Source organism: Canis lupus, chromosome 8, assembly GCF_011100685.1.
Source record: "Canis lupus familiaris isolate Mischka breed German Shepherd chromosome 8, alternate assembly UU_Cfam_GSD_1.0, whole genome shotgun sequence".
NCBI classification, from domain to species: domain Eukaryota; kingdom Metazoa; phylum Chordata; class Mammalia; order Carnivora; family Canidae; genus Canis; species Canis lupus.
Window position 1 is genome coordinate 22227306 of NC_049229.1, and position 72089 is coordinate 22299394.

General features: G+C 36.7%; 1 protein-coding gene and 1 long non-coding RNA gene across 11 annotated transcripts; one reads left to right on the top strand and one right to left on the bottom strand.

The window, feature by feature from the left end:
- The first annotated feature begins 1022 nt into the window (after positions 1-1022).
- On the top strand, positions 1023-60594 carry LOC111097015. 2 transcript variants are annotated; one of them, XR_005363209.1, is made up of 5 exons: positions 1023-1061; positions 16775-16955; positions 30320-30506; positions 52916-53082; positions 60174-60594. It is a non-coding gene; the product is annotated as an uncharacterized LOC111097015 (long non-coding RNA). The 2 variants fall into 2 exon arrangements; XR_005363210.1 differs by lacking the exon at positions 52916-53082.
- Positions 1742-30556, bottom strand: FSCB (fibrous sheath CABYR binding protein). Of its 9 annotated transcripts, none has more exons than XM_038544593.1 (2): positions 30432-30556; positions 1742-4948 (listed from the first exon to the last, which is right to left on the bottom strand). In XM_038544593.1, exon 2 carries the CDS (start codon positions 4938-4940, stop codon positions 1932-1934), a length of 3009 nt encoding a protein of 1002 aa, XP_038400521.1. In that variant the 5' UTR covers positions 4941-4948; positions 30432-30556; the 3' UTR covers positions 1742-1931. The 9 variants fall into 9 exon arrangements, with proteins under 9 accessions (XP_038400521.1, XP_038400520.1, XP_038400517.1 ...); XM_038544592.1 differs by lacking the exon at positions 30432-30556 and adding an exon at positions 5089-5172; XM_038544589.1 differs by lacking the exon at positions 30432-30556 and having other exon boundaries at positions 1742-3442; positions 3476-4948.
- Positions 60595-72089: the final 11495 nt, after the last annotated feature.

Here is a 72089-nt window from a genome sequence, read left to right on the forward strand (position 1 = left end):
GTATCTTAGAAAACAAAATCATTTTAAGGACTTGGAAATACCAAAAAAGCAACTCTCATTCAAGAAGTCTAGAATAATGTTTGTCAACCTCAAATCTGGCACATATTTTTAAAATATTGTACTTAACAAAAATCACTTCAAAATGTCACATGTTCTAGGGCCCCTGGGTGGCTCAGTTAAGCATCTGCCTTTGGCTCAGGTCATAATCCCAGGTCCTGGGATGGAGTCCCATGTGGCAATCTCTGCTTAGTGGGGAGCCTGTTTCTCCCTCTCCCACTCCCCACCTCCGCTTGTGCTCTCTCAATAAATAAACAAAATCTTTTTTAAAATGCCACATGCTCTTATCATACACTAAACATAGGTAATGATGAATGTGAGAAAAATCTAACAATTATAGAGCATCAAAGTTTAATAAAGTCTGGAATCATCAATCTAGAGTTTTTATTAAACAGAAAAATACACTAACCAAATTAAATTTTTAAGAGAATCATCTCATTTCAGCATATAGCAACTAAATTGTAGCTAAAGAAAATATTTTCCCAAAAGTTGCCATAACCATAGAAACCAAGATGTCATTTATTAACATATAGCTTATATTAATTCATAATTACTCTTTAAAAATGTCAATAGCTTATCCAATAGTTCCCTCTTATCCACAGAGAGTGCTGTCAAAGATCCTCAGGGAATGCCTGAAATCCTGTATAGTATTAGCCCTATGTATACTGTTTTTTCCTATTTCATACATATCTACAATAAAGCTTAATTTATAAATTAGGCACAATAAGAGATTAACAACAATAACTGATAATACATTAGAACAATTATAACAATATCCTATAATAAAAGTTATGTGAATGTAATGTCTTTCTCTTTCAAATATCTTCTTGTACTGTACTCACCCTTCTCTTTGTGATGATGATGTAAGATGATAAAATGCCTACATGATGAGATGAAGTGTGGTGAATGATAGAGGCATTGTGATGTAGCAGTATGCTACTACTGACCTTCAAGGGAAAGTACATCAGAAGGAAAATATGCTTCCGGACCACAGTTGATCTTGGGTAAGTGAAACTATGGAAAGCAAAACTGCAGATAAGGGGAGACTACTATATAACAACTAGTCATTTGACTTTATTCAAGTTTCTCTTCATACAAATTCAGGATACAAAAATTGAGCCAAGCTTCCAAAGGACTCATTACATTCTAAGTTGAGATGAAATTAAAAGTAGAAATATGCCCTCATGGCCATCGAAGCATATTTTTCTTTATGTTTACACACCTTTTAAAATACTTTATCCAGGCTATCTTCATTAAAATAAAGACTTACAAAGGAATTAAATTTCCCTATCCAGATATGGAAATGTAAAATATGCAAGAAGATAGGGATGAAAACAGGAAAGGAATACTGGTCTCAGAAGGAATCAAATAGAAAAAGAATTAAAAATGTGATGTATTAAAAAAAATGTGATGTATTATAATAAGGAGGGAAAAAACACAAACCTTTAGCCATGTGACTAAAACTCAAGGAATTTAAAGGAGATGAGAGAACTGTAGCAAAGAAACTGCCTTTTCCACTACAAACTACATGTAGTGAGAAGAATATACAGCTATAGAGCTTACTTTACCCTTTTCAACAGGGTTTATTATAGAAAGGATATTTTAAGTAATTATTTCAATCATCAACTTACTTCATTTCCAAATGGATATTTTATATGTGCTAGATTTGAATTAAGATAACACAGTAACTTTAAACCTGTAGTTTTTATTGTTCATTTTCTGACCAGTGGTCCATGTCTTGGGGTTTCCTTTTATTTCCTTGTTCACAGAGTGACTTCCAAATGCTACACTTTTCTAAAGTGTGTACATCCATAAGTCCCTAGCTTCTGATTGCTAGCTTAGTTAAGACCTGATTACAGCTGAAAAAGAGGCCTCTATTTTATTTCTATATGAAAGACACCCTCTATTTCAAAGGCAGGAGCCTGTTCTTTCTTGATATTAGACAAATCTTCAGGGACAGGATCTAGTTCCAAAGGCTCTTCAGGTTTTTGCTGATCTTCCAAAACCAGTGATTCTAATTTTACCACTGGGACATCTGCTGTCTGGAGATGTTGATATTCAGTAGACATATGGTCTACCAAAGGCTCATCTGCAGCAGTGTGTTCAGATGGTGGAGGCTGAACTTCAGCAAGGACATCTTCTACAGAAATTTGTGTAAAAAAGTCCTCTTCAGCTGCTGGAAACTGTTTGTCAACAGGGACCATTTCTAAAGTCGTTTCTTCAGCTGATGGATGCTGAGGTTCAACAAGAGCTACCCCAGCGGGTTCAGACCAAACTCTAGCTGAGGTATCTTCTTTAGGAGCCTCCTCAGGTGGTGTAGAACAAATTTCAACTGCGGCCTCTTCTACAGGGGCCTCCTCAAGTAGTGGAGAATGAACTTCAGGAGAGGTCTCAGCTGGTGGAGACTGAACGTCAATTGGGGCCTCTTCTGCAGGGACCTCCTCAGCTGAAGGAGGCTCAACTTCAGGAGAGGTCTCAGCTGGTGCATGCTGAATTTCATCAGAGGGCTCATCTGCAGGGGCCTTCTCAGATGGTGGAGGCTGAATTTCAGGGGAGGTCTCAGCTGGTGGAGGCTGAACTTCATCTGGCGCCTCTTCTGCAGGGGCTTTCTCAGCTGGTGGAGGCTGAACTTCATCAGAGGTCTCATCTGCAGGGGCCTTCTCAGATGGTGGAGGCTGAACTTCATCTGGGGCCTCTTCTGCAGGGGCTTTCTCAGCTGGTGGAGGCTGAACTTCAGGAGCGGTCTCAGCTGGTGGAGACTGAACTTCATCAGAGGTCTCATCTGCAGGGGCCTTCTCAGCTGGTGGAGGCTGAACTTCATCTGGGGCCTCTTCTGCAGGGGCTTTCTCAGCTGGTAGAGGCTGAACTTCATCTGGGGCCTCATCTGCAGGGGCCTTCTCAGCTGGTGGCGGCTGAACTTCATCTGGGGCCTCTTCTGCAAGGGCTTTCTCAGCTGGTGGAGGCTGAACTTCATCTGGGGCCTCTTCTGCAAGGGCTTTCTCAGCTGGTGGAGGCTGAACTTCATCTGGGGCCTCTTCTGCAAGGGCTTTCTCAGCTGGTGGAGGCTGAACTTCAGGAGCGGTCTCAGCTGGTGGAGACTGAACTTCATCAGAGGTCTCATCTGCAAGGGCCTTTTCAGCTGGTGGAGGCTGAACTTCATCTGGGGCCTCTTCTGCAGGGGCTTTCTCAGCTGGTGGAGGCTGAACTTCAGGAGTGGTCTCAGCTGGTGGGGACTGAACTTCATCAGAGGTCTCATCTGCAGGGGCCTTTTCAGCTGGTAGAGGCTGAACTTCATCTGGGGCCTCTTCTGCAGGGGCTTTCTCAGCTGGTGGAGGCTGAAATTCATCTGGGGCCTCTTCTGCAGGGGCTTTCTCAGCTGGTGGAGGCTGAACTTCAGGAGCGGTCTCAGCTGGTGGAGACTGAACTTCATCAGAGGTCTCATCTGCAGGGGCCTTCTCAGCTGGTGGAGGCTGAACTTTATCTGAGGCCTCTTCTGCAGGGGCTTTCTCAGCTGGTGGAGGCTGAACTTCAGAAGAGGTCTCAGCTGGTGGGGGCTGAACTTCATCAGAGGTCTCATCTGCAGGGGCCTTCTCAGATGGTGGAAGCTGAACCTCAGGGGAGGTCTCAGCCAGTGGAGGCTGAACTTCATCTGAGGCCTCTTCTGCAGGGGCCTTCTCAGCTGGTGGAGGCTGAACTTCAGGGGAGGTCTCAGCCAGTAGAGGCTGAAATTCTTCAGTCTCTCGCATAGGAGGCTCTTCAGCTGTTGTAAGCTGAACTTCAGGATAAACCTCTTCTGAGAAAGCCTCTTTAGCAGGGATAGACTCTACTTTAGCAGGGGCCTCTTCTGCAGAAATCTCTTCAGCTGGGAAAATCTGTACTTCAACAGGAGCTTCTTCAACTTTTGGAGACTGAACTTCAACAGGAGGCCCTTCTGAAAGAGCCTCTTCACTTAGGGTGGGCTCTATTGTAGCAAGGCCCTCTTCTGTAGGAGCCTCTTCAATTGGTGGAGGCTGAGGTTCAGTAGGGAAGTTTTCAGCAGTAGTCTCATCTGGCAGAGATTGGACTTCAGCAAAGATCTCTTCTGCTGTAGGAGACACATCACCTAGAACATATTGCTCATCTTCTGAAAGTTCCAAAGAACCTTTTTTGCTTTGTTGACTAAATAGAAATTTGCTAATACTTATCCGCCTAATTTCTTCATCTCTACTTGTTGAGGGTAGCAATTCAGGATATTCACTAATGAAAAGCTTCCCTGAGGATTCACTTTTTTGCACAACTTCATTTGACTTTGAGAAAGAGCTATCTGGTTGGCCAATAACTACTATTTCTGTTTCACTAAAGTATGTCTGCTGTTCCTTGTCCACTTTTTCTTTTTGAGGAATGTTCATCATTGACCAGTCTCCAGTACAACTGGTCTGCTGAGATCTGTCTATTTTTAGTTGAATTGAATGTCTGCTTGGTGGAATTTCTACTTCCTGAACAGTCTCTGGAAATTCAGGGACTGCTGCTCCAACAGCAGCTGGCTTTTCTTCAGGTACCACTGTTTCACCGACTGATCTGATTTCTTCTTTTTTCTCTTCTACAATAGCCTCTGTTTGCAGAGATTTATCAGTCATATCCTGTACATGCTTTCTCTTTGTCCAAGTTTGCTGAAGTTGAGAAGATACTCTGAGAGACTCGTAATTGACTTTGCTTCCAGGAATATTACCAATACTAACGGTAGATTTAGGACCAGATGATTGTGATATAGGCAAGTGTTTCTTTTTCTCTGTTACTTCAGTCTGCTGGGATTTGTCTACCATTGATTGGCTGAGTCGTCTTCTTTTTCGAATTTCTTGCCTCCCTGCTGAGATGGGCTGATCAGGTTCATCACTCTCTTCCATTTCTAAAACTGGTGAATTTCAAAGGTATTAGTCTTCAAGTAATTAATCATCAAGAACCACAAATGTACCAGATAGGTAAGCCTTTGCCTTTCTTCATTAAGTGTTGTTCTATTAAGCTACCTTAGAAAAAAAGTAATTCATAACTTACTGCATTCTGTACTACACTCTTGTTGGATCCCACCTTACTCAGTAAGCATCTTTCCTGTTTAGTCTCTCATATGACTAATCTCACTTCTAGAAGTTTCCCTTAAAGGTCTATGACATCACAGTCAGTTCTCCCTACAAGGTTCCATTGGTGGTATTCCAAGCACTTTTTAACATGGTATAAATACTTTTAAAGAATGACTGCAAGACAGAGAGCTACTGTTTGAAACACCAAGTTCAAAAAAGCATTTATCTATTGGAGGAATGTCAAGTAAACTCCAGTAACGCTGCTTCCTAATAGCGAAAGTGATGCTTTTGAACTTTCAATTCTGCTCTTTTCATCCTGCTATCAAAGACAGTTATACTGCAGAACTCAGAATGCTGCAGCCTATTTTCAATTGTTGAAGAAAACAACTGAGACATGTATGTGGCAATGTTCTATCAAAATATATACTTACATGATTTAGAAGAAAGTGAATATTGCTTGAAAAATGTGAGTTCTGAGGTCCATTCCATGTAAACTCCTTTCCTATGTCTTTAGTACTCAGTAACTACAAGAGCCTATCTATCTATATCTATATATCTATAGATAGCATATTTGCATTGTCAAACAACTTGAGATATTTTTATTTTCAACTATTTCAGAAAATAGTTCCACCCAAAGTTTACCGAATAAAAAAAAGTTATGTCTAAAGATATGTCAAGTGAAATAAAATATTTTCTTAAATATATAAGCTACTGAATAATCAAGTAGGAATAAATTCTCTAATGAAGATAAAAACTGCAAATTGAAGCCTTGAAATTGAGGAAACTCAATTAAGCAAATTGTAAATGGTATAATATATTAGGAATGTAAATAAAACTTTACCTTACACATCACAAAAATTCTACTAGCAAGATGAAAGTTTATCAAAAGATGTACAAAAAAAACATAACTTTGGTCTACAGAAAGTTAAAGGGAAAAATACAGACTTCAAAAATGTAGTCACAGAGACAAATATATTTAAACAATCATAATTTGATTAACCTAGAAATATTTTTAAATTTCTTTATGCCCCTAGGAAATATGAAAATGTCATTGAATAATTACCCTTGTTTGACACGCATTAGCCATAATTGTAGTTAGGTCATCTTAGCCAAATAAATTAATACTTTTCACATTCTTTGACCTAGCCCCTAAAACCACCTCAGTCTCTTGGCAGGAATCAGTGAATATTTGTTCAGTATAATTGGACAAATGTGTTAGAAACCATGTTGCTTGTCCTACATCTCAACTTGCTCTGCTTTAATTTTTGTCTATTCTGCTCCACTATGTTCTATCTTTATAAGAATTAATAGAGTGAAGCATAACAATAATCATTTTACAAAAGAATGGACATAATTTTTAATCAGACCTGTTGTACTTTGAAAATTAGGTTGCTTATCAACCTCTTTGTGATCTGGTGTTATCAAATACATCTGTCACACATTGCATGTGTCTTTTGTAATCAAGTTTCTGAGATTTTATAGAGTATCTTCAAAATCCATTTGGGGTTGATTTATTTTTTATTTTTTATTTTTTTATTTTTATTTTTTTGGGGGGGTTGATTTATAACAAGAAATAAATGTCAAAACCAATATTGCATTAGTTGGATTATGCAATTGCATTAACTTTGCTGCCTCCACTTAAATAAGGTTTTACCAAATCTTCCATAGACACAAATTGAATTTTCAATATCAGTTGAATTTTCAATTTCTAATTATTTGATATTTATTTTTCCCCTCCAATAAATAACAAAGACTTTGATCAACCTTAGTTACACCAACCTATTGTACTAAACTGCCTTTGTCACTAGCTTATTTATAGAAGCAACATAACATGCCTAAATAATCAATTAAAAATTTACTTTAAATTCCAAATGGAATTACAAGGGATTTCAGGGAGCAATTTCTCATATTTCTTAAATTCACAGCAATTCCTCATATTTCTTAAATTCTCATATTTCTCAAATTTCTTAAAATGCTCCTTTTTCCCGGCTGATCTATCTCATGAACTAATCATTATTCAACCTATCTTGACACTTTAGGGTTTGGTGTTTTACCCTTTGTTAGAAATTTCACATGATTCAGTTTTTTCCCATTTACTTGGTTTATATCCATTATGGATTGAATTGTGTATCCCAAAAAGATATATTGGGCACTGTGAATGTGACCTTATTTGGAAAAAGGATCTTTGTAAATTTAATCAGGTCAAGTTGTCCTTATAAAAAGAGGGGGAAAAGACACAGAATGAAGATGTCCATGTGAAGATGGAGGCAGAGATTTGTGTTATGTTGCCATAAAGCAAGGAATACCTAGGGCTACCAGAAGCTAAAAGAAACAGTGAATTCTCTCCCACGGTCTTCAGAGGGACCATGGCTCTGCCAATTATTTAGGACTTTGACTCTCTAGAACTGTGAGAAAATAAAGTTCTGTTGTTTAATCCCAGTGTGTCATACTTTCTTACTGCAGTTCTGGGAAACTAATACGATATTCTTTCAGAACCCCATACTTCTGACTTCTACTTGGAATGCTGTACTTCCAATTCTTTCTCAATCTCTAGAGCTAGTTTCTTTATTTCTAATTCAGGTCTGGCATTTGGTTTCACACAATATTTGACTCATTTCCATATTCATAAAACCAGAGGGATTTACTAAAAGGCTTCTACCTGATGATTTGCATTTAATGTTACCAAAAACAAATGTGCTAAGTAGCACTTAGTTTCATTTTTTTATTATAATAACTTTGAAAGCTATGATTTAGAGGTGGCAGAGATGTTTCAAATCAACATACACCAAATATCTAAACTGTGACCTATATTGCTTTGTTCTGAGTAGATTAAAAAAAGGTGAAGTCTGAAAAATGCCCACTGGATATAATAACTATAAGACTATTGGTAATTTTAGTAAGAGCAATTTCAGTGGAAATGTGGAGATAGATGCCACAAAATTCTAAAATCCCTGTAAGTTAAAAATAAAATTAAAGTGTAATGAAAATCTAGGAAAAATAAGTACAAAATATCACATAGACAAAGAGCTATATTTAATATCTAAAAGATTTTAGAAATCAATTTAAAACTCACAATAGAAAAATTAACAAAGGACATGAATAGAAAATTTATAGGAGAAAAATAGGTGACCAATAAATAGATAAAAGAGATCAAGTTCACTTCTAAAATAAAAATTAAAATACCAATGTAACATTTGCAAAGCTTATTTTAAAGTTAATATGCCCCAAAAGTGAGAATATTATTAAGTGGATAGTTTATACATTACTGGCAGAAGTTTGAATTGATACAAACTTTATTCTGGATAATTTGAAAGTAAATACCAAATGTTTCTAAAATGTGCATACCATTTGCCAACAAGTCTATTTCCAATTCTATTTAATTTTTGGAAGTAATTATTACCTCAAAAAAATATTGAGCATTTATATATTCAAGGGAGAGTTGCCAGGTTGGGGAAACAAGAACACAAAAACACATTTTGCTGTCCTTATGAATCTCACTGTATACTGGGAGAAATTGAATAAACAAATATAAAAATTGTGGAAAATATTGTTCAGTAGTGAAGAGAAAATATATATTACCTACAGTAATAGGACTAAAGGGGTTTATAGGATAGAGTAATTGATAAAGTATCCAAGGGAGTAACAACAGGAAGAAAATTTTAGGAACTGTAAGAAAAAAATTCTGCTGTGGCAAGAGGAAAGACTAAGTGAGCTAAGGAAATCATCGATTAGAATGTGCTGGAAGAAGTAGATAGGGGAATGATGATGTATTAACATGCAAATTCTAAGTATTGTTATTTTGGATATAGCAACTGTAAATATTTGTGCACCAACACAATAAAAGTAGGGGACTCACCACTTTCATTAATGAATAGATAACCCAGATAGAAAATGAATAAGGAAACTTGGTCTTGAACTTCACTTTAGACCAGATAGACCTCACAGATACATATAGAACATCCTTTCCAACAGCAAGTAAATAAACATCTTCTCTAGCCCAGACAAAACATCATCCAGGATATATCATATGTTACCTGACAAAACATGTTTTTAAAACATTAAAGAAAATTTAAATCATATCAAGCATCTTTGCTAATCACAATGGTATGAAATTAGAAATCAATTACAAGAAGACAACAGGAAAATTCACAAATATATGGATGTTAAACAACATACTGCTGAATAACCTATGGGTCAAAGAAGAAATCAAAAGAAAAATAAAAAATATCATGAAATAACTGAAATAGAAACAATTTAACAAAACTAATAGGATGAAGTAAATGTAGTTCAAAAAGGGAAGTTTATTGTAATAAATGCCTACATTTTAAGAAAAGGAAGATCTCAAATAGATAACTTTATGCCTTACAGAACTAAAAAAAAAAAGAACAAACTAAATCTAGGGGTAGAAAAAGAAAGGGAATAGCAAAGATTAAAGCAGAAAGAAATGAAATAAAGACCAGAAAGACAATAGAAAATATTAATAAAATGGAGATAATTTTTTTCAAAAGAAAACATTGACAAATCTGTAACTAGACTAAGAAAAAAAGGAAAGGACAAAAATAGAAATAAAAGAAGAGGCATTACAACTGATATGTAGAAATACTATGGATCATAAGACTACGAAACAATTATATATTAATGGATTGGAAAAGTTAGAAGAAATGAGTACATTCCTAGAAAATTAGAACCCAACAAGACTGAATCATGAAGAAATAGAAAATGTGAACAGACCAAAAGCAAATAAGGAGATTAAATTAGTAATCAAAAACTGCCAACACAGGATACAAAATCAATGCCCAGAAATCAGTGGCATTTCTATACACTAACAATGAGACTGAAGAAAGAGAAATTAAGGAGTCAATCCCATTTACAATCACACCCAAAAGCATAAGATACCTAGGAATAAACCTAACCAAAGAGGTAAAGGATCTATACACTAAAAACTACAGAACACTTCTGAAAGAAATTGAGGAAGACACAAAGAAATGGAAAAATATTCCATGCTCATGAATTGAAAGAATTCATATTGTGAAAATGTCAATGTTACCCGGGGCAATGTATACATTTAATGCAATCCCTATCAAAATACCATGGACTTTCTTCAGAGAATTGGAACAAATCATCTTAAGATTTGTGTGAAATCAGAAAAGACCCCAAATAGCCAGGGGAATATTGAAAAAGAAAACCAGAGCTGGGGACATCACAACGCCAGATTTCAGGTTGTACTACAAAGCTGTGATCACCAAGACAGTGTGGTACTGGCACAAAACAAACACATAGATCAATGGAACAGAATAGAGAATCCAGAAGTGGACCCTCAAATTTATGGTCACTAATATTCAACAAAGCAGGAAAGACTATCCACTGGAAAAAAGACAGTCTCTTCAATAAATGGTGCTGGGAAAATTGTACAGCCACATGCAGAAGAATGAAACTAGACCATTCTCTTATACCATACACAAAGTTAAACTCAAAATGGATGAAAGATCTAAATGTGAAACAAGAATCCATCAAAATCCTAGAGGAGAACACAGGCAACACGCTTTTTGAACTTGGCCACAGCAACTTCTTGCAAGATACATCCATGAAGGCAACAGAAACAAAAGCAAAAATGAATTATTGGTACTTAATCAAGATAAGAAGCTTCTGCACAGCAAAAGAAATAGTCAACAAAACTAAAAGACAATCTACAGAATGGGAGAAGATATTTACAGATGACCTATCAGATAAAAGGCTAGTATCCAAGATCTACAAAGAACTTATTAAACTCAACAGCAAAGAAACAAACAATCCAATCATGAAATGGGCAAAAGACATGAACAGAAATATCACCGAGGAAGACAGACATGGCCAACAAGCACATGAGAAAATGCTCCACATCACTAGCCATCAGGGAAATACAAATCAAAACCACAATGAGAAAAATAAAAAACCACAATGAGATACCAGCTCACACCAGTGAGAATGGTGAAAATTAACAAGACAGGAAACAAATGTTGGAGAGGATGTGGAGAAAGGGGAACCCTCTTGCACTGTTGGTGGGAATGTGAACTGGTGCAGCCACTCTGGAAAACTGTGTGGAGGTTCCTCAAAGAGTTAAAAATAGATCTGCCCTACGACCCAGCAATTGCACTGCTGGGGATATACCCCAAAGATACAGATGCAGTGAACACCTGCACCTCGATGTTTATAGCAGCAATGTCCACAACAGCCAAACTGTGGAAGGAGCCTCTGTGTCCATCGAAAGATGAATGGATAAAGAAGATGTGATCTATGTATACAATGGAATATTACTCAGCCATTAGAAATGGCAAATACCCACCATTCGCTTCGTCGTGGATGGAACTGGAGGGTATTATGCTGAGTGAAATAAGTCAGTCGGAAAAGGACAAACATTATATGGTCTCATTCATTTGGGGAATATAAAAAATAGTGAAAGGGAATAAAGGGAAAGGAGAAAAAATGAGTGAAAATATTAGTGAGGGTGACAAAACATGAGAGACACCTAACTCTGGGAAATGAACAAGGGGTAGTGAAAGGGGAGGTGGGCGGGGGGTTGGGGTGACTGGGTGATGGGCACTGAGGGGGGCACTTGGCAGGATGAGCACTGGGTGTTATGCTATATGTTGGCAAATTGAACTCCATTAAAAAAATTAAAAAAAAAAAAAAAACTGCCAACAAAGAAAAGCCCAGGCTTTTCTGGAAACTTCACTGGTGAATTCTACTAAACATTTAAAGGAGAATTAATACAAAACCTCTCAAACTCCTCTAAAAAATAAAAAAACAATTCCAAATTCATTTTATGAAACCAGCATCATCCTAACACCAAAGTCTGACAGGGACTTTATAAGAAATAAAAATTACAGGGCAATATCTCTGATGAATATACATAAAAAATTCTCAACAAAATGATTCAACAATGCATTAAAAGTTCACAATCAAGTGAGGTTTATCTCTGGGATGCAAGGATAGTTCAACATATACAAATCCATAAATGTGATACACCACATTAATAAAAGATAAATTACATAATTATCCCAAAACATGCAGAAAAGCAGTTGACAAAATTTAAACATCCTTTTATGATAAAAACATTCAACAAATTAGTATACGTGTAAAGTACCTTAACATTATAAACCATATATGACAAGGCCACAGCTAACATCATACTTAAGAATGAAAATCTGAAGCTATTCTTCTAAGATGAGGAAAGAGACAAGCATGCCCACTATAACCACTTCTATATAACATATTACTAGGAGTATTGACCAGAGTCATTCAGCAAAAGAAGGAAATAATAAAAGGCATCCAAATCAGAAAGGAAGAATTACAATTGTCTGTTTGTGCATGATATGGTATTTTATAAAGAACCCAAAAGACTGGGGTGCCTAGGTGGCTTTGGCTCAGAGCATGATCCCAGGGTCCTAGGATTAAGTCTAGAATCAGGCTACCCGCAAGGAGCCTGCTTCTCCCTCTGTCTATGCCTCTGCCCCTCTTTCTGTGTCTCTAATGAATAAATAAATAAAATCTTTAAAAAAAAAAAAAAACCCTGTTAGATTAAACAAATTCAACAACGTTGCAAAAGCAATAAACAAAAATCAGTTTCATTTTTATATACTAACAAACTATCAAAGAGAAATTGAGAAGACAACCTCTTTTATAACAGTATGAAAAATAAATACTTAGGAACAAGTTTAACCAAACGGATAAAAAAATCTAAATAATGAAAATTATGAAATTGATGAAAAAAAATGAAGACACAAATAAAGATAGTCCATTTTCATGGATTGAGGAATTAATAGTGTTACAATTCCCATATTGCCCAAATCCATCTATATATCCAATACAATTCCTTTCAAAATTCCAATAGCTTTTTTCACAGAAATAGAAAAAAATATCTTAAAATTCATGTGGAACCACACAAGACCTAGAAAGCCAAAGCAATCTTGAAAAAAACAAAGGTGGAGGCATCATTCTTCCTGATTCAAATTTTACTACAAAGCTATAGTAAACAACATGGTATCAGCATAAAAACAGATACACAGGAGTTCCTGAGTAGCTCAGTCTATTAAGAGTCTGACTTGATTTCACCTCGGTCATGATCTCAGGGTCGTGAGATCAAGCCCCCCATTGGGCTTTGCACTGAGCATGGAATTAGGATTCTCCCCCTACCAAAAAAAAAGATTCTCTCTCCCTCTCTCTCTGCTTCTCCCCACCTACTCTCTCTCTCAAAAAAATCAATGGAACAGAATAGAGAGTCCAGAAATAAGCCCACAAGTAAATTATCAATTAATTCTTGACAAAGCACCAAGAACACACAATCAGCAAAGGATAGTCTCTTTAATAAATGATGTTAAGTGCAAGTGGATATTCACATGAAAATAATTAAATTAGACTCCTATATTACAAATATTACACACACAAAATAATTTTAAATGGATTAAAGATGAACATAAGATGAAAAACTATAAAAGTCCTATAAATAAATAAATAAATAAATAAATAAATAAATAAATGTATATATGTATGTAAGATCTTTGACATGGGTTTGCCAATGATTTTTTTCTTGATTTGACACTAAAAGCAAAGGCAAAGAAAGGAAAAAGGAACAAATGGAACTACATCAAATTAAAAAGCTTCTGCTTAAAAAAAAAAAAAATCAACAAAATAAAAAGGCAACGTATGGAATGGAAGAAAATATCTGCAGACAATTTATACGATAAGGGATTAATATCTAAATTATATAAAGAACTAATACAACTCAATAGCCAAAAGAAAAAAAACCCACAATAACAATGAAAAAATGAGCAAAGAACCTGAATAGACATTTTCCCAAAGATATAAATGGTCAATACATGTATGAAAAGGTTCTCAACAACACTAATCATCAGGGAAATGCAAATCAAAACCACTATGAAGTATGACTTCACATGTTTTAGGGTGTCCATTATCAAAAAAAAAAAAAAAAAAAAAGATAAATGCTGGTGAGGATATAGAGAAAGGGAACTCATATACTGCTGGGAGTGTGAACTGTCACAGCCATTATGAAAATAATAGAGTTTTCTCAAGAAATTAAAAAAAGAACTATCATATAATCGACTAATTTCATTTCTGGGTATATATCCAAAGGAAATGAAATCACTTTATCATGAAGAGACATCTACATTCCCATGTGCATTTCAACATTATTTACAATAGCTATGATATGGAGACAAGTTAAGTGTCCCATCAGTATGGATGATAAAGAAAAGTGTGTGTGCGTGTGTGTGTGTCTGTGTGTGTGATGGTATATATTATTCGGCCTTAAAAAAAAAAAAAAGGAAATCCTGCCATTTATGGAAATATGAATAAACCTGGAGGGCATAACGCTGAGTGAAATAAGCCAAACAGGGAAAAATAAAAACTACAAGGTTTATATATGGATTTTTTTTTTTTAAGTTTGAACTCATACAAAAGAGAATAGAATGGTGTTTATCAAGGGCTGGGTGATTAGGATATGGGAAGAGGTGGTAAAAGGATACAAACATGGTGACTGTTTAAATGAAATTTGCTGAGAACAGATCTTAGGCATTCTCACCTGAAATAATTTAAAAATTAGGGACCTCTTCAAAGATGGCAGAGTAGGAAAACACTAAGCTCACCTTGTCCCAGGGATACAACTACATAACACTCACATCAGTATAAATAACCTGGAAAATGACTCAAAGAAGGACAGAACAAACTAAAGGTAAAGAAATCACATTGAAGAGGGTAGGAAAGATAGACATGCTGTGGGGAGCTAAATGGACCATGAGCCGAGCATGGGAGGGAGGGACCTGTGGGCACAGAGAAGAGAGAGAAAGACCCTCACACTGGGAAGGTCACTTGGCAAGACAAATCCCCATAGCATTTGACGTTGAAAACTAGAAGGGCTAAATTTCTTGAGTTCTTACAGTCAGCAGCCTGGAATTTAAAAAATCAGTTGGCTGAGCTCTGGCAAAGCCTAAAAAGTGACAGGAAACTAAATCCCTGCTATTAAAGAGACAGCATGACACACAGCCTGCAGAGATAGAGCACAGAAACAACAGTTGGAAAAACACCTGGGGCATATAGGAGGGAAACTCCTTTACTAAATCCAGAGTGTGTCCTGGGGAGTATCCAGAGAGGAAGTTCCCTGAGGGACTTCTCCAGGAACAAAGGAACCAGCAGGCACCATTTCCCTCCCCTCCCCTACACCTGCATAAACACATGGCCACCTGAGGGAACCACCTCCACAACGGACATTCACCACCTAACATTTTTACACCAAGCCGTGCCCCCTGACCCCAGGCTTTGGCAGATCTGCCTTTTCTAGTCACATGTGTCTCAGTCCCAACACTGCAAGTCCCTTACCAAGAAAACCAAAGCAAACCTTGCCAACAAAGCATCTACTGCCCCACAAACCATGCAGGACCTTGGTCTTCTACACTGTGCAAGACCTTGGTCCCTGTGGCAGGGGTGCCAGCAGCAGTGGTGGAGACAGTGAGTCTCCTTTCATAAGCTTGGAGTACAGCTTGTTAAAACTGTCTGCTCCATTCCAGCTGGCCCAGTCCCTCCACCATGCTCTTAGCTGGAGTCCATTCAAACTAGCAGTGTGCAAACTACCCTGATAGGGACCATCACCAACCACTCCAAAGTGAATCCTACCCTGGAGTGAAGGAAGATAACCACACATAATAGTCAAATGGCAACCCCAGCCAGGGGCTGGGGCAGACCATTGGTCTGATTGTAGGCCCTGCCTACCAATGAAAACTTCTCAGGGGACAACACTGAGAAAATGCCATGCAGTTTGGTGATACTGAATCTCTAGCAAATGCCTGGTCTGACTCAAATAAAACCCAAGATGGTCACAGACTGGTGCACTATACCACCACAGAAACCAAACACTGCCCACAATATGCAAAGAAGGCCACTGCAGATGACCAGAGTGAAAGAAAAAGCAGCCAAGGCACAACAGCAGAGTGCACACTACACATATAGAAGACATCCCTGAAGCCCCGCTTCTATTGAACAGGGGACACTGCACTGCTTGGCACTATAGGACCACTTCTTCATAAGGCCATTATTTTCAAGAGCAAAAGACATAGCAGACTTTCCTATCACACAGAAACATACAGAGGTTAGACAAAATGAGGAGACAGAGAAATACATCCCAAATGAAAGAACAGACAAAACCATAAGAAGAGACTGAAGCATATTAAATTGGATTAAAGTAATATGCCTGCTAGAGAATTTAAGTAATGATCATAAAGATACTCATGTTGTGCCCAAGATTGCGAATCTGAGAAACCACCAAGAAGCTGACACCAATGCAAACACACAAGGGTCTATTTACCAGCTCGAGCTTGGGTCCAAGTATACCCGACACAGCGGAGCAGGGATTTGGACCCCGAGGTGGGTTTCAGCTTAGTTTTAAGGGCTGGTCTAGGGGACCTCCAGAAGGGGTGGAGGAATTTCTCAAGTTCTGTTTACATTCTGATATGGGGCTTTCAAGGGCATTGAGCTCTGTTCTTTTTCTAATAGGGGCTTCCTGCCCTTGGCTTGGGCTCTGTTCTTATTCTAATATGGGGCTTTCTAGGACATTAAGCTGTAAGCTGTTTTCTTCCTGTAACTGAAGTAATGTAAATTTCAACTCTTATTCACAGGGGCCTGTGATGGCTGTTCTTGTGCTAACACTGAACTTTAAGTGGAATGGCCTTACTTTTCTCAGCCTCCACAACTCACTGGACTTGAGAAAAATTGGAGGACATAAATAGACTAGAGGAGACAGAAAAACAAATTTGTGACCTGGAGGACAGAGTCATGGAAAGTTATCAACCTGAGCAGGTGAGAGAAATACATTTATGCAAAGTGAAAATAAATTTAGAGAACTCAGTGACTCCATCAAGCATAACAACATTTGTATATATGGATCCCAAAAGAAGAGAGAGAAAACTTCTCTAATCAGGAGAGAGAAACATATCCACATTCAAAAGGCACAAAAATTCTCCCAAAAATATCAACTCAAGGAGATCTACACCATGACACATAGTATTTAAACAGTAAAAAAGTAATGATAAAAAAAAATTTAAAGCAATGAGAGAACACAGTTACATATAAGGGAAACACCATAAGGCTATCAGTGAACTTTTCAAAGGAAATTTTGCAGGCAAAAATTTCGCATGATATTTTTAAAGTGCTGAAAGGAAAAAATGCGCAGCCAAGAATACTCTGCCCAGTAAAGCCAATTTTCAGAATAAGAGAGATAAACAGTTTTCTAGACCAAAAAAAAAAAGAAAAAAGAAAAAGAAAAAAAGTAAAAGAAAAAAGCCAGCAGAGTTCATGACCACTAAATTAGCCCAACAAGAAATGTTAAAAGGGACTGGTCAAGTGGAAGGAAAAACCATAAATCAGGAATATGGGGAGCACAAAACAAGTAAAAGTAAGTATATCTGTAAAAATCAATCAAGGTGTACACAAAATAAAAGGTATGACACCACTTACCTAAAACGTGGGTGGGGGGGAGTAAAGAAAAGTTCAAACATCAGTTTAATATAGACTGCTATATGTAGATGTTATGTACAAACTGATTGGTAACCACAAATCAAAAAACGGTAAAAATATGCAAAGAATAAAGAGAAAGGAATACAAATACATCACTAAAGAAAGCCAGCAAACCATGAGGAAAGAGACCAAAAGAATAAAGGATCAGAGAAGAAGTATGAGACAACCTCAAAAAAGTAACAAAATGGCGATAAATACATACTTACCAATAACAACCAATAATTGGACTAAACACTCCAATCAAAAGACACAGGGTAAAAGGGACAGCCCCAGTGGCTTGGCAGTTTAGCACCACCTTCAGCCCAGGGCATGATCCTGGAGACCCAGGATCAAGTCCCACATCAGGCTCCCTGCATGGAGCCTGCTTCTCCCTCTGCCTGTGTCTCTGCCTTTCTCTCTCTCTGTGTCTCTCATGAATAAATAAATAAAATATTTTTTTTAAAAATGAAAAAAAAAAAAAAACAAGACCCATTTACGTGCTATATACAAGAGATAATTTCAGGCCTAAAGACATGCACATTGAAAATAAGGGAATGGAGAAATATTTCTCATGCAGCTGGGTGTTAAAAAGAAAGCCAGGGGAGCAATATGTAAATAACACCCAGTGCTCATCCCATCAAGTGCCCCCGTCAGTGCCGATCACCCAGTCCCCCCCCAACCCCCGCCCATCTCCCTTTCTACCACTCCTTGTTCGTTTCCCAGAGTTAGGAGTGTCTCATGTTCTGTCTCCCTTTCTGATATTTCCCACTCATTTTTTCTCCTTTCCCCTTTCTTCCCTTTCACTATTTTTTATATTCCCCAAATGAATGAGACCATATAATGTTTGTCCTTCTCCAATTGACTTATTTCACTCAGCATAATACCCTCCATTTCCATCCACATCGAAGCAAATGGTGGGTCTTTGTCGTTTCTAATGACTGAGTAATATTCCATTGTATACATAAGCCACATCTTCTTTATCCATTTATCTTTCGATGGATACTGAGGCTCCTTCCACAGTTTGGCTATTGTGGACATTGCTGCTATAAACATTGGGGTGCAGGTGTCCCGATGTTTCATTGCATCTGTATCTTTGGGGTAAATCCCCAGCAGTGCAATTGCTGGGTGGTAGGGCAGATCTATTTTTAACTCTTTGAGGAACCCTCACACAGTTTTCCAGAGTGGCTGCACCAGTTCATATTCCCACCAACAGTGCAAGAGGGTTCCCCTTTCTCCACATCCTCTCCAACATTTGTTGTTTCCTGCCTTGTTAATTTTCCCCATTCTCACTGGTGTGAGGTGGTATCCATTGTGGTTTTGATTTGTATTTCCCTAATGGCAAGTGATGCAGAGCAAAGACTGTAACAAGAGATACTATATAAAAGGGACAATATAATGAGGATATAACAATTGTAAGTGTTTATGCACCCAACATAGGAGTACTCAAATAAAACAGTTAATAGCAAACATAAGAAACTCATCAATAGTACTACAACAGTAGTAGGGGACTCTTATCCCCCACTTACATCAACAAACAGATGATCCAAACAGAAAATCAACAAGGAAACAGTGCCATGAATAACACACTGGACCACATGGATTTGACAGATATATTCAAAACATCCTATTTTAAAGGAGCAGAAGATTCATTCTTTTAAAGTGTACATGGAAGGTTCTTTAGAATAGATTATATAATAGGCCACAAAACAAGTTTCAATAAATTCAACGAGATTAAAGTCATAATATGCATCTTTTTCTGACCACAATTCTATGAAACTAGAAGTCAATCACAAGAAAAACTCTGGAAAGAGGACAAATACATGAAGGTTAAATAACATGCTACTAAACAGTGAATGCCATCAACCAAGAAATCAAAGAGTAAATGAAAAATTACATGGATAGAAAATAAAATGAAAACTCAATGATCCAAAATCATGAATATGCAGCAAAAGCAGTTCTAAGACAGAAGTTTATAGCAATACAGACCTACCTCAAGAAGCAAGAAAAATCTCAAAAACCAACCTAACATTATATAAAGAAGCTAGGAAAAGAACAACAAACAAAACCACAAACCAGAAGGAAAGAAACAATAACGATTAGAGCATAAATAAAAGATAACAACAACAACAGAACGGATCAATGAAACCAGGAACTGGTTCTTTGAAAAGATCAACAAAACTGATAAACCCAACAACTCATCAATATGGGGGAGGGGGAGGTCTCAAACAAAATCATAAATGAAAAAGGAAAAACAAGTGACACCACATAAAAACAAAGGATTCTAAGACAATATTATGAAAACTTATATGCTAAAAAACTAGACAACCTAGAAGAAATGGATAAATTACAGAAACATATGAATTACCAAAACTGAAACAGGAAGAAGCAGAAAATTTGAACAAACTATTAGCAGTGGAATAAAATCAGTAATTAAAAACAAAAACACTCCAAACAAGCAAAAGTTGAGAACCAGATGGCTCACAGGTGAATTCTAACAAACATTTAAAGAAGAGTGAATACTCAGTCTTCTCAAACTTTTCCAAACAATAGAAGAGGAAAAAACTTCCAAATTCATTCTATGAGGTCAGAATTATCCTCATACTCAAACCAAAGAAAGACAACACAATAAAAGAAAACTATAGGTGAATATCTCTGATAAACACAGATGCAAAAATCCTCAACAAAATACTAGCAAACCAAATTCAACAACACATTTTAAAAAATCATTCACTGTGGGACCCAGGAAATTTAACAAAAATCCCCTACCCCTGGACAAGCAGAGTAGGACTAATTCCATTTTGTGCTACACCAACCACCTCCTGTATGACCCCCACATGACCTGCTTATTGCTTAAGGCACTGCCCCACCCCTAGTCAAACCACTGGGCACACCCTTATTGGAAATCAGCTCATAACAATGTAGCCTTGCCTTGTGCCTGCCAAAACTGTGCGCCAATTTTGACCAAAGTAATAAGCCAGTTCAAATGGATACTATCAGGTAAAATGTAATTCAATCAGCCACCTGCGTGTGGACCCACATGACTGTGCAACTTTCTGTGTATGTTACAATCCCATTGGCCACTGGCCCCTATAAAGCTGCTACGCCTCTTAGCCTCGGGGTCCAAGTCCCTGCTCCCCTGTGTGGGTATACTTGGACCCAAGCTCGAGCTTGTAAATAAACCCTCGTGTGTTTGCATCGGTGTAGGCTCCTTGGTGGTTTCTCGGATTCGCAATCTTGGGCACAACATTCACCACAATCAATTGAGATTTATTATTGGGATGCAAGAGTGGTTCAATATTCACAAATCAATCACTGTGATACATTATATCAATAAGAGAAAGGATAAAAGTTATATGATCATTTCAGTAGATGCAGAAAAAGCATTTGACAAAGTACAACATCTATTCATGATAAAAACTCTCAAAAAGGTTTAGAGGGAACATACCTCCACACAATAAAGGCCTTATATGAAAATCCCACAGCTGACATTATACTCAATGGGAAAAAACTTAGAGCTTTTCCCTAAGATCAGAAACAACAGAAGGATGTCCATTCTCATGACCTCTATTCAAAATAGTGCTAGAAGACCTAGCGACAGAAATAAGACATATAAGAAAATAAAAGGCATCCAAATTAGTAAGGAAGAAGTAAAACTTTCACTACATGCAGATAACATGATACTATATGTATAAAATCCTAGAGTCCACCAAAACATTACTAGGACTTATAAATGAAATCAGTAAGTTGCAGGATACAAATCAATATAGAGAAACTGTTGCATTTTTAAACATGAAAAATGAAATAGCAGAAAGAGAAATTAAGAAAACAATCCTGTTTACAACTAGTTGCACCAAAATAATAAAACATGTGAGAATAAACTTAACCAAGGGGGTGCACTCTGAAAACTATAAAACACTAATGAACAAAACTGAAGAGGACACAGATAGAAAGGCATACCATGATCATGGATTGGGAGAACCAATATTGTGAAAATGTCCATACTATCCAAAGCTCTCTACAGATTTAATGCAATTCCTATCAAAATACCAGCAGAATTTTTCACAGAACTAGAACAAACCTAAATTTTAGGATATTAAACTTAGATGGAACCACCAAAGACCCCAAATACCCAAAGCAATCCTGAAAAAGAAAAACAAAATGGGAGGCATCACTATCCAAAATTTCAAGGTATACTATAAAGCTGTAGTAATCAAAACAATATGGTACTGCCACAAAAACAGACACATAGATCAATGAAACAAAACACAGAGCCCAGAAATAAGTCCACAATTATATAGTTGATTAATTATTTTTAGCAACCTTTTCAGCAACATTTTTCTAGATATGTCATCACCTGAGGCAAGGGAAACAAAAGCAATCAGCTATTGGGGATACCTTGAAATAAAAAGATTCTGTGCAGTAAAAGGAAAAAAAACAAGAAAACTAAAAGACAACCTACTGAATGGGAGAAGGTATTTGCAAATGATGTATTCAATAAAAGGTTAGTATCCATAATACATAAAGACCTTGTACAACTTAACCCCAAAAGACCCCCCAGATAATCCAATTAAAGAAAGACTGGGCAGAAAATATGAACAGACATTTCTCCAAAGAAAATGTCCACATGGCCAATGGGCACATGAAAACATGATCAATCTCACTCATCATCAAGGAAATGTAAATCAAAACCACAATGAGATATCACCTCATACCTGTCAGAATGGCTAAAATCAAAACCCCAAGAAATAACAAGTGTTAGTGATGATGTGCAGAAAAAGGAACCCTCATGCACTGCTGGTGGTAATGCAACTGGTGTAGTCACTATGGAAGACAGGAGAGAGTTTCCTCAAAATATTAAAAAGAGAACTACCTTAAGATCCAGTAATCACACTACTGAATGTTTACCCAAAGAATACAAAAACAGTAATTTGAGAAGATATAGGCACTCCTATGTTTACTGTAGTATTATTTACAGTAGCCAAATTATGGAAACAGGCCAAGTGTCCACCGATAGATGAGTAGATAAAGAAGATGTGAAATAGGGATCCCTGGGTGGCGCAGCGGTTTAGCGCCTGCCTTTGGCCCGGGGCGCAATCCTGGAGACCCGGGATCAAATCCCACGTCGGGCTCCCGGTGCATGGAGCCTGCTTCTCCCTCTGCCTATGTCTCTGCCTTTCTCTCTCTCTCTCTCTCTCTCTCTGTGACTATCATAAATAAATAAAAAAATAAAAAGCATAAAAAAAAGATGTGAAATATATATATATGTATGTATATATATAATATATACATTAAGATGTGAAATGCATATCATATTTACATATATAACATATAAATAAGGTAAAAAGATATATTTGGAATATATACATATATATTATTCAGCCATTAAAAAGAATGAAAACTTGCCATATGCAAGCTACGTGGATAGATTTAAAGAGTATAATGCTAAGTGTAGTAAGCCACTCAGAGAAAGACAAATACTATATGGTTTCACTCATTTGTGGGATTTAAGACACAAAACAAAAAGGAAGAAAGAGACAAACCAAAAAACAGACTCTTAACTGTAGAGAACAAACAGATGGTTACCAGAGAAGAAATGGGGGGGTGGGGGGGGATGAATGAACTAGGTGAGGGGAATTAAGAATATACTTATCATGATGAGTACTGAGTAGTATATGGAATTGCTGAATTGCTTTATTGTACACCTGAAACTAATAGAACACTGTATGTTAACTATACTGGAATTAAAATAATATTTAAAATAACTTAAAAATAACTATCTGACATGATAGATATGTTAATTACCTTGATTTGGGGAAAACTTTCATTTTTGATATATATATCAAATCATATCTTTGCTTTAAATATATTTTTTTGTTCATTATAAATATATTGTCAATTTTACCTCAAAAAATCTATAAAAGAGAATTGTTATTTCATTGTAAATGTCATATAAATATATAAATGGTTTTAAATTTCTTCTTTCCTGTGTTTGAAATGATTGTGGGAACAAGAAAGAAAGGAGATGTATTGATTTCTTCTTTTCTAAATATAGCATCTTAAAACAACATAAATTTACTATCTTAAGATATAGGTTAGCAGGGTCCTATGATCTAGATCTCACCAGTGGATCTCACTTAAATCAGTATCAGCCTGAAATGAGATCACCTCTGATCTAGGGATCTTCTTCCAAGCTCACTGAGTGATAACCAAATTTAATTCCTAGTGTTCATATAACTGACATCCCAATTTTCTTGCTGGCTGTCTGCTAAATTCACTCTCAACTCCAAGGGGCTGCCTTCAAGTTCTAGCCATGTAGCCCTCAATGTGGAAATTTAATTTTTCAAACCCAGTAGAACAATCTCTTTCCCATGTGCTACAACAGATCTTACATACAAACATGACTAATAATCCCATCACCTTTATCATATAACATCACCTAATCAACTATTCTATTTCAACTACTGACTATCCCATAATATTAAGAGACTCTACTAACACAAAAAGAAAGATTTTACAGGATATATAGACTAGGGAGCAGGAAACTTTGGGGTCATCTTAGAATTTTTGCCTGCCTACCAGTCAAGAATGGACTCATGAAAATCAGCCAGGAGGCCAATTAAGGAAAGAGTCTAAGACAAAGCACTAAGTTATCAAGCATTCAAATGCCAGGTAGAGGAAAAAAAAAAAAAAAAAGACTAGAAAAAGAAAGGACTAAAAATGAGTATTAGGTTGATTAAAGTATAGATGGAGAAAAAAAGCAGAATATAGATGCATTTTGGAGCTAGGATCAACTGGAATGGATGATGAGCTGAGTATCAGGAAAAAAGAAGAAAAAATGCTAAGAATGATCCCTAGGCATTGGTTTTTTGCAACTTGGTAAACAGATGTGCCACTTGTCGAGATAAGGGAAAAAATGAATGAGGAACAATTGGTGACAACAATATCCAGAGCTCAATTTTGGACGTTAACTTTGAGATGTCTCTAATACACCCAGGTTGAGATGTTAGGTAGATTAATATCAGGTTCAGAATTCAGAAGGGCAGTCAGCACCAAAGACATAAATTTGAGACTCATTGGATATGTATGGTATTTAAAGCCATGAGATTGGATATGATCACTTAGGAAAAGAATCCTGAAGGACAAGAAAATAGAGCCAAGACTAAACCCACTCATTTATCAAGCATTTAAATGTCAGGTAGAGGGATGAGGCTGGCAAAAATATGACTGAAAATAAACAGCTAAGGATATCAGAAAACAGAAATTTGTGTTGTCATGGAAGTCAAGAGATAATGTTTCCAGAAAGTATGGTAGAAAATGGATTAGTGTCAAATGGTGTTTATAGAATCTAGTCAGATAAAAACTAAAAATCTACTGTATTTGTCAAACTGGATGCCATTGGTGGATGTAGCTAAAGCATTTTCACTGGAGTGCTAAGTTGAAGCCATATGGCAGGTGATAAGAAAAATGGAGAGAATTACAAGTAGACAACTCTTTCCAAAAGCTTCAGTACAAATATTATAAAAAATAATGCTTGCTGTCACACTAAACAAAAAAGTAGATATCACCTATAATATTAAAAGGACAAATAATATATCTTTATTTTGAAATGTCATCCTTAAAAAATTACTAATGAAAAATATGTAATGACACAAAAAAAATCCATGACAAAATATTAGGTAGGGAAACAAAGCAGGATATAAAATTGTAAGTATGATTCTACTTTCACAAAATAAATACTATATATTACACATTATGCAATAAAGTACTATTCTGGAGTCTTTAAAATACCTACTATAGGGAATAACAGAGGTGAGTAAGAGGATTTCCAAGACCTAGTCATTTCAGTACAGATCCAAACCCAAAATTCTTATTCCATTAATTTTTACAATTGTTTGATTTTTTTCAAGTGTGTTCAGCAAAACTACAAACTTATGGAAGGGTGAAAGTTTGAGGCAAGTTTTAGGGCTTACTTAGGTAGTTGGGCAAGAAAGTAAAAATGAACAAGGGAGTTTACAACTTAAGGCCAAGTATAATAGAAAGTGAGGAAGAATATAAACTGAGATGTAGGGGAAGAAATAAAGGGACTGAAGCTCAATAAACAACCATAGTGGGAGCAAAGGAGAAAACAGAAAACCAGGAACAAGCAGTGAGAGAATATAATGCTATAATGTAAGGTTTAAAAAGGCAAAGTAATGTTGCTTAAAATAAAGCCAAGTATATGACTAGAATAGAAATAAAGAGTAAGTCTCTAAATTTGAGGAATTCCAGGAACTTGGAACTTTGAGGTTAGACATTGAGATTAGACATTGAGGTGATGGAAGATAATCCAGGACAGGGGTAAGGAAAATGATTCTAAGTCTGAAGCCAGTGATTTTTATCAAATCTGCAGAAGTATCCAGGAAGTTGATCAAGCACAGGGACAAGAAGCAATAAATATTGCTACAGTCTGTTAAGTATGAGTTTTAGGCAGTAAATATATTTTCTATAACAATTAAGGGAAGAACTAAAGCAGTCATGGGCTCTTACTCCCCATCTCAATATGCTTGTGGTTTGAGGAAACAGAGTCTCAAATAGAAGGGTTTGCAAGGTGGGGTGCCTAAATGGCTCAGTTAGTTGAGCATCTGACTCTTGGTTTCAACTCAGGTCCTGATCTGTTATGGACTTGAGTTGTGGGATCCAGCCTTATGACAGGTTCTGTGCTTGGCTCGGAGTCTGCTTGTCCCTCCCCCCTCTCTTTCTCTTTAAAATAAATAAATAAATAAATAAATAAATAAATAAATAAATAAATAAATAAATCTTTTTCAAAAAGGGGGGGTACAAGGAATGCTGTATCTTCAGTTAAAACAAAAAAGATGGATATAGCAGACCATCAATATAATAACAATGTATGGAAGCTTTTGGGAGGGTAGGGGCAATGCACAAAGTAAGAGGATTAAACTGAATGGGATCAATGGAAGATTAGAAAAGGAGAGAAACAAAAGTGTATGACCAAGATAGCCTTAATTTTCCTCAGCTTGACTAAACTTGAGATAGGCTTCCTCCTATCTGAAGCACCTGACCTTCATTTGCTTAGAGCACTTTCTTTACAACACTGTGTAACTGTAAACTCTTTCCTTACTTCTTTGAGATGTAAATCTTTTTAAAAGCCTCTTACTAGTTTCATAACTCAGTTTTGTCTTTCTCAAGGATCTGGGAGTCATCATTTTTAAATGTAATCTTTAAGGAAAACAGTATCTCACCTCTTTCTCAATTTTTGTGAGAGAGTAGTAACCAAGCTTTGGTGGGCAGAGACACTTTTCTCCAAGTTGTAAAACTGCCTCCTATCATGAAGATTTAAAAAACATAGATGGCCTAAGATTCATCCAAACCCAGCTTTTAAAAGTTATTCTATCCTGGGGATCCTGAGTGGCTCAGTGGTTAAGTATCCAACTCTTGATTTTGGTTCAGGTCATGAGCTTAGGGTCATGGGATGGAGCCCTACATCCACACTGAGTATGGAGCCTACTAGAGATTTTCTCCCTCTCCCTCTACTCCTCCTTCCCCCTCAAATAATCAATAAACCTAAAAAGAAGGAAAAGAAAAAGAAAATGTTATCCTGTACTTTGTTTTAGTGGAGTTGAGTTCAGACTCTATCTTGGCTCCTCACCTCTGTTAAAATAGCCTTGAATAAAGTCTTTCTTCCTGTTCTTTGTTCTGTACAATATTTTCCTTTGATAGAGTAAAAGAATAGATTATACAGGGAAAGTTCAGTATGGATATTGGCCAAAAGTACAAGGATATGAAGCATTGTAAGATATTTTGATCACAATGTTCTCAAAACACCTAAAATTACAAGGTATTCCTTGTAGACACAGACTACAAAACCTTATTCTAGAAAAACTTGTTTAATTAGAGGTTATACAACTATTTTTTTTCCATTCTTCTTTCTATTAAGGATTTATGGTAAGAAAAAATAGTCTTACTGTATTATACTGTATATAGAACAGGGTTTGCTTTTTTTCAATATTATTTTTGTCATCATTTCTTCATTAGAGGAAACACATAGAAACTGCAAATGTAAATAACTATGATGAAGGGACTTGAGGGGGATGGGCTAAATGGGTGATGAGTATTAAGGAGGACACTTATGGGTTGTTTGGGTGGCTCAGGGGTTGAACGTCTGCTTTTGGTTTAGGGTGTGATCCCAGTATCTGAGATTGAGTCCCACATCGGAGTCCTCCCAGGGAGCCTGCTTCTCCCTCTGCCTATGTCTCTGCCTCTCTCTCTCTCCATGTCTCTCATGAATAAATAAATAAAATCTTTAAAAAAAAAAAAGAAAAAAAAAGGAAGGCATTTGTGATGAGCACTGGGTGTTGTATGTAAATGATGAATCACTAAATCCTACACCTGAAACCAATTTTACCATATATGTTAACTAGAATTTAAATAAAAACTTCATATAAAAAAAGTAAATAACTAGAAGCAAGATAGGAGGCTATTGTTTTTTTCTGTGGATGCTTTTGCAATCCTTCATTTTATAACAAGATGCCAAATAAGATAGATAGATATCCAGAATTAATTAAATAAAGCAAGTTCCAGAATTACTGGTGAGTTATTACATATTTAGAATTATGTCCTAAAATATTAGTACATAAGAACTGATGCTCATGCCAATTATTCATAAACATTCAAAAATATTTCAGCATCTTTTGAATCTTCAAATTTTAAATTACATATTATTCTGATATCTTCTATTTGTCATTCTAGATCTTCACTTTTTTCCACCCTATGCTATACCTCAAGTCCAGTCCAAATGGACTGCAATAATGGATAACCTTTTTACTTTGGTTGGATTCAGCAAATGGAGTATACTTGTCAGTAGATCTGAAAAAGGCAGAAGAATGAGGTTCCTCCATTTCCTTCACTGAAGAGTAGGTTCAACCTATCAGTCTCTGCCAAGGCTCACAGCAGCTATAAAATCCTTTGCCGATAGCTTTCTCCTCACTTTCTCTCTCCCTCTCCCTTTCTTCATTAAATCACTTTTTCCTTTCCCTTTTCAGCCTACATACTAATGTTACCAGTTCAGGGCACTCTATAATCTTTTATAATTTCTCTCGTACTGTGCCCAGACATTTATGATTGGTCCCCTTATTAAATTCTCAAATTAACCAGAATATTTCCCTGTGAGGATTAACAAGTATAGCACATAAACCCACAGATTTGAGGATGTTATTATATCATATACTTTGACATTATTATATGTTATATGGTTTAAATTATAAATCCCAGATAATAAAAAAGTACAGTTACCAAAATTCTCCTCTGTCTACATATTTTAGGTAAATGGTACTAATTGTTTCGGATTACACCCAAGTTTAGCTAGAGAAAGAAAGGAGTTGAGAAAACAGCTCATGCCAATTCTTTTTAGTCCACCCATGTGGCAAAACTGAGTTAAGTATTGATTATAACATCAATTGAACTCTTAATAAATAGACTATATTATAGGAGTCAGGGGGAGGGAATTCTAGTAATAATAGTTATCTTCCTTCTTTCCTTCCCTAGTCCTACTACAATGATCTAGGAATTCTCCTTTGGGATGAATATCACCTAGCAATGGAAAGGAGAGTAGCTAGTCCTTTGAAGTCACAGAAGAGATGCTACTGGGTCTCAGCTTAGTCTTTTTGCAAAAGGTATAAGTTATGTAGAAAAGAGTAGGATGAACACAAAGTAGTCCCTCCTTGTGACCAGAGCTAAACTTTTTATGTGTAATTTCTTCACCAGAAATGGGTTCTGCCCCTTGGTCCAACTCAAAAATTTACATTAGAATAGGAATTTAATAAGAATTAAATTCTTTAATTGAAAAAAATTTTAAATACATTTTTTTATTTAGTGGAAATATTTTTCTAACACAAAGGACAAAATCATTTTTGTAGACAGCAATTACTGGTCAATACAAGGTCTTAACATTCCTTTTCTTATCCAAAGATTTACAATTCCTCTACAGATTTAACATTTGTTCTCTTTAGCTTTTATCTTGAAACAATGAATTACAAAGAGAACTTAACAAAATTCCCAAAGTAGATTTAAAGCTTAACATATATAAAATCACATATCAAAATGAAATATAATAAAACATTAAATCACTACTCCAGATCATGTCTAAATCTAAAATGTCACCTCTCCAGATCTAGAGAATATATGTTAGTCAAATCCTATTAATAAAAATATTCATACCTGTGTAATTTGTTGGGCTCCTTCTAACTTTAGTTTCTTTTCAGACAAATGATATATGAGCCTGCTTAAAGAGTTAATTGTCCATATATAAAAACTTGAATAAACCCTTTGAATGAAAATTTCTATTTCGTCTATCATTACTTTTTAAAACTTATTTAATATTATATTGTTAAAATACAGCATCATTTTGACAGAAATATGAAAAAGTACCCATAAGCTCTATTTTGAAATATTCTAATTCTAAAGAGACAGAAATGCCCAAGCAGGAAACTATTAAAAATGCAAATTCAGCGTTTTGAAAGGCTATTAAAACTTCTTTATTAGAAAAAGAAGACCAAAGTTTTTAAACATGCCAAGAAAAAAGTGCTTAGAAATATCCTCCAGGGACAAATTATGAAGTTGCTGAGAAAGAACTTTAAAAGGATATGTCTCTCTTCTATCCATTCTGACTTTAGATCATGGATGACTACAGATCGTTTCCATAAATATTCTCACCAACTGATTCTATAAAAAGAGTGAGTTAATCTACTTGTGAAATATTTGCTGCTCTGTCCAGAATAAACCTACCTGCTTGCCTCTGTGTCCTACAAAATCTTCATCTGAAGAGAAGGTGAAAGAAACCAGAGTTTTTGCAATAGAGAGGTAGGATCTGAGGTGTTTCTGTGTTTTACCCAAATCATATCTAACCCTCTAAACTCAAGTGCTCCCTGACAATTCTGACCATAGGAATAGAACTTTCCCACTAAATTCCAGAACTTGCTAGCTTCACATAACCCAATGGTGTCAAGAAGGGTTGAAAATCATCATATAGGGGGATGCCTGGGTGGCTCCGCAGTTGAGCATCTGCCTTTGGCTCAGGGTGTGATCTCAGGTACAGAGATCCAGCCCTACATAGGGCTCCCAGTAGGGAGCCTGATTCTTTCTCTGCCTATGTCTCTGCCTCTCTCTGTGTGTCTCTTATTAATAAAAAATCTTAAAAAATAAAAAGTCATCACATAGGCTGTCCCTGAAAGCCTATGACCTAACAAACACATAACAAAAGCAGCATTAGAGCAGTTGAGAAAAAAAATACATCTCTGTGAAATAAAAGCATTTGAAATAATTCTTTGTTTAAGAGCTGGGCTGAATGTATAAAGAAGTAAAAGTTCTAACTCAGCTGAACAACATAACTCCTTGTATTGGACATGCTCAGCTTTTGATGAAAGGTCAAAGCTCTCTGTGGACAACAGAGGCTACTGCACACACAAATGGAGCATAGCACATGACTCTGGAGATTCATTCTGAAAGTATGACTTGTCTGCTCTCGCATTACAAGGCATTAAAATCCACGCACTGTTCTCTGATGATAACATTGTTCCTAACTACTTGGCACCAGGAGTCACACTGGAAACCACTGACAGTAATAAAAGTCAGACTGAGTAAATAGGATCCCGACTCTCCTGAATTTCAGGATGATATTGCACTATGTGGCATTCAGTGCATACCTAGATCTCTTTAAGCATAAAGCCGACAGGGCTCAAGAGAAAAATATGATGATGCATTTAGAAAAACTGGAAAGCATTCTTAACTCTAAATGTAAGTTTTCTGCTTCAATCATACAAATAAGCAGTTATACTACTACTCTTCTATTCTGTATGCTATTGTTTTAAAAGAGCTATGTAAAACAATTCTTTCCAGTGGTAGCTTTAGAGTATTGCCAAATCAATGAACAAAGATGAAACCAAATAGGTTCACCTATAGCAGAGATTTCAAGTAGGCATGAAATGAAGAATATCAGTACAAACTAAATACCAATGTTGCATCAAATAAGATGGAATAGTAATTTCAAAATTTCTAAAATTGGAATCAGATTCAGAAAAATTTAAATCAGAATTTATACATACACTTTATGTGTACATACATACATACCTGTATGATGGGTTAATTCTACGTATATATTTATGTGACTATAAACGCAAAGGTCTTAACTCAGTTGCTGCAAGTTTAATAAGAGGCAAAGTCATTACATAAAAAGAAAAAGCAATCTGACATGCAACTGTCCTTCAGAGAACACACTGATTTAATTTTACAATAAGCTTATATATGAACAAAACATTACTAGAACTGATACATGAAATCAGTAAGCTGCAGGATACAAAATCAATATAGAGAAGCTGCTGCATTTTTAAACATGAAAAATGAAGTAGCAGAAAGAGAAATTAAGAAAACAATCCTACTTACAACTAGTTGCACCAAATGATAAAACCTGTGAGAACAAACTTAACCAAGGGGGTGAAAGAACTGTACTCTGAAAACTCTAAAACACTGATGAACAAAACTGAAGAAGACAGAGGAGGGGCAAGCTGGTGAAGGAGGAGGGTCCTCGCCTCACCCGGCCCCACCAACTTACCTAGATAATTGTCCAATCATCCTGAAAACCTACGAATCCAACCTGAGATTTAAAGAGAGAACAGCTGGAACGCTACAGAGAGAAGGGTTTTCACTTCTAACAAGGTAGGAAGGCGGAAAAACAAAATAAAAAAGAATCCAGTGGGGGAGGGGCCTCCCAAGGAGCCGGGCGAAGAGGGGTGGCGACAGCCTTGGGGACAGGAAAACCCAGCCCGGGAGAAGCAGGAACTTTAAAAATCCAGACCAGATCCTTCCCAGACGGAAAGGCGCTCAGCAGGGAACTCGGGCAGAACCGCAGGAGGGACAGTGGAGCCCCCAGGTTCCGCGGTCACTAACATTGGAGGTGCACCCGGGGGAGAGCCCGTGGGCCGGGCTTGGTAAAGGGCTGGAGTGTGCCGGCCGGGCCTCGGGACGGAGGGGGCTGTGCCTGCTGCCTCCAGGAGCCGCACCGCCCCGGGAGCGCGATTCCAGCAGCGCAGGCCCCAGATCCCAGGGCGTTGGGGGACACAGCCAGGATCCTGCACTCCCCCCAGGACAGGCAGAGGCAGGGAGGGCACAGGACAGTGAGGATGCTATTGGCCCTGGGTGCCCCCAAGCTGTGCAGGTCAGCACCCCACGCCCCCGGAGCATCCAGGCCAGTGCGGACTGGGAGACTGCGTAGTTATTGCGGGAGCTGACTCCAGGGCTGGAGAGCTGGCCGCCAACAGTGGGGTTGTTACTCCTGGTGTCACCTTGTACCTGGGACTGAGCAGGGGCCTCACAGGATGAACAGCTCCCACCGAGCCGTGCACCTGGCAGGGGGTGGGGCAGCTCCTCCAGGTACACATACCTGAGAATCAGCACAGCAGGCCCCTTCCCCAGAAGACCAGCTGGAAGGACAGGGGAAGAGCAAGTCTTTTTTTTTTAATAATAAATATATTTTTTATTGGTGTTCAATTTGCCAACATACAGAATAACACCCAGTGCTTATCCCATCAAGTGCCCCCCTCAATGCCCGCCCACCCAGTCACCCCCCCCCCACCCTCCTCCCCTTCCACCACCCCTAGTTCGTTTCCCAGAGTTAGGAGTCTTCCATGTTCTGTCTCCCTTTCTGATATTTCCTACCCATTTCTTCTCCCTTCCCCTCTATTACCTTTCACTATTTTTTGTATTCCCCAAATGAATGAAACTATACAACGTTTGTCCTTCTCCAATTGACTTACTTCACTCAGCATAATACCCTCCAGTTCCATCCACGTTGAAGCAAATGGTAGGTATTTGTCATTTCTAATGGCTGAGGAATATTCCATTGAGCAAGTCCTTGACCAAGCAGCACTGGAAGCTCCACGGGAGGCCAAGGGATTTACAGTATATAGAACCAGAGGATACCCCTCCTTTTTATTTCTTCCTTTTTCCAGTACAACTCGTTTTTATATCAGACTGTAAATTTCCAGTTTGTTTTCTTTTCCCACCTTAACTAAAATATTTTGCCACCTCTTCATTTTTAAGTTTCTGCCTTTTTGACTTTCATATTTCTACAATTACAGATCCTAGATATATTTTCCACTTCTAGATTCCCTTCAACATACTCAATTTTGGGAGATATACAATAGGTGTTTTTTTGTTTGTTTTTTGTATGTTTTTTGTTTCCTCTGCCTCATTTTATTCTACAATGGAAGAAGTTAATACCTTCTAAAATATGACCATAATGCACCCAGAACCAAGTGGTATACAGTGCTGGTTAATTCTGTGAGATTTCTCATTCCCATTCTGCCCCCCTTCTTTTATCTCATTTATGTTTTCATGGTCAATGTTCAGGCCCTCTACAAGTATTTCTGGCTTATATAAATTTGGGACTGAGCATCTTTCTAACATAAAAACTTAATATACTCAGAACCAAGAGGATCACCCTCTAGGATCCCTCAGGTAGACTACTTAGATATCTACTACAACTTGTCACTACCACCACCTCCCAGTCCCTCCCTTGTATTTCTCTTTTTCTTTTCTCTTTTTTTTTTTTCCTCTTTATTTTTGCTTTTTTTCTCTTTTCTTTTTTCTTTATTTCTTCTTTGGGATTCTTGACCTTTTATTTTTTACTGCTTTGTTTTAAAATATGTTTTTCACTTTAGTGGTCCTTTTGTTTTATTTCATTCTGATTTTTGTTTTCAATTTATGGTCTCTGACCTTGTAGAATCATCTAGACTGAAACATAGTTAGATCATGGTTGATATTGTTGATTCAGCCCACTCATACAGTCACTCTGCACTGAGCAAAATGACTAGAAGGAAGAACTCACCACAAGAGAATCAGAAGCAGTACTCTTTGCCACAGAGTTACAGAATTTGGATTACATTCGACGTCAGAAAGCCAATTCAGATGCACAATTATAAAGCTACTGGTGGCTCTGGAAAAAAGCATAAAGGATTCAAGGGACTTCGTGACTGCAGAATTTAGATCTAATCAGACCAAAATTAAAAATCAATTAAATGAGATGCAATCCAAACTGGAGGTCCTAATGACAAGAGTTAATGAGGTAGAAGAACGAGTGAGTAACAATAGAAGCCAAGTTGATGGCAAGGAAGGAAGCTGAGGAAAAAAGGAGAAAAACAATTAAAAGACCACGATGAAAGATTAAGGGAAATAAATGATAGCCTCAGAAGGAAAAAATCTATGTATAATTGGGGTTCCAGAGAGCACCGAGAGGGACAGAGGGCCAGAAAGCATATTTGAACAAATCATAGCTGAGAACTTCCCTAATTTGGGGAGGGAAACAGGCATTCAGATCCAGGAGATAGAGAGGTGCCCCCCCAAATCAATAAAAACCATTCAACACCTCAACATTTAATAGTGAAACTTGGGGATCCCTGGGTGGCGCAGCGGTTTAGCGCCTGCCTTTGGCCCAGGGCGCGATCCTGGAGACCCGGGATCGAATCCCACGTCGGGCTCCCGGTGCATGGAGCCTGCTTCTCCCTCTGCCTGTGTCTCTGCCTCTCTCTCTCTCTCACTGTGTGCCTATCATAAATAAAATAAAAAAATAAAAATAAATAAAAATAAAATAATAGTGAAACTTGCATATTCCAAAGATAAAGAGAAAATCCTTAAAGCAGCAAGAGACAAGAGATCCCTAATTTACTTGGGGAGAAATATTAGATTAACAGCAGACCTCTCCACAGAGATGCAGAGACCTAGCAGGCCAGAAAGAGCTGGCAGGATATATTCAGGGTCCTAAATGAGAAGAACATGGAGCCAAGAATATTCTATCCAGCAAGACTGTCATTCAGAAGAGAAGGAGAGATAAAGAGTTTCCAAGATAGGCAGAAACTGAAAGAATATGTGACCACCAAACCAGCTCTGCAAGAAATATTAAGGGGGACCCTGTAAAAGATAGAGGAAGCCTAAAGAAATAATCCAAAAACAGGGACTGAATAGGTATTATGATGACAATAAATTCATCTCTTTCAATAACTCTGAACATGAATGGGCTAAATGATCCCATCAAAAGACACAGTTTTGGACTGGATAAAAAAGCAAAACCTATCTATTTGCTGTCTACAAGAGACTCATTTTAGACCTAAGGACACCTACAGCCTGAAAATGAAAGGTTGGAAAGCCATTTACGATTCAAATGGTCCTCAAAAGAAAGCTGGGGTAGCAATCCTCAGATAATTAAAGTTTATCCCAAAGACTGTAGTAAGAGATGAAGAGGGACACTATATCATACTTAAAGGGTTTATCCAACAAGAAGACCTAACAATCATGAATATTTATTCCCCTAATCTGGGAGCTGCCAAGTATATCAATCAATTAATAACCAAAGTGAAGACATATTTAGATAATAATACACTAATAGTAGGAGACTTGAACACAGCACTTTCTGCAAATGACAGATCTAAGCACAACATCTACTAAGAAACAAGAGCTTTAAATGTACACTGACCAGATGGATTTCACAGATATATACAGAACTTTACATCCAAACTCAACTGAATACACATTCTTCTCAAGTGCACATGGAACTTTCTCCAGAATAGACCACATGCTGGGTCACAAATCAGGTCTCAACTAACAACAAAAGATTGGAATTGTCCCCTGCATATTTACAAACCACAATGCTTTGAAACCAGAACTCAATCACAAGAAAAAATGTTGAAGAAACCCAAACATGTGGAGGTTAAAGACCATCCTGCTAAAAGATGAATGGGTCAACCAGGAAATTAGAGAAGAATTAAAAAGATTCATGGAAACTAATGAAAATGAAGATACAACCATTCAAAATCTTTGGGATACAGCAAAAGCAGTGCTAAGAAGGAAATACATTGCAATACAAGCCTCCCTCAAAAAATTGGAAAAAACTCAAATACACAAGCTAACCTTGCACCTAAAGGAACTGGAGAAAGAACAGCAAATAAAACCTACACCAAGGAGAAGAGAGTTAATAAAGATTCGAGCAGAACTCAATTAAATAGGGACCAGAAGAACTGTACAACAGATCAACAAAACCAGGAGTTGGTTCTTTGAAAGAATTAATAAGTTAGATAAACGATTAGCTGGCCTTATTAAAAAAGACTCCAATTAATAAAATCACGAATGAAAAAGAAGAGATCACAACAAATACCAAGGAAATACAAACAATTTTAAAAACATATTATGAGCAGCTATATGCCAAAAATTAGGCAAGTTAGAAGAAATGGACACATTTCTGGAAAGTCACAAATTACCAAAACTGGAACAGGAAGAAATGAAAACCTGAACAGGCCAATAACCAGGGAGGAAATTGAAGCAGTCATCAAAAACCTCCCAAGACACAAGAGTCCAGGGCCAGAAGGCTTCCCAGGGGAATTCTAACAAACGTTTAAAGAAGAAACAGTACCTATTCTACTAAAGCTGTCCCAAAAATAGAAAGGGATGGAATACTTCCAAACTAATTTCATGAGGCCAGCATCACCTTAATTCTAAAACCAGAGACCCCACCAAAAAGGAAAACTATAGACCAATATCCCTGATGAGCACAGATACAAAAATTCTCAACAAGATACTAGCCAATTGGACCCAACAGTACATTAAGATTAATCACCATGACCAAGTAGAATTTGTCCCAGAAGGAAAGGTTGGTTCAACACTCATAAGGCAATCAACATGATAAATCATATCAACAAGAGAATAAAACAAGAACCATATAATCTTCTCAATAGATGCAGAGAAAGCATTTGACAAAATACAGCATCCATTCCTGATCAAAACTCTTCAGAGTGCAGGGATAGAGGGAACATTCCTCAGCATCCTAAAAGCCATCTACAAAAAACCCACAGCAAATATCATTCTCAATGGGGAAACACTGACAGCCTTTCCCCTAAGATCAGGAACATGACAGGGATGTCTACTCTCACCACTGCTATTCAACATAGTACTAGAAGTCCTAGCCTCAACAATCAGACAACAAAAAGAAATAAAAAGCATTCAAATTGGCAAAGAAGAAGTCAAACTCTCCCTTTTAGCAGATGACATGATACTGTTTGTAGAAAACCCAAAAGACTCCATCCCAAGATTGTTAGAACTCATACAGCAATTTGGCAATGTGGCAGGATACAAAATCAATGCCCAGAAATCAGTGGCATTTCTATACACTAACAATGAGACTGAAGAAAGAGAAATTAAGGAGTCAATCCCATTTACAATCGCACCCAAAAGCATAAGATACCTAGAAATAAACCTAACCAAAAAAGAGGTAAATGATCTATACCCTAAAAACTACAGAACACTTCTGAAAGAAACTGAGGAAGACACAAAGAGATGGAAAAACATTCCATGCTCATGGATTGGAAGAATTAATATTGTGAAAATGTCAATGCTACTCAGGCAATTTACACGTTCAATGCAATCCCTATCAAATACTATAGACTTTCTTCAGAGAGTTGGAACAAATCATCTTAAGATTTGTGTGGAATCAGAAAAGACACCGAATAGCCAGGGGAATATTGAAAAAGAAAACCAGAGCCAGGGGCATCACAATGCCAGATTTCAAGTTGTACTACAAAGCTGTGATCATCAAGACAGTGTGGTACTGGCACAAAAACAGACACATAGATCAATGGAACAGAATAGAGGACCCAGAAATTGGTGCTCAACTGTATGGTCAACTAATATTTGACAAAGCTTGAAAGACTATCCACTGGAAAAAGGACAGTCTCCTCAATAAATGGTGCTGGGAAAATTGGACAGCCACATGCAGAAGAATAAAACTAGACCATTCTCTTACACCATACACAAAGATAAACTCAAAATGGATGAAAGATCTAAATGTGAGACAAGAATCCATCAAAATCCTAGAGGAGAACACAGGCAACACCCTTTTTAAACTTGGCCACAGCAACTTCTGGCAAGATATATCCATTAAGACAAGAGAAACAAAAGCAAAAATGAACTATTGGGACTTAATCAAGATAAAAAGCTTCTGCACAACAAAAGAAACAGTCAACAAAACTAAAAAACAATCTACAGAAAAGGAGAAAATATTTGCAAATGACCTATCAGATAAAGGGCTAGTATCCAAGATGTATAAGGAACTTATTCAACTCAACAGTAAAGAAACAAACAATCCAATCATGAAATGGGCAAAAGACATGAACAGAAATATCACCAAAGAAGACACACACATGGCCAACAAGCACGTGAGAAAATGCTCCGCATCACTGGCTATCAGGGACAGACAAATCAAGACCACAATGAGATACCATCTCACACCAGTGAGAATGGTGAAAATTAACAAGACAGGAAACAACCAATGTTGGAGAGGATGTGGAGAAAGGGGAACTCTCTTGCACTGTTGGTGGGAATGTGAACTGATGCAGCCACTCTGGAAAACTGTGTGGAAGTTCCTCAAAGAGTTAAAAATAGAGCTAGCCTACAACCCAGTAATTGCACTGCTGGCTATTTACCCCAAAGATACAGATGCAGTGAAAAGCCAGGACCCCTGCACCCCAATGTTTATAGCAGCAATGTCCATAACAGCCAAACTGTGGAAGGAGCCTCAGTGTCCATCGAAAGATGAATGGATAAAGAAGATGTGGTTTATGTATACAATGGAATATTCCTCAGCCATTGGAAACGACGAATACCCACCATTTGCTTTGACGTGGATGGAACTAGAGGGTATTATTTATGCTGAGTGAAGTCAGTCAATCAGAGAAGGACAAACATTATATGGTTTCACTCATACAGGGAATATAAAAAATAGGGAAAGGGATTAAAGGGAAAAGGAGAGAAAATGAATGGGAAATATCAGAGACGGTAACAGAACAGGAGAGACTCCTAATTCTGGGAATCGAACAAGGGGTAATGGAAGGGGAGTTGTGGGAGGGCACGGTGACTAGGCAATGGGCACTGAGGGTGCTTTTGATGGGATGAACACTGGCTGTTTGGGTTTTTTTTTGTTTTGTTTTGTTTTTTTAGATTTTATTTATTTATTCATGGGAGACACAGGGAGAGAGGGAGAGAGAGAGAGAGAGGCAGAGGCACAGGCAGAGGGAGAAGCAGGCTCCATGCAGGGAGCCTAACCTGGGACTCGATTTCTGGTCTCCAGGATCACACACTGGGCTGAAAGTGGCCCTAAACCGCTGAGCCACAGGGCTGCCCAGCACTGGGTGTTATATTATATGTTGGCAAATCGAACTCCAATAAAAAATTATACAAAAAAAAAAAAAAAAAAAACTGAAGAGGACACAGATAGAAAGGCATGCCATGATCATGGATTGGGAGAACCAATATTGTGAAAATGTCCATACTACCCATAGCTCTCTACAGATTTAATGCAATTCCTACCAAAATACCAGCAGAATTTTTCACAGAACTAGAACAAACCTAAATTTTAGGATCTAAATTTTAGATCCTAAAATTTGCATGGAACTACAAAAGACCCCAAATACCCAAAGCAATCCTGAAAAAAAACTGGAGGTATCACTATCCAAAATTTCAAGATATACTATAAAGCTGTAGTAATCAAAACAATATGGTACTGCCACAAAATCAGACACATAGATCAATGAAACAAAACACAGAGCCCAGAAATAAGTCCACAATTATATAGTTGATTATTTTTAGCAACCTTTTCAGCAACATTTTTCTAGATATGTCATCACCTGAGGCAAGGGAAACAAAAGCAAAATTCAGCTATTGGGGCTACCTTGAAATCAAAAGATTCTGTGCAGTAAAGGGAAAAAAACAAGAAAACTAAAAGACAACCTACTGAATGGGAGAAGGTATTTGCAAATGACATATTCAATAAAAAGTTAGTATCCATAATACATAAAGACCTTGTACAACTTAACCCCAAAAGACCCCCCAGATAATCCAATTAAAGAAAGACTGGGCAGAAAATATGAACAGACGGGGATCCCTGGGTGGCTTAGTGGTTTGGCGCCTGCCTTTGGCCCAGGGCGCAATCCTGGGGTCCTGCGATCGAGTCCCGCATTCGGGCTCCCTGCATGGAGCCTGCTTCTCCCTCTGCCTATGTCTCTGCCTCTCTCTCTCTCTCTCTCTCTCTCTGTCTCTTATGAATAAATAAATAAAATCTTAAATAAATAAATTTTTAAAATTTTATTTTAAAAAGCGTACCTCGGTGGTGTAGTCACTCAAGCATGCGACTCTTGCTTTCTGCTCAGGTCTTGATCTGAGGGTCCTGAGATTGACCACTGCATCTGGCTTTGCATTCAGCAGAAGCCTGCTTAAGACTTTCTCTATCTCTCTGCCCCTTCCCCTGCTCCCTTTCTTTCTCTTTCTCTCTCAAATAAATAAATCTTTTTTAAAAAATCCAAAAATACACTGATGGTTCTAATAATCTGTTTATACATATCATTAAAAATATTAAACCAAAATATAACTTTCTAACATGTAAAAATAAAAAATAATAGATCCTAGAGAAAAAATAATCGCCAGGCCCATTATGTTTTTGTCAGAGAGCAATTTCTCAGATTAGACAGATATCCTCAACAATATTGAGTTGCATAATTAACAATACTGCCAATTTTTCTGAATGGTCGGTCATGAAATAAATGTTTGACTATTCAACCAGGTAAATATCAGTGATATCAGAACACCTGGTGGAACTTTAAAGAGTGCCAACATATTTGATAATTGACAAAAAGAAAATTTCAAAGGATATGGGGCTCTCTCGTGAGATAATGTAGATGATGCTTGGAGAAGGAGAGAAGACAAAATGGGCTACAGTGAATATCAGTAGGTGGACCAATGCTCTCTTTTTTCAACAAGGCATGAATTCATCCATACACTAGTCATTATTTGCTTAAATTCCCCCAGACTATTTGTATTCCTTTTTTTCTTAATTATCTAAAGAAGTATTTGTAGAACTTTCTATGGTACTAAAAAATATCTCTATTAATGCCATACCATGTGTCAGGCACTTCACATGCACTATTTATTTAAGGTTAAGTGTGATCAGCAGAATAATGATCTCCCAAAGACCTCCCAAGTATCCAGAACCTGTGAATATGTTAGGTTACATGGCAAAAGAGAATTAAAACTGCAGATGAAATTAAAGTTGTTCATCAATGATTTGGGGATGGAGAGATTATCCTAGATTATCCAAGTAGTCCAAATATAACTAACTACAAGCGTTCTTATGAGTGAAAAAGGAAGTGCAAAGATTGGGAGATTTGAAGATGCCATGCTGCTGCCTTTGAAGGTAGAAGAACGATCTATAAGCCAAGGAATGTAGGTAGCTTCTAGAAGCTAGAAAAGGTGAACAAATGGGTTCTCCCCTGGAGCATCTACTAGCCGCACAGCCCTGTTGAAACCTTGGTTTTAGCTACTGAGACCCATTTCATATTTCTTCTTTAAAAAAAAAAAAAAAGATTTTATTTATTTATTTGACAGAGAAAGCACACGCATAAGTAGGGGGAGTGGGAGAGGGAGAAGCAGGCTCCTGGCTGAACAGGGAGCCCGACTCTGGACTCCATCCCAGGACCCTAGGATCATGACCTGACTTGAAGGCAGGCACTTAACCAACTGAGCCACCTGGGTGCCCCCATTTCAGACTTCTAACCTTCAGAACTATAAGAGAATAAATTTGTGTTGTTTTAAGCCACATGTTTATGGTCACCTTGTTGTAGCAGCAATAGGAAACTAATATATTGAATGTTCCATTATTTCATTTAACCCTTATAAAATTCTATCAATTAATTATTATTGTGATATTTAACTGATTAAGGAACTGAATCTTAGAGAGTTTAGGTAACTTGCCCAAATTTTGCCTAGCTAATGGGTGCCTGAGCCAAGCTTCAAAACAATTCTAATTCCAAAGTTTATCCACTTAATTCTACACCATGATTTACTCTCATGCACTGATATTACCATAAACTCAACATTTCAAATCCACACCCAGTATTTATTCCAAAAGAAAATTTAATCACTAGGGTCTTATTATGTATCAACACATGAAGCAGCTACTATAGACTGTCACCCTTCTAACTTAGAATGAATGAGAGGATGGTATAAAACAGTAGGAAAGTAACTAAAATCAGGAGCAAGACTAGGGTTTTTATACTTGTAGTTGTGAGCAATGAAGCAGGGAAGCATTCTGACAGATGCTGATGACAAGCAGATTGGCCACTATGGACATCGGACTCCATGAATGACAACAGAGCTTTCAGTATGGTTCCTACCAGTACAGCCCATTTTTCAGTATTGATAGACTCAAACATTCCCATTTCCAGTGACTCTTTGGGCAGAAACAATTTGACATTTGGATTGACCCATAGAGATCTCTCTACTAAAGAACATACTTTTCTGTACTTTTATTATTAGCCATTTAAAGTATGGTTCTTTTCCTCCTGTTTCCTGTTGGTTTTCATGAAACTATCCATTGACTAATATTCACATTCAACACGAATGCATTCAGATGCTCCTACTCCAGTCTCGAGTTTTAATTTCTTCCCAATCAATTCTCTTCCTTATAAGAGACTTGGCAAGATTGCAACTTATGTTTTAATTCTGCAACCTGTACAATTAAATTTTGTAGTTTATTTTTAGGAGCTCTAAGAAATAAAATGTTCTTCTAAAAAGTTCTCTGATTCTCTGATAATGACTTTGGCTGAGAGCTTAAAGATTTGAGTTTGAATTTCTTCCATGAATACTCTTGTGTATTCAAAGGAAGCCACCTCGTGCTACACTGCTTATAGTCACATTACTGTCATACTAGTCATAACTACCAATGCACTTGACTATCAGGTACTTTAATCAATAACAGCAGAAATTTTTATTAGTCCTGATAACACTCCATACCATGGATTACTAACCTCCCACTATACATTTATACAGAACTCATCACTTTATTTAGGCTCAAGTACAACCAAGTCAGTCATCAGCTCCCATCTTTGAGATCTTTTTTTTCCTGAGATGATTCCTCATACCAATTCTGTATTGGTTAGGAGACAGAAGACAGAAGACAGAAGACAGAAACTACACCAATGATTAGAGCAGAAAAATTAATATAAAGAAGTGTTAGCTCTGTATTAGAAAATTAAAAACACAAAAAGAGAATACCTATGAATCATGGAAATAGTAATTACAAGGAGCAGTTTACAACTCTCAACAGCTAGGGAACAAAGGGAAGAGATAATAATGACTAAAACTTAGATGCCTGGAGAAGGGACCCAAGGGCCTGAAACTCCTGATTTCTGAGAAGGGGGCACTGGTGCTGTTATCTCTGAGTAGTCATGATGGGCTGGTTCTACAGACATTAGAAAAACTGCAATCTGGATCCCCTGCAGCTACAGGAAGAAACTGCTGCTGCTGAAGTCAAACAGCTTTGCTGGGAAGATGCTGACAGGAGCAGGCAGCAGACAGGGAGGAGTCAGTCTCCTTCTCTAGCCTTGCAGATTCCCCCTCCTGCCCCTATTTGGCAGATCCTAACAGAGATCCAGCCAGCCTGCAAAGCAGAAAGGTTGTTTGCAGTGTCCCAGCTCCAGCAGAGAGGCAGTTGCTAAATAAACACCTAATGTGATGCTCATTCATTCGTTCGCCAAATATTTTTAAAATTTCTACTATATTTCATACACTTATAAGACTGAACAAATAAACAAAATCTCTTTCATGGAGATGATGACATTTTGGCAGGGGAAACAGGTAATAAGCAAACAGACAAATAAATGTATAATATTTTAGGTGGTATTAAGTGTTTTGAAGAAAAATAAATCACAGTAAAGGAATGGAGAGAAATGGGGCCAGAAGCACTATAGATAGAGACAGTACAGATAAAGCATGAGGGAAGGAGGAGGGAAGCCATACTGCTAGGGTTTGAATGCTAGTTCTGCATCTTACAACTCTACAATCATAGGCAAGTTACTCAAAGTGTCTATATCTCAGTTGTGTTAGGTGTCAAAGGAGATAGTGAAGACAATAAAAATACTGACCTCATAGGATTGCTGTAAAGATTAAATAAGTGGTATCTATAACGGGCTTAGAATATACTGTCATATTACTAAAGAGTGGTGCAGTTAATGGCAAAAGCAACAAAAACCCTAGGTTGCAGGTGAAGGGGTTTAAGATAAAATGAGAGAGAGAGAGAGAGAGAGAAGGTATGGAAGCAGCCATGAGAAACAAAGAAGACATATCCTCATCTCCAGATGAGTGGTATACAAGGAATAAGGAAGAGAAAACAAGCAGACTTGAGAGACCTAGGAAGGATGCTAAATCTTCAAGAGGAGCTCTGTTGAAGTGAGATTAGCAATCTGAAAGCCACATTCAGAAAGGAGGCTAAGGATTCTGCACTGTGGATGGTAATGGAAGCAATTTAGGCAAAGAGGACACAGAGGTGGGAAAAAGGTATTTACCACTTACCACTTCACCTTTACCGAAAGTGAAAACACTGATTATAATGATCATAGTTTTGTGGTGGTTAGAACCCTAAAAGTGTCGGAGAACAGGACCTCGGCGAGTAAAAGAAACAAGAACAGGAATAGGCATAAATGGCATCAGCTCTATGTGTATGACAAGAGCTGATGATTCCTGCCACGCAGTCCGTGCTGAAAACAGCACGACCTGAAAACAACAATGACGGTAGATAAGATAGCCAGGCCCGAGGTCGGTTCTCCCAACCCCCGCAGTCCCCTAGTTAATGCTCCTCTGGAACCCGGGAAGTTGGTCACGTTTGCAGTCCCTGGCTGCTGACTCAGGGGATTGGTTTCTTGAGTTGTTTTCCTTCCTTGCTTCCGCATTCTTTACATCTATGATAATAAAATCAAGAGTCCACTGGACTCAGGTGCTTCACCTGCGAGCCTGCACTCGCAGGCAGTGCCTGCCATGCAGCCCCTTTGGGTGTCTCTTTGTTCCAAAGTATTGGACTCTCAGTAATCATTTCGTCTCTCATCGGAACACACAAGGCGGCATAAAACACTTATTATAAGCAATAATAAATATTTCTATAACACTTTACAGTTTACAAAATACTCTTACATCCACTCATTTATTGCTCATAATAAAACTATGAAAGTGGCAGACAACAGACATTCACAATGAGAGTGAAGACATGAGCAAACCTAGTAGTAGTACAATAACTCCCAAATATTTAACCATACAAATTAACTCAGCAGATGGTGTGGATTCCTGATGGCCCAATCATGAGGCTGCTTCATAGAGATTGTCATATTGGAAAATGGCCCCCAAAATGTGGGCATTCTTCACACCTGTCAACACGCTGAAGCCACAAGGTGACTCAGGCCAAGACAGCTTGTTCACTGCCTTCCTACTCAGCTGAAATTCCTCGCATGACTTTGGAGGCTTCTGGGGAATTCTAACAGACTGCTTAGAATTTATGTTAAAAAGCTGAAAATATCTTTTTAAGATAAATGAATCAGAATTCATTTCGTATGATGACACAGAATCTAAAGAACCTTCCTATACTCTCTTACTTTACTGATTTAAACCAAGGAATAGAGAGAAGTAAAGTGACTTGCTCAAGGGCACACAGTTTCACAGCTAATTAGTGCCAAAGACTAAGTTAGTGGAATTAGGCTAAATTCTGGTTTCCTAGAAACTGGTACAACATTCTTTTTTAGCTCTATATGCTACCCTCTCTTAAATATTATTGGGGGGACTGTATAGGAAAGGCAAATAATCCAAAATCAAAACTGGCATAGGAAAAGAAACTGGTGGAGAGGACATCTTTACAGGAGGCTTTTGACTAAGAGAAGAGACGAAAGTGTCTCATCAGTGTGTACTCATTGTGTAAATTGCACATATATGCTGCATAACCTCAAGTGGTATGACTTAGAAGAATTTAACTTCCATAGCCTCTATTCTACATAGTCCCTGCATTCAAACTAATTTGAAAACACCTTGAAAACAGTGCCTCCATCCTCAAGGTGTCTATAGTCCTTTGATCCAAGGACAAAGCTGGACCCCAATAGTTACTCAGTAACTGCTTTCTATGTAACTGATTATAATGTTTGCCAAAACAGCCATTCTTTGAATACAGAAATTATTTTAAAACTTTTCTTCTTGGTTTAGCGACATAACATTTAGAGCTCCTCTAAAGGGCTCTACTGATGTCTTGATTTTCCTACTCAATTTCAACCCTCAAGTGGTGTGCTATTTTATTTAGAAAATATTTCTGTTTTCTTCTGTCATTTTTCAACACAACTCACAAATCAACATTGTGATTTAGATTAATATAAAGTAACATGTTTTAAGTTATAATGCTTTGTTTCACAGAAGACTTAAGCAAACAAAGGTTATTCTACATAAATGGCACATAAGGCAATTTATCTGACTTCAAACGCAAGAAAGGGAAGGGAATATGTGCAAAGAATTACATATACATGGAGCACTTCTGGTTTCTATGGTAACCAACATAAAGAATACCTTTTTGGAAAATGGACAAGCAAAGTCAGTGAGATGTAAATTTATGAGCACAAAAACCAAAGAACCAATCCAATCCTATGGTATGTAAAGAAGTCCACAGTTTTCCCCTAAATAGAATTGCAAATTTTAAAAAATAGTCCTATTGCTAACATAACCTATTCATATTTTTTTCTTAATTCATTGTTTTGCCTTGTGGATATTTGTCTATTACACAAACATTTACTAATAATTAGAAATGGCTTTTTCATTGTTTACTGAATTAGTGATTACTAGTATAGTAGGGAAGCTGGTGAGGTCATGATTCTCCAACCATCCCTTCTCATCAGGGTGTGGTAAGCTGACTCCAAAGATCAGGACACCCAACAAGAATGACTTATTTGAAATTAATCAAAATATCAATAATGAATTTTGTATAAAAAGGGAGACACATGTATATCATTTCCTGTTCTATTATTCAGACAAGTAAACAAATTCCCATTCTATAAAGAGTACATATACTAAATATATATTTTTTGTTTTATAGATGGGGAAATAGAGAGGAATGTATGAAACTCCTGTGGAGAACAAAAGCAAAAGGAAATGTAGATAAAATTAAATTTCTTTATAACCTGTAGCAGATTGAAAAATACATGAGGCAGGCAGAGTATGACATTCCTCCAGGAACTCCCAAATGTCTTAATGTTAATGCCTTGCTACAGGGAAAAACACCCTTAGATTGAAGATAGCCAGACATTCAGGATCCTATGAGTGTTATTTAACATATGAAAATCCTTTTGGAAACTTCCCTTGTCTTTACCTCCCTAAACTGAAAGTATAAAATCAGCTGCTCTCCACAATCCCAGGGCAGCCCTTTCTGTCCACAGATCCTGTCCCTGTGCTATAATAAAATCACCTTTTTGTCTTAAGAATTCTTTCTTGGCCATTGGCTCTGAACCCCAACATTTCCACATCAAAACTATTTTCAAGAAAACATAAAAACCAATGTCCCAGCACCCTGTTGCTTTTCTGACTAGTGTATGCTTAACCTACTCAATATAATAAAGATGGTCAAAGATTATATAATGTATAACCATTTAAGCATATATCAATTTTACCCCCAGAGTGATAAATGGCTAAAATAAGACATTTATCTGAAGAAGAATCATCTTGTAATCACATAAGAGTTACACTAATGAAGAAAGTTGAACAATGATTTCAACATTTCATATAAAATTATAATGAATAGGAGAAAATTTCACAGTGCACATTAGAAAATACTTTTACTTAATACCGTATCATTAATATCATAGAGATGTCTAAAAATCAATCTGCCAATGCCTTTGAGTGTATTTAATTTGTATTTCAACATGCTAGTTATCTTACTCCATGTGTTATTCCAATGCTTTAAAAAGAAAGGGCTGTCTCTAAATACTGCGCATCTGGGTATCACACCAGCTTGATGAACTAATGCTGCTGCTACCTGCGGTCTCATTGTAAAATCAGATCTGACATCATTCACAAGGCCTTGGCTTTCCAAAGAAGTTTTCAAAATCTACTTTCTAATGTCTATTGCTTTGTTTGGAAATATTCTACATTTGAAATTCCTAGTTTTCCAAAACAGTATTAGTGGGAAATTATCAATGATGCTCTGAAAGTCTAACATGAACTATATTTAGGATAATTTCCAATATATGTGAGGCAATACTCTTGAAATTGCCTTTCATGAAGTATTTTCCTGATCCCTGAGCCTTTTTCTACTGCCCAGAAAACTTATAAAATGTTATGATTAAACTTCATACAACTTAAAAATATGGATACTAAAAAAACAATAATCATGAATGCATGTAAAATATGAAAATTTACCTTTTTCTTCAACAAATATAAAATATACCAGAAAGAAAATTTTCTTGAATTACACGATCATCTAAAATTTTAGTGTTTTAAAGATGAAGTTACTTGCTTTGTTGTATTATGGAAGAGTACAGATGTTTCTGGGAAGTACCAGAAGCCCTATCCACATTGAGCAGCTATAAAATCCACCTGTCCTTCTCCCTCTATACAATACTGGCTTCCAGACAAAGAAGACTAACTTCGTCTCTGCAATCTGCCTTCCAGACAAACTAATAGACTCAAATCAAGGCCCACCCACATATAAAGATAATTTGCCTAAAACTGGGTATCGTGAAATGTTTAAAGTGCTTTTGCAATATTCACTATGTTAGAGCAATGTACTCAAAGTATACAAAAAGAATATTTTTGCTGTGCTGTTTTCTTCTTAAACTTAGGACACAGAGCTGAAAAGTAATGAATATTTCAGTGAAGCAAACTTCCTCAATTCAAAGACTCCATTAATCTTGATCTTGTCCTTCCAGATAGGCATGGATAGTAGTACAAAAGACTTTATGGAGATTAATTTTGGTTTGAAAATCATGACCACTTTGTCACTATACAACCTATCAGTTTTCCTAAAGGACTATTAATATAGTTCTTTCCTTTTTTGTTAGTTGTTAGTATAAGCCTGTGCACTGGGCTTAAGTGGAGACTTTAGAAATGACTTTCAGTTCTGCTACACTTACATATTGACACTTTTTGGTGTTCATTCCTCTCCTCAGATCCATATTTCCATCTGGTATCATTGTCCTTCCACCTGAAGGATTCTTTTAATGTTTCTTATCATTTTTATGTGGTCATGATGAATTCTTTGCTCTTTGCTGCTATCTGGACACCTCTCTAGGCAGTATACAGAGACAATTACAGAGCTCACCTGGTATGTTTCCCTTCTCTCAGGAATCATTGTCCTATGTCGTTTACTGTTCAATGTCTGAAAACACTTGTTTTATGGATTCCATCTTTTTTTTGTTGTTGTTATATTGAGAAGGTAAATGTGCTCGCTGATACTCTGTCATGGTAAAGCAGAAGTCTTACTCCTTTAGAGATGAAAAACAATCAACTTTCAATGAAATCTATATCATGGAATATGTTAGTTGTTTCCTTCTTTATTTTTAGTGCCTTCTCTGCTTTATCAAAGATGTATAAAAGTAAATGCAACAGGATGTGAAAAAAGAACTTGGGCTGAGTCAACAAGATACCATACATAACACATCCTAAAGGAGGTGATAGAACATACGTACGCCTTGCAAAATTTCACAGCCCTCAAACCCCTCACTCAAATTGAGGGTATAAAAGGATCTGGAGTTGAAGGATAGGGAAGAAAGTATTTCTTTAAAGAGACCTGGAACTGTGTGGTGAATTTCACTCACTGCAAGGAGGAAATGCACTTCCACCTCAGGGAAAGGGATTTCAGTGAGTTAACTCAGAGGACTAAATACATGGCTTCTGTAATTGAAGACCCAGTGGTCTGATGCCTACTCACACCTGTGCAATCTAAAGCATTATTTCCTCTGGCTAGCTGTTCCCAATGGTAGAACAAGGAAGTAAATCCTGAGTTGCTAATGATTTGCACTTCAAGAACAAGGGGAAAAGAGCTGCTTTACTTGGAGGGTAAAATAGATCATAGCAGAAAGAATCTAAAAATACTGCTATATTACTTGGGGCTGAAAAAGAAGCAAATGATCAGGTAAGAATTACATGCTTATTCTCTTTAAAGAGATTTGTCTTAGTGAGATATCCCTAGTACCCTAAAATAGACTCACTTTTAAACATCTGTTGAACCCAAAAGAGAACCAGACCAGGAAGACAATATCAATCAAAAAAGAATCCACTTACTCTTCTCCTACTTCCACCCTCCCTCAAGGGCCATAGATAGTATTAGTAAAATGAGGAAGGAGTAGAAATGCTAATTAAAGAAACGTCAATCTTAAAGCAAGTTTGAGTATTTGATTATTAGGAAGAATAGACAAGCTTGATTGTTAAATTGTGGCATTTAGTGAGTGTTGAAACATTTTTATTAGCCGAGAGAGACCAGAGAAGTCAAAATATCTGCCCAAGGAGCAGGAGCAGGGGAAGAATGAACTCCATAGTTTAGATTTAAAGGACAATCAAAATAAATAAATAAATAAATAAATAAAGGACAATCAAGTCAAGAGGAGTCAAAAATAAGGTGGCCTGGTGATTCACTTCCACAGATTGTTCTTGTTCAACATAAAGATTATACAAGAACCTATGAAAGATAAACAAAACCACAAGTGAAGTAGTGAGAGGTATATGAAGCTAAATCAGAATTCTACTATACAGAAACACATCAAAATGATTAAGAGTAATATTTACAAGCTTACATAAATACGTAGAATAACTAGTTTTCCCAAGAATATAATTGAAATGAAAATAAAAGTTTATTATAAGTTTATTTTAAAGCTCTTCATTGTGTCCTTTCAAGTTCTTGCTTAATTTTAGCAACTCTTTTCCTTTCAGTGTAAACATTTTGATTTCAGCAACATTTTATAATCTATCTAACATATAAAATCACAATGCAATGCCTGACTAAATTTGATTTTCAAAAGTTTTTGTGTTCATTAAAGACAAGAAAATGCACTGGAAAGAGATCTGGAATTATCACATTATGTATTACCGCCATTTATTTGTGGAAATGGAGCATGAAATAAACTATTTAGTTCATTAGCTCAAGTAGGAGAGCATTGTTCAAGCATGTTGTCCATTAATCACTGATAACCAGTGTTTAGCACACAGACATGCATGACTGCTAACATGACTAAATAATGTAGAATCTTCTTCACAAAAATCATAATGTGTGCACTCTTTATGTGTGAATTATCACAGTACCCTTGGCAGAGCCCCTGGGAAGAGCTTGAAATGGAGATTAATTAAACAGTAAATTTTTACATGTTTTTAGAAAACAGATTTTGAATGTTCAAATATTCTCCATATGCCCCTCTTATATTATCTCAAATGAAATTTGTCAAGACATCAGTGCAACCAGTTAAAGCTCTCCTTTCTGAAACTAATGTCTACTCCCTGTACTTGATAACATCTTATAACAAATTATTGATTTCGTGTCAAGAAGCATCTCCTGATGAACACTGCCAGACACTCTCAATAATAGTGAAAGGGAGGAAATCTCACACAGGATATGTTTAAATCATTTTCCTCAGTATTGAAATACTAAAAGTAGGCTGATTATACTTTAAAGGTAGAACAGTGCATAATGTTTTGTCCCTTAAGGTTACCAATAAGACAACTAAAATACTAACTCTGTCACTTCCCAAATATACTTCCCAAATTTAATAGCAAAAGTTTAAATTAAAAAAAGAATTAGCAGCATTATTCAAAATAGTGATGTCAAATGTTCTTGTGACACCTTAATAAAATATTACAGTCACACAAAGGAGTACATAGAGCAATGAAAATAAACACTCTGCACTTCAACAATATAGATAAATCTCAGAACATGGTAACCAAAAGAAGCACACTCGTGTGTATATATGTATATCATATATAAAGATATATAATATACATATATCATATATAATTTATGATATGTAATATATATCATATCTATGAAATATACATATGTAATTAAACTTATATAAAGTACAAAAACGGAACAAAAGTAAAATGCTGTTAGTAAAACTACAGTGCTATCAGAAGTCAGGATGTGGTTTCCTTTGGTGCAGTCAATGATGATAGCAATAATTAACTAACATGAGAAAGTTTTCTGGGGTACTGGTAAAAATCTGTTTCTTGAGTTGGATGCTGTTTGAATGGATATCTTGAGTTTGTGAAAATTCGATGAGCTGTATACTTATGATATGTGCTGTTTTCTATATCTATATTATACCTTAATAAAATATTAAAGATAATCTTACTTGGTTGTAGAATAGAACATATATCTATATATACCTTCCTGTTGATAGCCAAAGAATCTAGGTGAAGATGGATTGGGATGCAAGTGCCATACAGCAGAGGACAACAGCAAGTACAGAATGAGGACATTGAGCTGAGGGCAGGCAGCAGCAAGAGACCCATGCCATCTAAGGGCAGCACTCAAAGCAGAGATAAAGCTAAGAATACATCAAAACAGGTATAAAAAAGAAAGAATGAACAATTGTCATTAATGGAATGAGATAATGCTGTTACTAAAATTTACTTTCTGAAAGTTAGGAAATTCTTGTTATTAAGTACTGACATTTCAAAGAGGCATATTTCCCAGATTTCTTCAATAAGAGCTAAAGGCACAAGAAATGTGATATCAAAAGAAGGCAAATTAAAAAGTGATGTCATCAAAATGGCAAAATAGGAGTTTTATGTAATCTTCTCTATAAAGAACACTGATTTTGACAATTACCTATAGATAGGAATGCCTTTGTGAAAGTCCAATAGTCAAGTGGAGAAGTTCCAGCACACCATTATTAGACACATTGAAGAGGTAAATAAAGATTGAAGGATTTGACTCCTTCAAATACGAAGAAAGCAATACAAGATTTCAAACAACATGAAAAATCAAAGAAACATGATACCACCAAAGGAACATAATAATTTTCTAGGAATCAACCTCAAATAAATGGAGATCTGTGATTTTCCAGATAAAGAATTCAAAACAGTTGTTTTAAGGAAGCTTAGTGAGCTACAAGAAAACACAGAAAACAAATAAACTACATTTTTAAATTCCATGAATTAAAGGAGAAATTTAACAGAGAGATAAAAATAATTAAAAAAGAAAAAAATACTGGAGCTGAAGAATACAATGTAAAAATGAACAACTAAAAGTATCAATGATAGACTTCAATTAAGCAGAAAAGAAAGAATCTGTGAGGTAGAAAACAGTTCATTTGAAATTATCCAGTCAGAAGAGAACAAACTAAAAAGAACTTCAAAATAGTGAAGAAAGTCTATGTGAGGAAGGACAATCATTAAATGGTTTCACTCATATGGAGAATATAAGAAATAGTGAAAGGGGTTATAGGGGAAAGGAGGGAAAATGAGTGGGAAATATCAGTGAGGGTGACAAAACATGAGAGACACCTAACTCTGGGAAATGAACAAGGGGTAGTGGAAGGGGAGGCAGGTGGGGGGATGGGGTGACTGGGTGACAGGCACTGAGGAGGGCACTTGATGGGATGAGCACTGGGTGTTATACTATATGTTGAGATATATATATATATATATATATATATATATATATATATATATGACTTTAAAAGAGTGAAGAAAATCTATGTGCTCTTGGATACTATTAATAGAAATAGTATATGAATTCTTGGAGCCTGAGAAGGAGGAGAGAGGGAGAAAGGGGCAGAAAGCTTATTTAAAGAAATAATGGCTGAGAACTTTCCAATTCTGGAGATTTGTGTGGAGGCCAAGAAAAATTAAGGCCATCCCGCCTAAAGTTTAGCATTAGCACAAGTACAGCCATCTTAGGCCCCTGTGAATAAGAGCTGAACTTTACCGGAAAAACTGCAGAGTGTCCTCAATGTCCTCAGAAAGACAACAGAGCTGAGAATTGCCCTCGGCAGAGAATCCCATATCAGAAAGACAACAGAGCCCACGCCTGTGGTAGAAAGTCCCATATTAGAATGAGAGCAGAGCTCAATACCATTGAAAGCCCCACATCAGAATGTAAACAGAACTTGAGAAATTCCTCCACCCCTCCTGAAAATCCTCTAGACCAGCCTATAAAAAACCCAGCTGTAACCCACTTCGGGGTCCAAGTCCCTGCTCCACTGTGTCGGGTATACTTGGACCCAAGCTCGAGCTTGTAAATAAACCCTTGTGTGCTTGCATGAGTGTCGGCTGCTTGGTGGTTTTTCCGATTCGCAATCTTGGACACAAGAATTTGGATATCCAAATTCATGAAGCTCATAGATCACAGAACAAACTCAACTTAGAGAATTTCTGTAAGACATATTATAATAAAACTATCTAAAATCACAAAGATAGAATTTCAAAATTCTGTTCAAAGATAGATTTCTCAACAGAAACTTTGCAAGCCAGGATAGAGTGGGAAGATATATTGACAGCACTAAAAGAAAAGGAAAGCAAAACAAAACACAACCTGCCGACTAAGAATAGCTTACCTAGCAAAGTTGTCTTTCATTAATGAAGTGGAGATAAAGACTTCACCAAACAAAAGCTGTTGAGTTAGTCACCACTGGACCTGCCTTATAAGAAATGCTGGAAAGAGTTCTTCAAGCTAAAATAAAAGGATACTAATTAGTAACATAAAAATATGTGACAATATATGACACACTGATGAAGATAAGCATATAGTCAAATTCAGAATGCTCAAATGTGTGATGTGGTGGTGTGCTAATCACTTATTGGTAGTATAAATGTTAAAGGACCAAAAATTAAAAATAACTATAGCTACAATAATTTAATAATATAACAATATAAAAAGGTGTAACTTGTGACATCAAAACATAAAACGTGTAGTAGTAGGAGTAGAGCTTTTATATGCAATCTACATTAAGTTGTTATTAGCTTATAATGCTTTATGTAAGCCTTACAGTAACCAAAAATCAAAACAGTAGATACATAAAAGAGAAAAAGAATCAAAGCATACCACTACAGAAAATCATAAATTCACAAATGAAGATAGCAAGAATGAAGGGAACAAGGAAACTAAAAACACCAGAAAACAATGAGATGACATCAGTAAGACCCTGCCTATCAATAATTACTTTAAATGTAAATAGATTAAATTCTCAAATCAAAAGGCAAAGAGTGCTTATTGAACGGATTCAAAACAAACAAGATCCTACTATATGCTAACTGTAAGAGAGTCATTTCACTTGATGAACACTGATAAGCTAAAGGGAAGGATGAGAAAGATATTCCATGGCAACAGAAAGCAAAAGAGAGAGGTAGCTATATTTATATCAGACAAAATAGATTTTTAAGTCAAAAACTCTGAGACAAAGAAAGTCATTACATAATGATAAAGTAGTCAATTCATTAAAAGAATATAACAATTATAAATATATATGAACCTAAAATCAAGGTGCCTAAATATATTACACAAATACTAACAAATCTGAAAAGAGGAAAAGGCAATACAATAATAGTGGGGAACTTCAATATCCCACTTTCAACAATGGCTACATCATCAAGACAGAAAACCAATAAGGAAACACTAGGCTTGAAGTAGCTTGAGAGCAAATGAACCTAGCAGATACAGAACATTCCATTCAACAGCAGCACAATACACTACACATTCTTCTCAAGTCACATGGAGCACTCTCTAGGATACATCATATGTTAGGTCATGAAACATGTCTTGGTAAATTGAAGAAGACTAAAATCATATCAAGTGTCTTTTCAGATCATAAGGTTATGAAACCAGAAACAATAGAAAGAAAATTAGAAAATTCAAAAATGCAGATTTAAACAACAGTAGGTCAAAGAGTGAAATCAAATCCTTATCTCACACCATTCACAACAATTAACTCAAAATGGATTAAAGACTTCAATATAAGACTTGAAACTGTAAAATTCCTAGAAGAAAAGATAGGGGAAAATGTCCTTGACACTGGTCTTGGCAACAACTGACAAAGACTATCTTCTTGACTGAATTTTATTTATTCTTTTAAAGTTTTTTTTTTTATTTATTTTTTCTAATGAAAGACACAGAGAGAGAGAGAGAGGCAGAAACACAGGCAGAGGGAGAAGTAGGCTCCATGCAGGATGCCTGATTTGGGACTGACCCTGGTACCCCAGGATCATGCCCTGAGCCATGCCCTGAGCCAAAGGCAGACACTCAACTGCTGAGCCACCCAGGCATCCCTCCTTGACTGAATTTTAATCAGGCTTCTCTAAATCTTCTTGCCTATGCTTTGACATTGGCCTCTGTCCTATTCTAAAGAATCCTGCTAAATTAGTTTGGCAAGAATCTCCCAACTCTGATATCTGGTCACCCTTGATATCTGATCTCTCACCTTTGATGTATAATTCCTTGGCCTACTCCTATAAAGAACCATGTTAGGCCAATTTAGCAAGAATCCTACTTAATGCCTCTTATTAGTAATTTCCCAACCACTGATACTCTTACTCTGCTCTTTGACTATAAGTCACCAGCTGCATTTGCTGTATTCAGACATGAATCCAATCTCTCTTCCCTATTGCTGTAGTCATAATCCCCATTGCCATAGTCTTTCATAAATTCTTCCTTACCATTTTTAACACATGTCAGAAAAAATTTCTTTAACACAATCACCCCATGAAGTACCCCCATTTTTATGAGAGAAAACTGAGACTCGGGGTTCAAATAAAAATTTCAAGTACACTCAGTAAGAACCAAAATTTGAAAGCAGGCACTGAGACTTCAGAGGCTGAGCTTAGCCATTGTCCTCTACAGAAAAATGCTATTTAGCTTCAAATTGTGTTTCAACCACAAAGAAGGTGGTTGATGTTAGACCAGGCTTTCATGGCTTATGAAGACATAGGTTAGATTAGATCTATGTTTCTTTAGAGAAACAAACTAGTTAATTATCCTCAGACAATCTCTTTTAAAGGGAATGATGCTACATGAACTTCAATGGAAATAGAATTTAGTGTCATGAAAACTTAGCAAGTGAGAATAAAGTGGGGGGGGGGGTGTTATTTTAACAATACCCACAGGTAGTAAAACCTTCGAGTTCACTGGCTTTTTGTTGACATATGTAGATTTTGCTGGTGAGAATTTTAATGAAAGAAAATATATTAGCTTCTACCCATAGGCCAGTGAAACTCACATTACAGACCACTTTTGTTACATATCAGAAATCCTTTTATTAGATATAATGCAGTTCTCTCACTCTCTGTGCAAGGCAACCTGACAGGTTAAAATAATTTCATGTTTATGAAGGTCATGCTTCAGGTTGGAGCAATAGGTTTCAGAGTTCAGCTATCCACAAGAAGAAGAGGAAGAATTTTATTCCTACTTAAGCAGTCAACCACTATCAAAACTGGAAGCAGCATCAGCAGGATAAGAACACAGTTGCTATAGTATCAGCTGTAAAGAAAATGGGCCACCTGATGGGGAGTTCTGAGGCAGAGAGAGAAAAAGAGGGAGAGTAGCAATGGAGTGGAGAAAAATCAATGTTTTGGGCCACTACTGTCAGTGCACAAGCCAAGTTCAAGGTCTGAAGACTCCCCAGGAGGCTGACTGAGCTCAGGGCATTTGTCAGCACTCCACTTCATGCTCTCTTCCTTTGCCCCTTCCTATAGCATTGGAGCATGGGCAGCATATGATCAGGCCAGCCACAGCCAAATGGACAAGGACCACACCCTAGGACAGTGGCTCTCAAAGTATGGTTCCAACACTTTCAGCTTTTCAGCTTCAGCATCCTCTGGAAAATTGCTAGAGATGCGAATTCTCAGGACCCACCACCCACCTGAATCAGAAACTCTGGAAATGGAGCCCAACATAACTTCTAATGTATAATCAAGTTTTCCAACCTCTGGTCCAAGGGAATAAAATAGCAATTTGACAAAAAGCATCAATGCCCATGAATGACCTCAGAGAACAGAGCCCATACCTACCCTGGACTGGCCACATATTTGTGGACTGTTGCATATTTTGAAGTATCTTCTAGCAACTTACTTTGTATGCTAATTAATACAGAGACTATGTCAAAGTTTTTAGCACAACTGCAGCCAACAAATCAAAGAGACTTTGGGAATTTTGGCAAGTAAGCTTCTATCTAGTCCCAAACAGAGCTCCATGTCCATTCCAATTTTTGCTCTATCCCCTTTGAGACAGATATGGAGAATTCTTCATCATCTTAAGAATAATCCTTGGCATTGTTTCCAACACCTCATATCTACTGCATCCCAAAATGAGTGAGATAAGAACAAAGGCATCCTGGATGATGAATTCTGTAATAGTCTCAGCCACCATGCCCAGACACATTTTCTCCGATGAATAAGTCAAAACTGATTCATCTCAATGTCTACAGATTCCTAGACAGAAAATCTTGGCCTCTACCAAGAGTTGCAACCTCAGGCAAACTATATCACCCATCTTTGAAACACCAAAGAACCACAATTAGTTCCTCTTTGATGCAGTGATGGTTCAGTTCCAAATCTCTCAGGTAAACTAAACACAACCTGAAGACTAATCTCTGTACCACCTGTAAGCCATGTGGACAGTATACCAGGATCTGTGCTCTGTTACTCCTCCTTTCAATAAATATTTATAGAGATCTACTATATAACAGGTACTATGCCAAGCACAGGGAATGTATCATCTTCCTCTCAATAAGTTCACAACATAGAGAGGAAGACACCAAATGAAGTATCAGCCAAATAAAAAATATGGTTATAATATAACACAATAATGAGTGGTATATTTGTTTGAAAATGTGCCTTGGGAATAAAGCATAAGGGCAAAATATTAAGACCAGAAGATTAAGTCAGATTTCCCAGAAACAAGACACCAGGGCAGAGTTTGCAAAGGATGATCAGGAGTGAGACAAGTGAAGACAGTAAATAAAGTTCATTGCAGGGACAAAGAAAGCCTGTGTAAAAATCACAAAACAGAACAAATTCAGTAGACTACAAGTGGCTGGAATGATGGACCAATCTGTCACATGAAAGCACAAAAGGACACACAGGGCAGGTAAGTAGGAGCTGATTCTAAAGGTTATTGGGGTGGGGGGCACTTGGCAGGATGAGCACTGGGTGTTATGCTATATGTTGGCAAATTGAACTCCAATAAAAAATAAAAATAATAAATAAATAAATAATAAATAAATAAGGCTATTGTGAAACACACCATAACAATTTAATTTTACTCTGAATATTATGGGGAATATTTAAGATTTTAAGAAGACTGACATCATTATGTTTGAAATAGAGATAAAAATAGAATAGCAGCAATAGAATTCAGAATGGAGGCTACTATATTAAATAGATGAGAAACAAGGTACACCTGAACTAAATAGGGCATAGGAGATGGACAGGAAAGATTAGATTTATGAGATAATAAAAAGGCAAACTCTGTAAGATTGAGTGGCTATGGTGGAAGATATAAGTGTCCAGGCATATGTAACTGATTGGATGGTGGTGCTTTTCACTAAGATAGACTACAGTAGAGGAATAGGTTTAGGGGATTGAAAGAAATTTTGATTAGTTACCATACTATAGCTGATGCATTTGGCAAAATGAGAGAGACTTTTTTTTTCTTTTCTGCAGAGCACCAGTGCCCTCAAAATGCAGAAAGAAGACCTGCTACATCCCTCCCACAGTCAGAGGACCTTAGGCTTAAAAGCACATTGCTATATATTATTGGAAGGAACAGAGGCACCAGACACCAGATCAATTATACATGTATTCTAATATGGGACTCTTCTGCATCTAAAAACACCTTCCCATGTGAAGATTCTAACGCAAGAGTATCAGGAGGAATAGAACCTAGGAGTGATGCATAGGCCAGGCACACAAAAGAATTCAGACACAAAGGAGAAGTGTTAAAATTTCATATCATGGACTCTCTATCAAGGAAAGATCAGTAGAAATTGAGGACTAGTATATGAGATAACAGCCACTCGATATTTTCTCCCATTTGCTGTCAAATAGAGTGCTCATCTCCAAACTGTTCACTGTTGCCAATAAACTTTAGTACTTTCCTTGATTTCTACAAAGATTGTGTTGCAAGTGTAATCACTGCTATTTGAATTACAAATATAGCCATATCTCCAATTAGAATCACCTGCTGGTGATGTTCACATCACAGAAATGGATGGAAAAGCTTGAGAGAGACAAACAGCCAGGTCTACTATACCAGAGTCTAATCCGTAACATTATTTGCAGCCCATCAGGGTAGCTTTTTTATGTTTGGAGGCACCTATCAGTCTGAGATCCACCTGGAAGTAGAAAACATCCTTCCTGTGTATGAAGGAGACCTAAGGGAAAGATATTAGGTATGGTGCAACATCTAACAAGATAAACACTATGGAAAAGTTGCCTGCTCCAACAAAATGTAAGCACAGGGCCCTGTTCAGTGGATGCATGAAACTTGGATCAGGTTTTCCCTTGGGTGTCTTTTTTCCATAGCCTTAAAATTATCCACAAGAAGCAGTAAAGCCATATAAATTAAAGAGTAACAACTCTGGAGCTAGATGACCTGAGTTCATATTCCAGCTCTGCTACTCGGGCAAAATCCTTAAGTTCTTTGTGCCTCATTTTCCTAATTTTTAAAAGATAGAGATGTAAAATTATGCCAGTCCCATGTGCTTGTTGGTTAAATGAGTTAAAATTTGTAAAATGGGGCACCTGGGTGGCCCAGTCAGTTAAGCAGCAGACTGGTGGTTTCAGTGCAGATCATGATCTCATGGGTCCTGAGATCAAGCTCCAAGTCGAGCCTGCATTGAGTCCTACGAACTAAATAGTCCTATGAACTAAAACTAAATTTTTTTAATGCAGATATATTTATTGAAAATAATGCTGGGACACAATGATTCCAAGAGGGTATTTGCAGCAGATTTCATTATAATTACTTAACAACTAGATAATAAAGTTTTTTTTTTTTTTTTTAAACTTACAGAGTCACTAAACAATAGGAAAGGAAAGAGTAGGGCTAATCCAGTAGAGACTGAAGCTGGTATCAATCTTCCCTAAGCGTTTGGTCGGCAGCACCAGATTAATGGATAGTCTGCTTGAGATTCTTTCCTGCCCACTGGTGCACTCACATGTGCTCTCTCTTTTCCTCTCTCTCTCTCCCTTTAAAATAAAGAAATAAATCTTTAAACAAATTATAAAACATAACACTACCAGACCAGATACACAGTGAGGGCTGTTTAAGTAATGCTACTACATACATCTAGAAAAGGGAGTGGGGAATTGGGAAGTCCTGTTTAATGATCAGCAACAACATTGCCACCTAGAGTCCATCCTGAAGCCTTGCCATATCAACATGCCATAGCAGGATCTAGCATTCTTTCACCTAAACCAGCAATAGCAGTACAGCTATCCCAAGGAATGGAGCGGATTCCTAGTGGATGACTAGGCCAAATACATAGTTAATGTACAAAAAAGTTACTTGTGGCGGGGGGGCTCTCATTCTCTATATTCTTGCCAATAACAGTCACTCCTAAACTTCCATCTCTTCCAGGAACCCTCTTTGGGCCCATTTAAAATCCTTAACTCTAGAATCTAAAACTTTTAGTTACCCCACTCTTGAAGGATATATAGCATCCCATAGAAATGTGTGGAGTATTGGAATAAACCAAAGTTCAGACATGGAAACATGAAGGCTCTTTTACTGCCTGCTGAATTTGAAGCCATTGTAGGCCTCTGTCACAATAAATGGTATATGGGAGTTCCCTGCAATTCAGGAATATAATTCTATGCTTGTGATCATTGGCACTTTCTCAAAGACAGCTCACATCTTGGACTTGCTATCAGATATCTGTTCCTATCTGTAGGTGTTTACTCTAAGTCTGCTGCCTCTATAAGCTGTATACCCAAATGACTATGGTATGGGCTCTAGATTGTTTTCCATTTTGGAAAGTTTCTTTCTTTCTTTTTTCTTTTCTCCCAGTAAAGTTACATTGTTTTTCACCGTGGAAAAGTTCTTTTTCCTTTTCTCCCAGTAAAAGTACATTTTTCCTAATGTCAAATACACATTACCACATCATGGAACACTACCCAAGGTCCTATATCACACATAACTCCTTCTCACTAAGTTGACCATATTTGATGTAATAAGACACATCCTTCCAATAGAGATGTTTCACAGTTCTCATTTGCTCTACCTCCTGCAGCAACAATACTTTAGGGAAATTTTGAGAATCACAACACCAAACTATACTGTGCTCACTTTCTTGATTAGTGAATGATAGAGTGTGAAAATATACTGTTCTGCATGCTCTATATCTTAGAGATGACCCAAGTACCTCTCTGGTGGGAAGCCAATCAGGTCCAAATCATGTCTTCAAGTTAGTGAGGACAATCCCCCAAATTTAAGCTGGCACCACATACTGGAAATAACTAGGCCAAAGAAAATGGAAACATGTTAGAGCTCTCAGACAAGCACTATTAGTTATCATACCAAGGACAGCATCTGCTGGTCTCTAAAATCAGTTTGGTCCCCACACAAAACATTAGCCACTGTTTATCAATATATCTCATTCTACTAATTTTCCATCTATTGTTTTACACACACACACACTCACCTCTATTCAAACAAGTAGAGACAGCGTCACTTTATTCTTATTGTGCCATCACTACCAGATAAGCTGGACCCACTTGCAACCCTCTTGCTATACATAACTCTTCTCTTCAATACTCCCTCCCAGGCCTCTTTTTCCCCCACTTCATTCACTTTATGTCTTGTGTTAACAGAATCCATTCTTCATTTTTTTAAAGGAAGTCAGAATAAATAACTAATTCAGGAAATGTTCCAGGAATATAACTTTTATTTAAGAACAGAATTATCCTTAAAGTTCTTCTGCAGAAAGAGTAGTAGCTTGATAGGAAGGTACTGTCATGGCAGAAAGCACAGACTGTGGAGCCACACTCAGAGATTCAAACTTCAGCTCTGGTACTTTCTATCTTTGCAATCTTGGGAAAAATACCTAATTCCCCTGTGCCTGTCTTCTCATCTATCACATGGGGATATTAATAGGACATGCATCATAGAATTGTTACAAAGGATTAGGGGTCTTGATATATCTAAAGCACTAAAAACTAGGCCTGACACATAGTGAGCATGATATAACTCGCTGTTATTGTCCTTGGAAGCCACTGTGTTATACTGTAGAGAAGATGGGCTCTGGGAACAGATAGACTGGGGTTTGAGTCCTTACTCTGCCTCTCACTAACTGCATGGCCTTGGACAAGTTACATAATAATGGTAATGATATCTGCCTTATAAGATTTTTATGAAGATCAAATTAAAAAACAACAACAACAAATGCATACTTCTCAAAAACTGCTAGCTATTCCTGGTACTAGGAAATTTCCCAAGGTACAAAGAAAATGAGGTCCAAAACAAAAGAATAAATAAATAAAAATGTAAAACTTATGAAACTTGTGCAGTTCTAAGTCTGCAATTACTTAAACTGGGGAGTTAACACCAGGAAAGAAAGCTAGAGATAGCAGGAGAATGGGGCAGGTAGCAATTAATGAGTGCAATGTCACTGTTCCTAAAATCTCAGGCTCTTCTTTGATTGCTTTTAAGTAAATCCAAGCTCTTCCCTGTTCCAGGATTCAAAATTGTCTATTTATCACTATGCACCAAAAATAAAAGTAATTTTGGCTCCCAAATGACAAGTTTAATACAAAGGGTCCTGATTTATTTTAAATGTGGATTTTTAAATTATTCAGTCACTAAAAAAATTCATTTGGATACCATTGTGTAAAATTAAGTTGGATTATCTCAACAACCTCTTTAATTTTATAGAAAATGTAATTAAGAACAAGAGAAGTTAAATAATTTACCCAAAGTCACATAACTCCTAAATGGTAGAACTACAGTTAAATTAACCCAGACTTCTGATTCCTAATTCACAGATCTTTCAACTATATATGTTACTGACTTTTCTTCTCTCTTGTCTCTTATTTAATCTTAGACCAGAAAGATGTTTCTTCACTTTTATTGATTCATTTCTTTGGAATGTATGCGTCTCTTTATCCCTGGGAAGGTGAAACTAGCACATACAGAAAGTAGAATTAAATGCAGGAACACAGAAAGTGGCCATGCTTCATTAAGAGCAAATGGAGTAAACCTATGTGTAGCAGAGCAATGATTTGGCCATAGCTATCTGATTTCCCATATTACAGAATCCGTGTTCCTTGCTTGTGTCTCATTAAAAGTTGCTGTTGTTCACTGGGGTAATTTTAAAAGTTCAGAAGACATGGACTAAAGTTATTGCCCTACACATGAGAACTTAATTGCACTTGAGGTTCATTGACCTATTTACTTTCTTCAATACATTTTGTGTCTATGATAATGAGAACTTGAAATAGACCCTAGTCAGTAGGAAAGACAGCATCATCTGCTTTTCAATTAAATTATCCAGCTCAACAATTTCTTATTTACACTAACACTATCACCAGATGGAGGGGAGGACCTATCATATCTATAGTTGACACTTTATTTTCTTTTTCAAATTTTAAGCCCTTACTGATATTCCTCATTTCAATCTGGTGAGGAAAAATGCTCATTTTCTTTTCAAGAAACATAATTTCCTCTTGGTAGGGGTAAAATTAAAAGCCTTACTGAGGCAGACTTCTTTCTAAAATTTGTTTTTGGAACAAACAATCTTAAAAACATTTCATTATGATTCCTTTTCAGAATAACCAAGATGCCTAATATAAAAATTACATTTTATCCATGCTATCAGCAAGGGAAAAAACTATAAATACAATGTTTTATTTTCAAAATATACAGTTCAGAATCGTGCAATGTTTTTTTCTAACAGATACAATGAAATTTTTTTTTTCAGTGTTGAGTTCGTATGGGCAAAAGTAAGAATTCTCACAAATTCTCACCAATAGTCCTATCTTTACAACGCTAATATTGCGGGACTTGCTAACTACCAATTGTGTCACAGCACCATCTTGCTCATATTAGGGAGACTTCAAATGGCCTTCATATCACTACTCAAAGATAAATACTAATTAAAGAACTCTAAATTCCAGACCAAAGAGAACTTGCACCTTCTTATTTACTAGAAATTCAAAGAAAAGAGAAATTGAGAAAAGGAAAAATCTGGATCAAGATGGACTCAGGAAAATATCTTCGGTGAGACTCACTTGAGAAAACTCAACCTAGGCTCAGGTGATTTATAAGGCTTATTCTGGACCCCCCACAAGATTTCAAGAGACTCTAAGATCTCAGGTAGTATGGCTTTGATGACAGCTCCAGGAGATTATTCTCCCATCCTCACATAGAACACTTAGGTCCATCCAAACAGACATATCAATGAAGAGGCAGAACAACACATAACTACCAGAATAACTTACAAAAATAAATTTGTAAGGGATAACTTACTTCACAGATAGTCCCATAATTACTTGCAAATATCTCCCTTCTCACACTACTCAACCGAATGCCTAATGTAAGGACTATATCTAAACAAAATTATAAATATGTTCTACACATTCTATTCCTAAAGAGCTCCTGGTGGGTCTTAAGGCTCTCTAGATTTCTTAGGTCAATTCCAAGGTAGATAAGATGAAATACTAAAAATGTTCCTAATCCTATGTGCCTCCAATATAACATTGTATTGGTCATACAAACTGCCCTAGATTAGCAATAAATGATAAAAACCTCATAATTTGGGGATACCAAGATAACCTACTGCTTCACTATTGACTACTTTTTAAATTCCTAAGATTGTTTTGCTCATAAAAGGTACTCAAATTAACATGTTCAATGAAAAGGAACACCTAGACATGATTCCACATAATCCCCATCTGATCAAAAGGTACCCTTCACAATGATTTCTCAGTAGCTTAGTCAATAGCAGTCATCTGAGAGACATAACCCTCTTCATCTTCTACCATAGTAGGTTTGCAGGGTATCAGGAAAATAGTCTCCTGCCTTCAATGATGTCAAAATTTGGATGTTTCCCAAAACTTTCATCTCTCCTAATCTGTCCAACTATATATGGACATATATATGTATGTATGACTTCCATATAGAAAAATATATGAAGTTATATTGGGTAACTGATATTTTTTCCTGTGTCAAATCTCCCATATTCACATAACAGCAGTTAGAGATACCTTGCCCTCCTTATTCTCAATACATATAGAGATGGTGGGTTGATCTCACCATTGAGTCTGGGCTTGCTTGTGCCTCAGGTACTGCCCATCAGAGTATCACACATGATGAACAGAGTGATTTAATTTAGAGAACCCAAGTTAGGAACAAACTCAATCCCGGGGATATTTCTTTGTAATTTTAGGAATGAGAAATTTTTGCCCTGAAAGAGGGAGGGAGCAGAGAAAGGTCTATTGTTTGGCCTTCATGAAATGAAGCATATGCAAAAGAAAAAAAGGAAAAGAAAAAAGAAAGAACAAGACTGAGAGATAAAGAGAGACCAAATCTTAAAGACCTTATTTTAGTCCTCAAATACAGCTTTGCCTGAAGTCAGACCTATGCCTGAAATTTTCAGTTTTTTGAGTCAATAAATTCCTTTCTCCTTTAAGCCAGATGATATCACATGCAACAAAGTGTCCTTACTATGAATTTCATTAAATTTTTTCTAGGTTCATTCAAGTCATAATTTGCATGTGAATTACAAGGCAAGATTTCAAAGAAAGCTAATTTTATTAATGAGTTTCCTGCAAATGGGTACACTGGATATATATCACCAGAAGTGCAGATAATTTATCTTTCTTTTTTAAGGAAAAATTGAGTAATAATGTAAATATCATTTAGAGAATTGGATTTCCTTATATCTTAAATTTAACCAAAAATGTTGCTTTGTTATATATCTGAAATTTTTCAAAACAGCATTAAAATTTTTGGATATCAAGCTAAAGATTATCTTTTTTATAATACTGAAGCTAGTCTGAATTTCTACTGAAAACAAAACCAAAAAATCAGAAGAGTATACATTAAACCATAAGAGCTGGGGTGCCTGGATGCTTCAGCTGGTTAAGCGTCTGCCTTGGTTCAGGTCTTGAGCCCAAAGCCCTCAGGTTTGAGCCCCGTATCAAGCTCCCTGCTCAGTGGGGGGCCTGCTTCTATCTCTGCCTGCTGCTCCCCTCTGCCTGCTGGCTGCTCCCCTGTTTGTGTGCTCTCTCTATCAAATAAATGAATAAAATCTTAAAAACAAAGCAAAAAAAATAACAATTTTATTCAAAACATGTAAAACCTCTACAATTACAGTTTTGCTTTACAGTACAAATCCTACCCTGTTGGCATTCTAACAGGGTGTGGAGAAGTGCCTATCTGCTCTATTCTAAAAAAGAAAATATTTGCATTTACTCTAATAATTTTCTGTCAAACTAGGAATAAGGATCATTCTCATTCTTTGTATTCTCTCCAAAGCCACACAGAATGTGTAGCAAATGAAAAAAAAAAAAAAGTGTTTAGAAGAGCTCGTTTTCATGCACTACAGATTCTAACCTTGTCTCTAAGAGCCAAGGTTGATGCGTCCCATGCCAAATTAAATCTAAGATGTATGCAGAAATGAAAAGGGTAGCATTCCATGAAAAATTCCACTTTTCAGTTAAAGTAGCTAAGGTTTATTAAATATGCAAAAATTACAATGTCAATGTAACTTTGCAAATTAGGGTTTTCTTTTTAAATGTTTAAGCACTGTACTGTAAAGAATGAAACAGCTGAAGACTTTCACAGCTTGTTACCTGTATCTTTTTCTCAAAGAAACTGCACTAATAAATAAGCCATGCATTTCCCAAAGATAAGGGATTTTTGTTCATATCCCAGTGAGCAGTTTACTGAATATATTTGAACAAATTGTCTTTGTTCAGTGACCCTGACTAATTCTCCTGCTAGTTGGATCAGTGTTACAAACTTTGGTGCCTTATGATTCACAAGCATCATATTTTTGAGCTGATATATCCTCTCCATGCAGCTGATCATTGAGCACAAAGATGTTTTGTACTGTAGTAAGATGCATCATATTTTTTAAAATGGAGATTTGCAAAGGCTTAAGGAAGCTGAAGGCAATAATATAAAAGATCTGAAATAAGCATGTCTGAATACAGAACTGATTTTTTTCTTTTTAAATAACTTTTATTTTTTCTGATGATAAAGGTAATGAGGTTTCAGTGGAAAAATGTAGAAAATACCAAAAAGTATAAAGAATAAAAAGCACCTATAATCCCTACATCCTACAATATTAAAATTCTAAAAACTTAGAATTCTCCCAAAAATGTTAAAATCTGAGGAGAAAGAGGGAGATTTTCTTGACACTTTAACATGGAAATAAATAGATAACTTTTTTTCTAAATTGAGATCATAGTCTAAATATTGTTTTGTATTCTTTGTTTTTATATTACATGTATCATAAACATTTCCTTACATCATTAATTATAAAATGTGATCATTAACAATTTTATACTAATATACAGACTCCTGTATTTTAAAATATTTTTATTGAGGACCTAATGCCTGTCAGGCACTATGCTAAATTCTCAGTACACAGTCTTGAATGGATCTTTGTGGAGAGGCTTTGACCAAACTGTTAATTACAAACATGAATACTTCAATTGATAGCTATTTTTAAGACATACAAGTTCCTATGAAAGCAAATAATATAGGACTCATCTAACCTGGAAGATAAGGAAAGGCTTCCCTGGGAAGCACAATTTAAGATGAGCCCTGATGGATGAGTAAAAGTTAACCTGGTGAAGAGAAGAGAGGAGAGTAAGCAAACAAAACAGATGTGCAAGTCCTCCAATTGAGAAAAAGCTCCAGAGTGATTTACGGATAGAAAGGTCAGAATTGTGGAACATTAAAAGTCTGGCAGGAACAGGGAGAGTTCAGCAGATTAGGCTGGCAAGGTAGTCAGGGGCAGTGTTCTCAAGGTCTTTTAGGGCATATTAAGGATTGTGGGTTTTATCCTAACTGCTATGAGAAAACAAATGAAGTGTTATGATCAGATTTGCATATTAAAAAAGACCTCTGTGGCTGCTGGGCAGATAATGGATTACAGAAGAGAAAGATAAAAGCTGAGAGACAGTAAGAGAGCAATTGTAATAATTCCAGTTAGAGCTATTGGTTAGGACCAAGACAGAGAGACATATTCAAAATATATTTTGGAAGCAGAATCAATAGGACTTGGTGATGGACTCAGTGTGGGAGGTAAGAGGCTGATGTGTAGAATAAGACTCAGCATGAGAAACTGAGCAATGAAGGTTTCATTTGCTAAACTGGGAGAGACTGATGGAGGAGCAAATCTGAAGGGGACAATCAAAAGTTCAACAGGGAAAACAACAAATTTGAGCTACCCATGAGACACCAAAGTGAAGATGTGAAGTTGACAGTTGGATGCACCAAGTTGGGTCCTCAAAAAAGAATCTGGGTAGAAGATTAAATATTGAAGTCATTAACAAATAAATGGTATCTGATGATTTAATTTTTTCAGAATAAGTGAGATATTTAGGAAGAATATGTAAAATAAGCAAAGAAGTGCAGTGGAAACACAAACAGTTAAATATCAAAAACAGATAAAGTTTTAGGAAAAAGTATTTTTAAAAGGAATAGCCTTTTATAGAGAGGTAAGAGCAAAATCAAAGTACTGTAGTGTCAAGGAAACCAAGAAAATGTTCCAAAGATGGGAAGTTCAACATGTTCACGAGAGATTAAGTATTTTGATTGAAAATGACTCACTGGATTTACAAACATGGAGTCCATAATGAGCTCAGTGAGAGGTTAGGTAAGAGGTGGGGCAGGAGCCAAATAAGAATAAGTAAAGCATGAGGTTGTAAAGATAGTATCTGTAGATAGCTTTTTTGAGAATCTTGACTATGAAAGGTATATCAGAAAGAGATGTACATTCAAGGAAAAATGTGACTGATGGTTTATTTGTTTTGTGTTTTAAAGTTTGACTGATTGATTTATTTAAGAGAGAGAGATCATGAGCAAGGGGAGGGACAAAGGGAGAGGGAGAGAAAGAATCTCAAGCAGACTCCCCACTGAGTATAGACCCTGAAGTGGAGCTTGATCTCAAGACCCTGAGTTTATGACCTGAGCCAAAATCAAGAGTCCAACCCTTAACCAACTAAACCAGACACCCCATTTGTTTTTTGTTTCAAAGGATGAAAGACTCAAAAACAGATTTGCTGAAAATGATAGCATAGATTAAAGGGAGGAGAAGCATAAAGCAACTGCTTGACCAAGGCCTTAGAGAAGATACAAGAAGATGGAATCCAGAGCACACAGAGGACTTCATCTTTCTTGGGAGATGGGAATCCTTCATACTATCTCAAAAAGAATAAAAGAGTTAATAGATTTGTTGTCACTGTGTAACAGCTTTTACTTTTTTCTATATAGTATGCAGTAATGTAATCCTCTAACACCCAGGAGAGATAAAGGAGAGTGAAAAATAAAGAGAATAGAGATTTGAAAAGATTGGAGAAGGTGTGCAAGTATGAAATAATCTTTGGTAAGTGTAAGTGAGTGGAATTGCCAAGTTTGAAGGCCCAGATAAAATTAAAGATAACTTAAATATAAGTGATTTTCTCCAATAATTCTTAGTTGCAGCAATACAGGATAGAGAAAGCTGGTAGTTGAAGTTTTGCAGAGTTGAAATTTTGCTGGGAAGTAGAACAAAAAAAAGAAACAAAGTACTGAAGAGTTTAAAAGAGAGTGACTATAATGAAAAATGGACTCTAATTTGGATACAATGAGAACAGGAAGAGAAGGTAGAGTCAATACAATAATTTAATAAGCCTATGTGGTTAAACATTCAAGTTAATTTAAATTTTTAATTATATTAATAAGGTTATGAACATATTTGCAAATAATGAATTAATAAAAGTTTTGATCATTTTACTTAGTTCCTAAAGTGAGTCAAAGTTAATAAACATTTTAGAAGTCTTAATACATAGATCCAAATTGCTTTCCATTAAGGGTATATATACCCCCACAAAAAGTGAGAATTCCCACTACATTTACCAGACTGAATATCATCCCTTTTATTATTGCCTAATTGATAGCAAAAATGAAAGAATTAATTCTTACAAAGGAAACATTGATTAAGATATGAATCAAAATTCAGTTTTTAGATTATCTCCGATATTTATTTCCTCTTTTTCAGCTGAAACGAAAAAATTGTAAATGTTTTATTATCCATATTTCTTGAATTTACATAAATAATAGAGAATATTAAAATGTATATTTTGAAATTGTATTTTATCTTCCAATAACCCCTGCAAAATCATCTCTATTGTTCCATGTTTTGAATTTTTTTCTTTTTTTTTCAATGTAAGGATGGATAGTTGGTAAACTATGTCTGCCATCAAAGGCTCACATATCTCATGGGGAAATTAATGTTGTAAATATTGATTTCTACTATACCAGGATCTTTCTAGAAGCCTAGGAAATACATCAGAGAGAAAAAAAATAAAAGGAGTCTACCCTGAAGTTGTTTACAGTCTAATTGGAAAGACAATTGTATTAACAAA

Bases quoted from the DNA above. Each gene is read 5' to 3' on its own strand.
- FSCB (XM_038544593.1), bottom strand. From the start codon at position 4,940: ATGGAAGAGAGTGATGAACCTGATCAGCCCATCTCAGCAGGGAGGCAA.